At 31.8% G+C, this 72,089-nt stretch overlaps 3 protein-coding genes and 4 long non-coding RNA genes across 13 annotated transcripts; 5 read left to right on the top strand and 2 right to left on the bottom strand.

Moving 5' to 3' along the window:
- The first annotated feature begins 1,066 nt into the window (after window positions 1–1,066).
- Window positions 1,067–11,320, top strand: LOC146944853 (myb family transcription factor PHL7-like). Of its 2 annotated transcripts, none has more exons than XM_085743198.1 (7): window positions 1,067–1,145; window positions 9,108–9,338; window positions 9,523–9,599; window positions 9,686–9,728; window positions 9,868–9,928; window positions 10,241–10,310; window positions 10,582–11,320. In XM_085743198.1, exons 2-7 carry the CDS (start codon window positions 9,119–9,121, stop codon window positions 11,104–11,106), a joined length of 996 nt encoding a protein of 331 aa, XP_085599324.1. In that variant the 5' UTR covers window positions 1,067–1,145; window positions 9,108–9,118; the 3' UTR covers window positions 11,107–11,320. The 2 variants fall into 2 exon arrangements, with proteins under 2 accessions (XP_085599324.1, XP_085599323.1); XM_085743197.1 differs by lacking the exon at window positions 1,067–1,145 and adding an exon at window positions 6,961–7,058.
- A 2,173-nt stretch (window positions 11,321–13,493) lies between these two features.
- On the top strand, window positions 13,494–18,743 carry LOC146944854 (uncharacterized). Of its 5 annotated transcripts, none has more exons than XR_015026142.1 (6): window positions 13,494–13,860; window positions 14,040–14,251; window positions 14,447–14,515; window positions 14,615–14,788; window positions 15,355–16,643; window positions 18,343–18,743. It is a non-coding gene; the product is annotated as an uncharacterized LOC146944854 (long non-coding RNA). The 5 variants fall into 5 exon arrangements; XR_015026145.1 differs by lacking the exon at window positions 14,447–14,515 and having other exon boundaries at window positions 13,496–13,860; window positions 15,355–15,510; window positions 15,998–16,643; XR_015026143.1 differs by lacking the exon at window positions 14,447–14,515 and having other exon boundaries at window positions 13,506–13,860; window positions 15,355–16,117; window positions 16,514–16,643.
- Window positions 18,744–20,068: 1,325 nt separating this feature from the next.
- Window positions 20,069–25,206, bottom strand: LOC146944855 (uncharacterized). The gene is made up of 13 exons (XM_085743203.1): window positions 25,074–25,206; window positions 23,940–24,285; window positions 23,716–23,819; window positions 23,462–23,588; window positions 23,019–23,113; window positions 22,635–22,758; window positions 22,056–22,136; window positions 21,493–21,591; window positions 21,213–21,392; window positions 21,035–21,136; window positions 20,856–20,912; window positions 20,563–20,646; window positions 20,069–20,451 (listed from the first exon to the last, which is right to left on the bottom strand). Exons 2-13 carry the CDS (start codon window positions 24,060–24,062, stop codon window positions 20,236–20,238), a joined length of 1,392 nt encoding a protein of 463 aa, XP_085599329.1. The 5' UTR covers window positions 24,063–24,285; window positions 25,074–25,206; the 3' UTR covers window positions 20,069–20,235.
- A 12,196-nt stretch (window positions 25,207–37,402) lies between these two features.
- LOC146944856 (uncharacterized) lies at window positions 37,403–39,620 on the top strand. 2 transcript variants are annotated; one of them, XR_015026147.1, is made up of 4 exons: window positions 37,403–38,254; window positions 38,817–38,876; window positions 38,952–39,017; window positions 39,172–39,620. It is a non-coding gene; the product is annotated as an uncharacterized LOC146944856 (long non-coding RNA). The 2 variants fall into 2 exon arrangements; XR_015026146.1 differs by having other exon boundaries at window positions 38,952–39,620.
- Window positions 39,621–50,954: 11,334 nt separating this feature from the next.
- On the top strand, window positions 50,955–52,613 carry LOC146944857 (uncharacterized). Its single transcript, XR_015028150.1, has 3 exons — window positions 50,955–51,791; window positions 52,266–52,325; window positions 52,401–52,613. It is a non-coding gene; the product is annotated as an uncharacterized LOC146944857 (long non-coding RNA).
- A 1,995-nt stretch (window positions 52,614–54,608) lies between these two features.
- On the bottom strand, window positions 54,609–56,923 carry LOC146944858 (uncharacterized). Its single transcript, XR_015026148.1, has 5 exons — window positions 56,508–56,923; window positions 56,369–56,418; window positions 56,226–56,266; window positions 55,916–56,075; window positions 54,609–55,069 (listed from the first exon to the last, which is right to left on the bottom strand). It is a non-coding gene; the product is annotated as an uncharacterized LOC146944858 (long non-coding RNA).
- Window positions 56,924–62,462: 5,539 nt separating this feature from the next.
- LOC146944859 (uncharacterized) lies at window positions 62,463–62,942 on the top strand. Its single transcript, XM_085747995.1, has one exon. The coding sequence runs from the start codon at window positions 62,463–62,465 to the stop codon at window positions 62,940–62,942; it is 480 nt and encodes a 159-aa protein (XP_085604121.1).
- The last annotated feature ends 9,147 nt before the right edge of the window (window positions 62,943–72,089 follow it).

The following is a 72,089-nucleotide window of genomic DNA, read 5'->3' on the forward strand; positions in this document are numbered from 1 at the left end:
CTTTAGAATGCAGTACACGTCAGTACATATGGTTTGTGGATGAATTTTTGTTTAAGGACTAACTTATAATCTCGATTTATTTTTGCAGCGACTAAAAATTATGTTTTCCTCTTGTACCAAAAAAAAAAAAATGTTTTCCTCTAAGAAACTAGATTAAGTTCCGTTTGTTTTTCTTCTCTTTCTGGAGCAAATAACGAAAGTAATGTGTGGCTTCTAATGAATTTAGAGCTTAATATACATGCAAGGATACCACATCAATTAATGATATGATAATTTCTTTATAGCAATGATATGATCATTTATGTATGTTTTTTGACAATCATCATTTATGTATGTTGGAACAAGTAAAAACCAACAATACACAATGAATAATATATCACATGCTAAAATAATTTTACCCTAACATTGCCTATAAATTAAATCACATAACAAGTAACAAATCAAGTGATTGAGCTCAAGTGGTTAATGAACTTCATTAAAGACGAATCGTTTGAGAGAACCTGATTCAATTTTTGGTTGATCAAATCATCTTATCTCACGATCGAACTCCAGATTATCAGGATCTCTTTCGATATAAATTGGAGGGTTAATGTTAAAAAAATAAAAATACATGCTAACATATAAAACTATAAAACTTTTAACATAGGATTTAATTAAAATAATTTAGAACGATAAAACTACAAAGCTTTAATGGATAAAACTTTAGATATTTAAAGAGTGATTCGATCAATGTAAGAGAATGTTAGGAAAAGTGTATTGTATGTTGAGTGTATTGTGATCATTGTTTAATCCCAAATAGTATATTGGTTAATTAATTTTAAAATTTCATTGGCGAAGGATCGGAATATTACCTAGAAGATTCCATCTTAGCTGGTTACTAAACGACGTTGTTGTCATTTTCACTCCACAACTAACAGATTAGACTAGTTCATCATCACAACTTGAGAGAATGATATTTACCACATTAATATTGACATCATCATCATCATGTAAACATAGACATGCACCAATTAATAACCAAAACAAAAAAAATATAAAAACCAATACAAAACAAAGAATAGAAGGCAACGTATAACTCATTATAATTAAGGACTTTATATTGTTGATACCAAACTTCTCAAATCGTGTTTATGCTTAATTACCAGGTAAGCACTTTCCTTTCCTCTCCAAATAGCTTAATATCTTCTATTCCTTTCCATGATTAGTTGCTACTTTAGTTGATTTTTTTTTAGTTGATTATCACCATATCTTAATTAGCTTCTAGCATTAATATTGTTGGTTATAGGAATATGATTACTTAATTTAGAAGAGAGAATTATCCTAGGTCCAATTTCTTGTTGTCTTGTTTGATAATATTACTTCTGTTCTATCATATGTTTTTCTCCTTTAAAATATTTTCTATCACATTATTCATATTTAAAATTCTCCAGACCTCTTTTTTTTTTTTTTCCTTTCTTCTCAAGCGATTAGATTTCATTATCTTTCATATTAATTTTTTTTCTTGACGAAACTATCTTTCATGTTAATGGAGAGTATTAATCCAATAAGTGATCACAACTCAAATTCAAAAGTAAACATTTGAAAGCTTGATATTCTTCGAAGAAAGGAATTTCTCCTTTAAATAAAAGTACAACGACTTTCTTAAAAAATAAAGATTACACCTTTGGTGACATTTTAAGTTTATTGAATAAATGATGTGTGTGGTTTATATTATAGACCATATACATCATTTATTCAATAATTTAATAAATATATTTTTGCTTATAATAGTAATCAGAGTTTGAGGTTTAGACAATATATTGAAAGTTGATTGTAGCGCGTTGCATTCATGTTCTCGTAATATTAACATTTTAGTGCATTCGGCATCAAATATCTTAAACAAATCAACTAGCGTCAAATTCTTTCAAAAAGAAAAAACTAACGTCGACGAATTTAGTAGGTTCAATTGATAAAAAATTGATTTGCAAAATGGTGATCAATAAGTACCTAAACTTGTTTACATAAAAACAAAATCTAAACTAAACTTTCATCGATATAAATGTCAATGAAGTAAATGATCTTATAAACATTTAGGATTTTTTTTTAAGGAATTTAGGATTAGGTTGTTAGTCTCTACATGATCACATTTTAAGTCTCAATAACATTTATTTTAGCATTTTTATGAAGAAAACAAAAATTTGATGGAAAATTTTACAATAACAAATTGTTGATGAATTTATTTTACTAAGAATAAAAATGCTGAATAAATTTTTTACAAAGACTAAAAAGTTCGACTTTTTTATAGAAACTAAAAATAAAATTTTAGATATTTATAAGAATCATTCAAATAAATTCTTAACATTTTGTCAAATCTCATCTGTAAGTGGTTGACAAGGTCAAACTACTAGCATATAAGGAAGTAGTTTTTTCAACAGACTTATAAAGTATCAAATAACTCATCAGTCTTATATAAAGCATAAACTCCTTTATATACCTTTTCACATATAGAAAAGGGATAGTAAATTTAAGGTTTAAATATGTTTTTGGTCCCTATAAATATGTCAACTTTTCGTTTTAGTCCCTCTAAAATTTTCCTTCAACTTTTAGTCCCTATAAAATTTTCAATCACTACTTTTGGTCCCTATTTTTAACTTAATTTTTGTATTTTTTAATGAAATTGTGCAGAAATGTGTAAAATATTCTAAAAAAATTTCCTAAAAAAAATTAGAATTTTTTAACAAAACACAAATTAAATATGAATTTTTAACCATAAAAAATATAAAAATTCATATTAAATTCATGTTTTGTTAAAAAATTCTAAATTTTTTTTGGATTGATTCTTATAATATTTTGGATTTTTCTGAAAAATTTTATTAAAAAATATGAATTCTACATATGAGTTTACTTTAAAAGAGGGACCAAAAGTGAAGATTGAAAATTTTATAGGGACTAAAAGTTGAAGGAAAATTTTAGAGGGACTAAAACGAAAAGTTGACATATTTATAGGGACCAAAAACATATTTAACCCTAAATTTAATGTCTATTTTATATATAGATTATTTTTAATTTATCTAGGATGTACATGGATTGCATCAATAATTAAAAAATCCGGTTAGTACGCACACAAGGACCTCATTGACCCATTAATGTCAATATTTTTTTATAGGGAAGGTGAGTGGCAAAGGTTTTTGTCATAAATTAAGTCTAATTTTCGAAATTGACACGATGCACCCTCTATATTAGAAATCAAAACATGCTAGAGTTTTAAATTAAGATGTTGTATTTTTTGGTTATTTTAATGTCAATTCAATTTTATCTCATGCAACTTTAGTTTGTTACAAATATTTTACGATGAATTTTACTATTATTTATGATGCTAAAAAATATGACGAATCATCATTTTTTTTTGAAGGAACGAATCATCATTTAGTCATTTAATTACAAAAAAACTGAAAAATAATTTGGCTAACCCACCGCCCAACCCAACGTGAAAATTGATGTGTTAGCTCAAACCGACTCAATATATGTAATGGGTGGTTAGTTTACCTCGTCTAAACCAGAGTACTTTATATGATTTAGGTTTTAGGTTTGGCGCCAAATCTGACCCAAATCGATCTCCTTACACCTCTAAATTTATCCCTTGTATATTATATTAATAAGAACTATAACTTAACTTTTCATGTTCTTAGTAAAAAAAAAGCTTTTCATCTTCCAAAATATGACTAATATTAATAAGGGGTATGTTTTGAAAATAAATAAATACATCTTGTAATTTGTATAAACACTTATATTTAAGGACAACACTTTTTTTATTTTTTAAAAATGTGTTTATAATTAAAGACGGAAGAAATAGTTTATAGTGTATAAGTTCTTATAATCAAAGTATATGTGTGTCCTAGCGACTGGTCTGCTAAAAGTTCAAAACAATTTTCACTGATAGGGATTTTTCAAATGTTACTTCCATAGCATTAGAACTTAGGGTTTCATTTGATTGTCAAAAGATGAGAGAGAGAGAGAGCGATAAGTCATGTGCTTTTGGATTTCTATTTTTTTTTTTACGGAGATATGAATTTAAGGGTTTTTTTTTTGAATTTCTTGGTTTTTCAATCTTGTTAGGTAAAAAGTGATAACAAAGTCAACATTAAAAAACTTAAAGAATTAAAACCAAAAAAAAAAAAATGGCATGTGAAAAATCTTGGGTTTTCAATCCTTTTAGAGTAAAAATAATAATTACCGTCAACATTCAAAAACGTAAAGGAATAAATGGTTAAAATGTATAAAAATAAAGAACAAAAATGTTATCTGAAAATAAAAAATCTTAAACCATATAAAATGTAAAGGAATAAATGGTTCGCAGATGTAATTTTGTCAGTAAATAAAATAAAAAATCTAAACCATATAAAATGATCTCATAATTTCAGTGTCAATAAATAAAATAAACTCTAAATTGTTTTGAAACCAATTGATGTAACATCAATGAAAATTTGTCATGTGAACACAACTATCTATTTCACACTTATGACATATCTTATAGTGTACACATCACTAATTCTTTTTGGTACATTGATTAAAAGCCGTACTAAAGAGAATTTTTCCAAAAAAATTCTCTTTGGTACGACTTTTAATCAATGTAAGTTTGCACATAAAGGAAAAATCTCTTTTACAATTATTTGTTAAAAAATATATGTATTTAATATAAAGTGTAGTATAATTGCAAGACAAATTCACTCCTTTTGACTTCTTGGTCTATGAAAGTTTGTACATGATAGAAAATTCTTGTTTACAAAAACAATCTAAATAGTTAATAGTCACTTTTGTCTCTGAATGTGTAACGAGCAACAACAATTGTCTTTTAATGTATCGAAATTTTAAAATAGTTTTTGATTGTGTATTTCGTTAGTCAAAATAGTTATTAACATAAAAATGCTTCGTTAATACCGTTATATTTCACTCACTATAGTTTTTCATTTTTTGAAGGAATTTCACTCACTATAGTTATTTACTGTTATATGAATTCTTATAAAAATAATTTAATGTTAACATTTTAGTATTAGACAATATTTTGACTAACAGAATCCATAATCATAAATTATTTTAGAATTTTAATATATTAAAAGATTATTGTTGTGATTATTTATTACACGACGAGAACAAAAATGACTAGTAACATCAACCTAAGTCCTCGTGGGCTTAACTCAGTTGATAAGGACAATACATAATATATGCAAGGTTCATGGTTCAAACCCCGACCACCACAAAAAAAGTAACATCAACCTAAAATTTACCGTCAAATTATGATGTTTTCGTTTCCGTAGTAAAAATACCACATAAAATTGGTTTGAAAATTACCACGATAGGAGTTTATTATCTTAAAAGGTGGTGGCAAAAGGAGAAGTCAATTGTGGATTAAAACCAGAAAATTGGTAAACGAATACTTTGAAATTTTTGAATAATTGAGCGGAAGAATTTGGATCCTTTGAATTTCAACACCCAAGAGAATGAGAGATCAATAGATAACAAAAGAAAAATTATATTTATCAAACAAAAAATTTTATTTTTATTTCACCACAAAAAAATATTTTTTTTCTTTATATTGTTTTTTATCAATAAAAAAAGAGAAAAGGAAGACTGCCGCAAAAGTTATCATAAAGGGTAGTACAAACATCACTGCTCATAACAAATCTAATGATTTTTTGTATATTATAATTTGAAAATAAATTTGAAAACAAAGAAAAAATTGTTACCCATCGTAAAAAATATGATCCTAATATTTAATAAGTTAGAGAATGAATAAAAAGGACGACACACATAAATCAAGAAATGGTCCAAACTTTTGTATTCTTTTATCCTAGTGAACTTAACTGAATTATTAAGAACATTCAATAATATATACATGCGTCGGAGTTTGAATCCTAAGGTCCAGAATATCCCACTTATTCACTTTAAAAAGATTAATTTCTAACAACTAGATTACTTGACAAAAAATTGATTTTTCATTTTGTTATTTTAAAAACTGAAAATTAGTTTCTAAAGGCAATAATCAAGCAACAACTATTTTTTTTTACTTAACATCTATTTTATTCTAAATTAATAATTTAAGTCTCTCTTAGAAATTAATATATTCTTATTAAATAATTGCCATATGCATTAAATATATTTGATTGGTCAAACTTACTCTAAAAAATTTATATATAAATATAGTTATTTATTTTGAAAATAGAGATAAACTAATAAAAAATAATGAATTGATTTAAGTGATAAAATAAAGTTGGACCTTAAATACGTGATCCAAACTCGATTCATTGTTCTTAATTATCTAAAAAAATTGGTTAGAAACATATTCTCCGACATATATTAGTCCGTAAACAGCAGTCGAAACTTCATATTTTTAAAATGATAAAAATAAGGAAAATATCAAGTGTACACCAACACACTCATTCTACATTTTAAGACATAAAGAAATGGCGAGAAAGGTGTGATAAATGCTATACAGTGATGATTGGTTACACGAAATGAAGAGAGAAATGAAATATTGAATTAGTGTTGGAAAAATTGGAATATTCAAATATCTTTGCTCCACAAAAAAATAAAGAGTTAAATAAGTTTTATTTAAGGGAGTTAAATGAATTTTTGATCTTTATAAATATTTTAAATTTTGTACAAAAAATATATATTTTTAATTTCATTTTTGATTCTTCTTAAAATTTACAGCAAAGTTTTGATCTTCAAATATTTTTCATCTATAGTTTACTTAAAAATATGACTAAAACGGCGACATAAATCATTTGCAGAATAAAACTTGATGAAATATATTTAGAAAATAAAAAATAAAATTTGTAATATTTTTTTTAAAAATTATTTAATTAAAAAATAATTTGGTTCCTTTTTTCCATTTGATGATATCATTCCAAAAAATAAAAAGAAAAAAAGAAAAATTTGATTTGGAAGGTATCATATTCGTCATATCACTGTATACAGAGAGAGAAAGCGCAGAGACAGAGAGAGAACACTACACAGCTCCGAAATTGAAGGGGACGAAAATTTTGTATACGTAGTTGGATTTCATAGATCTCATCTGGGTATGTATCTATATATCTATCTATGCATGTCTCCTTTTCAATTTTCATTCTCTTCTTCATTTCTATAACCCTTTTTATTCCTTACTTTCTCTCTTTCTTTCAAGCTTGTGATTTTGTATTGTTTTTACATTTTCGGCGACCCTTTTTGCCTATTTGGTTTTAGCTTCAGCTCAATGATGCTACAGTTTCAGTTTTATCTTCAAGTTCGAATTTTTAAGTCTAGACTTCAATTTTTGTGTTGACCCTTCTTGTGTAGTTTTGTGCTCTGTGTTGGAAAATTGAGCATTTTTTTAGAGTTTGTATCAAAGATGTTAACTTTTTAGCTTTTGTTGATGTGGGGGAGGTTTTGCTGGGTTTTTTCTGTTGTGGGTCATGAATCCTAATTGTTGTTAATATTGTATTTTTTCAAAATAAATAAATGTTAATTGGTTGGTTTATAAGTTATTGCAATTTTTTTTTCAGCCATGATGAGTGTTATGGGTTTTTTCTTCCATGTTTTAACCTTTTGAAAGCATTCATTGATTTTTAGGGTTTTACTTGATATTTAGGGTTTTTTCTGTTGTGGGTCATGAATCCTAATTGTTGTTAATGTTGTATTTTTTTTTTTAAATAAATGTTAATTGGTTGGTTTATAATTTATTGCAATTTTTTTCAGACATGATGAGTCATATGGGTTTTTTTTTCTTCCATGTTTGAAGTTTTTGTAAGGATTGATTTTTAGGGTTTTACTTGATATTTATTTGGAGTTGTAAATGAGATGAAAAATGGAATTTTTAATTCTGTTTCCCAATTCACTTATGTTAGCTATAAAGGTGGTAATTTAATTTTACCTATATATGTTATCTTAGTGATTAATCAGGAAAAAATAATCTAATTTAAGTTCTGATTTTCAACTCCGCTTTTTAGGGTTTAGGGGGGATGAAAGGTTACCTATGCTAGGGAAAGGATGTTACATATAGATGAAGGGGGTTACCTATAGATGATAATTTAGTTATAGCAGTGATTTGGTGATATTTGAAGGGGGCCTATTATATAGATTCTTTGCTATTCAAGTCCTAAATCCTTGATGGTGCTAGCTAGTCCATCATCATGTATCTCTAGATATGAAATTGAATTCAACTTTCTGTGGTTCTGCATTAAAATCATGTCATTTATGAATTCTAATTTCAGAAAAAATGCAAAATTCTACAAAAGGAGCTTTGTATATGAATGTTCTTTTTTTAACGGCAAATGTTAGTAATTAGTTGTTAGATTGATTTTTTCTCCTTCGTCCGGGTTTTAAACCAGGACCTTCAACTCCTTTTCCCTTAGCTCAAACCAGCTGAGCTACCCCACCACCCATACCAGAAGTTTACCTAGTTCCAATTTAACTTAGAAGTTAGATTGACTAAACGTTACTTAGTTTAAGTTTCTTAGACATGGAAACAGTGTGCCTATTCCATGAGGCTTGACTTTTTCCTAGAGATACAAACGAAGGATGAAAGATGCTTTAGATAGAGAAGACTTCTATTTACGATTATTAAATTTATGATCTATTGTGGCACGTTTCATCTTATAATTATCTAGATTAGATTTCTGTTATATTTTGTTTCACTGTCATGTACTTTTTTCTTTAGACCCATGCTTTTGCCCGGGTTCACTAATAATAGTTTGCATGAAAGCTATGAACTAGTATGATGCTGTGTGCAGAAAGTCATTGGTTTGTTATTTTATTAATTTCAATCAAATGGAGCATTGGTTTTCTGGTGGTGTTTGTTAAATAGTGTATTGGTTCGAGAGTACCAAATGATCCGTTGTACAATTTTTTTCAATGACAATTTGAAATTTTTTTTGTGGTTTGTATAATGTAAATCCATGATTGAAAGAAAGAGAGTTGAACTGAATCTGATTAAGAATTGGAATTAGAACATGTTGAGGGGTCAATTTTTGTGTGTTTCTGTCTACCTGCATGTTTGAGTCACCCCTCATTTCTTTACCAACCTTTTACGATCTGCAATTAAGTTTGAGATGTTTGTTTTAATTTATATTATGTTTTTTATGTGCTATCAGATAAATGACAAATGTATCATCCAACTAATGTTCCTGATTCGAGTTTAATTGGAAGCAATCCATTAGTTCATGGTCAGCACATAGAGTCTGGTAGGAGCGCTATGGATCCTGGTAGTGGAGGAAACAGTCTTGCCAACAACTCTAATCTCAACTCAAAGCAACGTTTGCGTTGGACACATGAGCTACATGAACGCTTTGTTGATGCTGTGGCTCAACTTGGTGGCCCCGATCGTGAGTATTTTCCCCATTTTTTCGTTAGCTGAAATGTAATGCGTAGAATTGGTTACATCATACATATTTGGATCAGATATCAATACTTTTGTTGGCTAGAAATCCTAATGCTAGATGATGAATTTATCAGGCTTGAACATTCCTTATCTAAAAGTTTTTAAATCTATACTATCCTTTTCCTTAGGTGCCACACCCAAAGGTGTCCTCAGAGTTATGGGTGTGCAAGGCTTAACAATTTACCATGTTAAGAGCCATTTGCAGGTAATGTGCACTCTAGGTCCTCTTAATGTGGTATCCATTATTCTTGTTTTTTTAATGTGTTCATTCTACTTTTTTGTTCCATACAGAAATACCGACTAGCAAAATACTTACCTGACTGCTCATCCGATGGTACGTCAATCTGATTTTCATCGTTTGCCATATTTAGATCTTACTGATTTTTTGTTCTTAGTCCGTTTAAAGTATTAAGCATTCTTTCCACTTTGTTTTCTCCTTTAAATTTGCTGATAACTTTTTAATTGTCTTATAGAGGGGAAAAAGACTGACAAGAAAGAAACGGGGGATATGCTTTCCAATCTAGATGGTTCATCGTGAGTATAGCTTCCCTTTTTGCTTTTGGGTTATCATAATTATACAAGGAACGGAAGCTTGTTAATATTAGATTTTTTTTTCTTCGTGTTATGCATCCTGAACTAAATAGAACCATCTCATTTGGTTTTACATCCTGGAGTCAAATTTGCACTAGTGTTAACTATATAAAAAGTTATGTTTCTTTTAGGCATTCAATGCCTTAAACCCGTTGGTGGAAAAAAATCTATAGCTTTTGCATTAAAGAATCATGATTGTTTCGAAAAGTTTTTCATGGTATAAATAATTGATGTAATAATGTTACATGTCTGCAGGGGGATGCAGATTACTGAAGCTCTAAAGCTTCAAATGGAGGTACAGAAGCGACTACATGAACAATTGGAGGTATATTTCCTTGTTGAACTGATCTGATCTTGCAACTATATTATATTAGCAGATTGTATATTTTTTTAATGCTTTCTCTGCATCTGATCATGTGAGATGAAATGATGATATTGGTTTCTCTTAATTTATTCAGTTGCAGAAATTAGTTTTATTACATGATCATCATTAAAATATTCTTTATTTTGAATCAAGTAAAGGAATAATAGACAGAATGAGGGTATTGTAGTTATGATCTCAAGCTTGTAACTGTTATTTTTTCAATGTGAAACAGGTGCAGAGGCAGCTACAATTAAGGATAGAAGCTCAGGGAAAATATTTGAAAAAGATAATCGAAGAGCAACAGCGACTCAGTGGGGTTCTTTCAGATGCACCCGGCTCTGGTGTATCAGCACCAACTCTAGGAGATATGTCCCAACAGGAGCTTGACAATAAGACTGAACCGGCAACCCCTGACCCAGAAAAAGCTGCTAAAGAGCATGCACCAGCAAAGAGTCTTTCAGCTGAATCTTTTTCATCTCACCACGAGCCGATGACACCAGATTCTGGTTGCCAAGTTGGTTCTCCTGCTGACAGTCCTAACGGCGAGAGATCAACTAAAAAGCAACGAGTAAGCATGGAAGGAGGAGTCTATTCGAATTCAGACATGGTGCTTCCACATCAGATACTGGAGTCAAGCATGCCATCATACCAGCAACCAACTGCTGTTTTCCTTACCCTAGATCACTTTGATCCTTCTTTAAGTATGTCTACAAGAAGTGGTGAGGAATTGGATAAGCTTGGTGGCAGGAATATGTGATTTTGTGTAATCTGCAGGGTATGCACTATCGTAGTTTCTGTTATATGCATTACTCTTAGTTGATGGAGGAACTTGTTCTTCATAGATTTTCAAAGTTTAGTTTTCAGTTGAATACTTGATGACTAAATACACAGCCTTTAATTTAATTACTTTTAGAGAACTGATTTGAATTGGGTTAATAGAAAAGCATATTGTCATATGTTCCCATTTTCAAGTTTGAGTTTTTGGGCCCATCTTTGGGCTACCAATTTAATGGCTCACATGTAACTTTTATGAATTTTGCTTTCTTGACCCCTCAAAGCAGTTCGGTTCGTAGCTTCCTAATGACATTTTGTGTTTATAAGCCCTTCGGGAGATATCTCTTGAATGTTGTTGATAGACTTAGAGAAAATAGGGGTGCCAAAAGTACATTCATAAACTTTTATTGGGTCATCTGCTGAATGAGACCGTGAAACGACTCATAGAATGCATCTTGGATGTCACACAACGTTGAAAATTTCTACCACCAACTCCCTTTTCAAAACCCCCGAAAACTTTTTTTGTCAAGTCTAACATCTTATACTATACTTTAAAAAAATTAGGATTTTTTATAAAACTGGATTGGCCAATCCGGAGATGAAAAGTGATTTTTTTTCTTCTTCCAAAGTTGTTACACCTTCAGATTGGCCAATTTGAAATGTTCAGTCAAATTTCCAGGTTTTTATACCTCCAAATTAGGGGAATGGATTCTGTCAAGTGAAATTTTCTTCATTTTTTTCAACTATTACATCTACATCATTAAACATTGAGAGAAAAAGATATTTTAAACGTTAATGTGCTTTCACACCCATGCAAAGTTACAAAAACTTCATTGCAAATATCAACGGTGACCAACTCACATCAACGAAGAATAGTATGAGAAGCCGATATGACTTTCTCACCAAAACACAGGTTCCCATTATGAGATAATCAAAACATTCAGACTTTTAAATCCATTATGATATTATAGAAGCACAAAAGCCATATTGCAGAAGCAAATTATCTTAATTGATTTATACATGTTATGCGTTATAAACAACACATTTCAACTAGTAGGCGGAAGGAAATTAAAGGTGCACTAATCTCCAACCTGTCAAATTTGTATTTTTTGTTACAGACTGTTTTGTTTCGCAATTCCGAACTTTTACTCACTCAAACTCGATGAAGTAATTTTATAAAGAGAGAAAGTTGGTTGTGTCAAAAAAACAGAGTGAAAGCGTTCTCAATTATAGAGCCTTTCCCATCACAAGATCTTTAATGTGTAAAACTTTGAGGGTTGATTTTTAGCACTTTTTAATTACTAGAGGAAATGCTCAGATAATGCGTGGATGGGATTAAGAGTAGACCAACTTAATATGTTTTCCCTAAAAAATATTAATTGAAAACAACTCAACTAAAAGTCAACAATAGGTGTGATATATCAAGTCTCCGAATGCCAATAACCAACTTAATGAATACACGACCTGTTTATTTCAGGTGTAAATGAAATGAATTTTTAAAAAATAAATGAATATATGCACAAAACAAATTGATAAAAAACAAACTAAATAGAGTTTCATCAAAGTAACAAAAGCTTATAAAATGAAAATTCCATCGTGGAACCAAGTGTCATTCATACTATATGATCCTTAAAATTCTTTGATGACATACCTTTAGTCAAAAGGATTCACAATCATCAACTTTGTGCTATCATGTTCAATGACCTCTTTATTTTCTTAACACGTTCTCTTAAAGCTAAATATTTGATGTCGATGTGATTACTTCGACTTTCATTTTTGTTGTTCTTAGCTATAAAAACCACATCAAAGTTGTCATAGTACATCTTCAATGGCCTCAAAATAGAGTCAACAACGCTAAGCCCAGATATGAAACTCTTCAATCACACACGATGCAGGGTAGCCTCGAAACAAGAAACAAACTCGGTTTCCATAATGGAAGTAGCAATCAAGGTTGATCTGCACTTCTCCAAGATATAACTCCACTAGGTAGCATAAAAACATAACCCAATGTTAATTTTTGGGCATCAATGCAACCACCTAGTCTAAATCAAAGTAGCTAATTACTTTGAAATTATCTCTTCGTTTGTACACGAGCATGAAATTCTTTGTTCCTTGAAGATATCTCATCATTTTCTTCAAAGCTTTCCAGTGGTCAATAATTGGATTACTCGGATATCTTCCTCAAACTCCAACAACACATGCCACATCAGGTCTCACTACAAGAAAATATACATTTCACAACAGGGATTTCACATCAGTGGACAAAATAGCTGAAGGGAAAGCTAGCACGGTGGCATTTTTGAAATTTTATTGAAGTTAGATTTATCCTTCACATCGGTGGACCCAAGTAGCTGAGGGGAAAACTAAATAACCAATAACATTTCCCATCAGTGGATTTTTCAAGTGAGGGGAAAACAAAAGCGGTGGCAATTCCGTAATTTAGACTAAACTTCTCTTAACCAATAGAAAACTCTTGTAGATCTCAGATCCCCTTTCATCTTTCAGATCCCCTTTCTCTAACCTTCACGTTTCAATCGCGTTTAAACCCATCTTCTTCTAATAATCTCACTCATTGAAAAAGCCATCGTTCTCACTCATAAAATTGTCATCGTTCTCAATGTTTCACTCAATCGTGTAGTCATTTTCACTCAATCGATGTCGTTCTCGCCGTTGTTCTCATCGTCTCGCCGTTTCTCGTATGGGTTCTCGCTGTCACTGGAAGCAAAGCTCTTCTCCAGTAAGCTCTTTGTAGTTCAATAGAGTTTATTTCAATCCTCATCCCATTAAAACTATATTTGATGATTTGGTGAAGTATATATTTTTTTCTTCAAAAAATTACAGATCAGTATAATGAAATCTAATGGCGTTCACACTATTCTTTTTTCTTTAATTCTAACACATCTTTTACGGACACAGGAGATGCTTTCCGATTTACTTGGACATGTTCTTCCTGCATGTAAATCTGGCTTGGGGGACCCAGATGATGATGTCCGAGTTGTTGCCGCTGATGCTTTAATACCAGCTGCAGCAGCAATTGTTGCTTTGTAGGGTCAAACACTGCATTCAATTGTGATGCTGTTGTGGGATATATTGCTTGACTTGGATGATTTAAGTCCATCCACTAGCAGGTATTTTACTGGCTAAAATTTTGGGGAATTTACAGCCTTTAATTACGTTTATTAGGCCCTTTTTTATGTTGTAACATCTAAATGACAAACAATATATTTGTCTGCTCATTTTTTCGGGCTCCATGTTGACGAATCATGCTTTCATACCTTATTTTATTTCTTGTACGATGTTGGTTAATGAGAGCCAAATTTTAGTGATAGCTATTGTGGCCCTTTATGAGGCACATCATCACATCTGTCCGTTATTCAGCAATACGAACTCTGGTAATAATAGTATTCCTTGAAACATAGTTATAATATAGTTTCTTTTTCACAAGATGTGGTATACTGTGGAATGGCTTACTCAATTTTTTTCATTTTCAGGAAAGGCTACTTGAAGCTGGATATAAGAGAAGCATGTCCGAGCTCTCCCCTGCTTCTTTTTGGCCCTCTTCTATATTTGGAGATACCCTTAGAATTGTTTTTCAGAATTTACTATTGGAAACGAGTGAGGACATTTTGCAATGTTCTGAGAGAGTTTGGAGTCTCCTTGTTCAGGTATACTGGATTTTAGTGAAACTGATTCTGTATTGAGAGTTGAAAATGATTGTTAAACTTCTGACTTTGTTACAATTCTGTATTTATAGACTAAATATTAGTTCTAACTAACCCTGTCAGTTATCTAACTGATCTTTACACCCAGAATAATGAAAGAGTAATTTCGTTAGTTGTAAATTGTTATATACACTTTACAGGGGTTAGTCTAATGGTTGGAAACTATAAAACACAGCATTTTGTCTATAAAACCATCTTGTTAATGTATTTTGTCTAGACGTTAGGCTGTTAATGTTTTGAGCCTCTGCTTTGGTTGAGTCGATCATTTGTTTGAGTTTCAAAACAATGCAACAAACATGGAAAAGAGGTAGTATTAGTTAGAGGATTAATTATTTTTTGTTAGCTAGTTAGAGGATTATTTAAAATAATAATAAATGAATTTAATAATTTGAAATCAAGTTATGATATTTTCCCTCATAAATTTTGAAAATGTTACCTAGTAATAATCGACACACAGTAGTTAAAATGTTTAAGTACAATGACACACTTGCTATATAATGATGATGCAGTAGCAGCAAGGTGAAAAGACTTGGAGTTCCATTTTGAAGATGAAAAGACCACTTGAATCAACAAAAAGGAGAAAAGTGTGTAAGAGGCAAAAATGTGGAGAACTTAAGCTTTTGCTTCTGCTGCCAACATTGTGGCCTCTTCACTTGACAACTATGGTCTCTTTCTATCTCTTTTCTCACTTTTTCTATATATAAAAGTAAGTTGCAAAGTTGTACCAAAAAAAAAAAAAAAGTAAGTTGCAAAGAAGAAATTGTGTCATATGGGTTTGTTCCATTTCATTTATGTAGCCATTTGTTTATTAGTCAACGTGACCTCCCTTTTGTATTTCCTAAGGGTTAACCCAACATCAAATGTCCTCTAAATTTTGTTAGTAATTTATCAATGGTTCAAAATGAATAGGTTTATTAGTCAAAATGAATAGGTTTTTGTACATACAAAGTTGAATATTTCCACTATTCCATTTCCATATAAGGTTGTATATTCAGAATTTTGGATGGTTTTTTAGTCATTGAAAGTGTGTGTATGTGTGTGGGCTCGCACGCGCACACACAATTAGACTTTGAGTAGGCTATATGCGCACGAGAGAAATCTTGACCAATAACCATATACAGTCAAGATTAAAAGCTTTTATTAGTGACGCAGCGGAAATATTTACTCCTCCTTATCACATGAAAATTACTCTCACTTGACGGTGAAGGATTGGATGTCAAACAAAAGCTTTTCACTGTTGTGCTGGATAGGAAGACTATTAAACTTCAAATTGTAAGTTACTAAGTTAATTTTTAGGCTATTTTGTACAACTTGTTAATTTTAATTTATTTGAACCAGAATGTGAGAAAAGGCTTTGATAGTTGTTAATATCTATTGAATATTTATCTGTTTGTTATTGTTATGTGTTATGTTTCAATCAACTTGGAGGGCGATCGAAATTTGTTGTAATTATTGGCATAATTCCTTAATTTCGCTACTTGTTATGTTTGTCATTCTGTGCTGAATCCTTTCCCTTTTCAGTGAACGTATACCACTCTTTGCTGAATGTTTGTCGTTCTGTGCTGAATCCTTTGACTTTTTAGTGAACTTATACCACTCTTTGCTGAATACTTCTATTAAATTTGACCGAATTTAAGTGACAACTAACAACACAACATTGTATCTAAGTTGCAGGAAACGATCAAACAAAGGAAACAAGGAATTCAATTGCATGCTAGATGAACGTCCAGAGAAGATAGATGAGATCATATACCCTGAAATATCATCATTTCTGATGCTTATAAAGGATAATGACAGGGTGAGTTTTTAATCAACTTTCTGAATGTTGATAAAGTAATGTAACAATTTTCTTTGGATGTGGCTTTTCTGAAGTAAGAGTCACTTTATAGGAAAAGTAGTAGTTAAAGATACTGATTAAAATATGCATGCAAATACTTAGTTGCATTGACCCCTATCTTAATATACGTATGCCATAGTAGTATCTTGATGCATAATCTAATCAAACTCATTATAGTAGACTACTCCTATCCAATTTATATTATTTTATAATCACTAAATATACACTATATTATAATGTTCTGATGGATATAGTGGCCACAAATTATGACATGTTATTGGATTCTATTAACTATAATTTGAATAAAGATTCTATTAACTGTGCAAAAAATGTCAGTTTTTTATTAAGATACTTTACTAGAAATAATAGGCATGAACCTTAAAAATTCCTAATAGTTATTATAGTGAATTTGTGTGAATAATATTAATTCACACTTTCTGTACAGTCCACGCCATAACCTTAGCATTAATCTATACATCCATTTAATCTAGAACTAGAATCCTTATAATCTCATACAATTTGCCATCAAGTTTGATTCAGGCATGTACATCACAAGATATTTTAAAATCCTCTACATCAGGTTGATCTTCTTAGGCATTTTGTGAGAATACAATCAAACAAAGAATTCAAATTAGTATTTTTAATTTTATAGGAGTTACTTTATGTTGCTGGTATATCAAGTATCAACATGCATATCACTCACCTTTTATCTTATTATTATTATTATTATTATTATTATTATTATTATTATTATTATTATTATTATTATTATTATTATTATTATTATTATTATTATTATTATTATTATTATTATTATTATTATTATTATTATTATTATTATTATTATTATTATTATTATTATTATTATTATTATTATTATTATTATTATTATTATTATTATTATTATTATTATTATTATTATTATTATTATTATTATTATTATTATTATTATTATTATTATTATTATTATTATTATTATTATTATTATTATTATTATTATTATTATTATTATTATTATTATTATTATTATTATTATTATTATTATTATTATTATTATTATTATTATTATTATTATTATTATTATTATTATTATTATTATTATTATTATTATTATTATTATTATTATTATTATTATTATTATTATTATTATTATTATTATTATTATTATTATTATTATTATTATTATTATTATTATTATTATTATTATTATTATTATTATTATTATTATTATTATTATTATTATTATTATTATTATTATTATTATTATTATTATTATTATTATTATTATTATTATTATTATTATTATTATTATTATTATTATTATTATTATTATTGGTACGTGCTGGATTTGGTTATTTTTTATTTTACAATTGTTAGATTGTTTTTTTAATAATTGTTAAATTGTTAAATAAATTAGTAATTGTTAAATTATTCGGCTCATTTGGTTCATGAACAAATTTCAACGAATCAATTGTCTAGTCGAGTCTCGAACTTTGTTCGAGTTGGTTCGGTTCATTGCCAGCCCTATGTGGCAGCAAGCGCATGTGGCCTAGTGGGTCAAGAACCTACAAGGATTAGTGCTCTGAATTAATTTTCTATATGATAATTCTTTTGGCTAATGTTCATCATTTGCCTGATAAACCAACCATACTCTTTACAGGTTGCGGAAGGACTTCGTGGTATCGGAATAGCCAAGCTGTGGATATAATGAATCCTCTTCAATGGTGTGGGAAGTTGTTGAAGCCTTAGGCTGAAGAAGCATTTGTAGATATGTTGTTTCTGGGTTTTCCGCCAGGTTATGAATTATAATAGCACAAGAATATGAACTTTGTTATTATTGAAAACACACAATAATAGATTGTGTTGGCCTTTATTAAGTTTTCGTGTGCTGTCCTATTATGTCTTTCTATCTTCTTATTTAAGCACCATTAGAAACTTGGTTGTATGGTATAATTTGGTAAGTTTACATATTATAGATAGAGTTGTATTTTTTTTTTCATTTTTATTGTATGTTTGAATTATAACTTACAAAGCATAAAAATATTTATCTGCTTTGGGTTCTAATTTGTTGCAGATTTGGTACTGTAGTAAGCTTCTGCACAATAATAATATATTATCACTTATTTTCACATCGCTGGGAATGTCAACTGATGTGAAATATGAATTTGAATAAATATGGGACTTAAATTCACATCGGTGAATCTTCTGCCTGATGTGAAATAAACTCATTTGACATCAGTCACAATAGTAGGACCGATGTGAAACCGTACGCTTTAGTTAAAGTTATCGAATATCACATCAGTGATTGGCTGCCCGATGTGGAAAAGAACTTTTCACAACGGGTTCCAACCCGATGTGAAATGTTGTTGACTACAACATCACCTTTAGTTACATCGGGTGGGACCCGATGTGAAATGTCGTTTTCCACTGATGTGAAATGTCATTTCTGTAGTAGTGTCTGGTGCAAACCCGAGCATACATAAGACTTCCTACAACTGAAGCATGAGAGTTCCTCTTCATCTGAGCTGGATGGACATCAATTATGCCATTAGGAAGGATGTAACAACGGGTATTACTAAAACCAACACTCCAGATGCAGTTGATCTTTATGAAAAGTGAGAGATCTAACCATCTCTTTTTAACGTTTATAAAGACAAAAATATATGTTGGTCTACATGGTTCCATCAAGTATCATATTATTAAGTTTTCAACCACAAGACTCTTCAATTGTGCTACTATTTCTCTCATTCGCATGAATAACCCTTAATTAGCGTGCTAGCAAGTGCATTATCAAATTTTTAAATTGTTCATCAATAACCTTAATTAGGTCCTTGACATATTTACATGATGCTCGATTGAACCACGAATACCAACACATAATTTTGTCTTTATAAACATTACAAAGAGATCTCTCCCACTTTTCATAAAAAGATCAAATGCAACTAGAGTGCTGGTTTCAATATTATTATTACCTACTGGTTCATCTTTCCTATTCAATGACATAGTCAATGTCCATCTAGCCCAAATGAAAGACTCTCTCATTCATGACCTTGCAATTGTTAAGGTTTAAGTTTAACTCGGGAATGTCTTACTTAAATCAGAGAAACATGCAAATTGAATAACTGCATAAAATTAAAACATAAATGCTCATCATTCATAATTGAGACAAAAATAAATAAAATGTGTTATCCACGCAAATAACATGTTTATCATCGATAGGAAACATTTTGAGGAGTAACTTTTGTATGGATACACCCTTGTAGAAAAGAAGGGCAACATTTTAAGGAGCAACATTTGTATCTTTTAAATCATAATTTTTTAGAAATTGTCACATTAGCCAGACGCATAATGCAATGTCACAAAAAAAGAAAGGGTACCAAAAACACAGTCAGAAAGATTAATCAATACTTTACACAAAACATGTTGAATATTTCCTATAATAGAATCATGCTACATACATGATGAGTTTCATGGACTAACTTTAAATTGTATACTGCATTATTACATTGATATTATGCAAAACAAATAATATTCGATGAAGACACGGCAGCAATCAAGAGGATTGGTGTCTTTGATGGGCAGATCCCTTCAAAATGCAGAACCGCAGTCGTCGACTGAAGGACTCCAACTTCTCAAACCTGTCTGGCTTAAGTTTCTTTGTAACCGTTTCGGCTTTCTTTTTCTTCTTCTTCTTCTTCTTTTGATTCTTTTCACCTTCTTTTGGTTCTACCAATACTTCTCTCATACTTCCCATAGGTGTTGCAAATACCTGTAGAGTATGCTATTTTTTGTCACCTCGTAATAATTTTTATATCCTCAACTAAGTAATAGATGAAAAAGATTATGAGTCATGTGTGAGCATATATATATAGAGAGATACCTCAGAATCATTATCACCATCCCAACTTTCTCTTGCTGAACTACTATATGAGAAATAATCTTCAGTTGGAAACTTTTGCTCATCCTGCAGAATCATTAAAAGTATTTTCAGGACCTACAGATCAACATATTTAGACCACCAATGCAATTGATAACGAACAATTATCAAACAAAATCGGTACGCAGATAACAAACAACTTCTCATAGTCTCTAGACATAATCCACATTTGAAGAAGCAGTTAATGCGAGTTTCAGATATTTCTTAATTTCTGAGATTGTACTTAATAAAATCACCTTCGAATCTGCAGGTTCACCATTGCCATGTGTTGCGTCTTCTCTAATCACAGATTCCTGCATTACAAGCAATCAATGAATTAAACAAAAAACCTTTTGGAAGAAAATAACATACACAGATTGAAGACCTGTCCTATTGTAACAATCATTGGAGAAATTCCTTAAAGAAGTTCACTAACTGATACTATGGTCGAATTTGAAATGGTTAGAGTAGCAGAAGATGAACTAGCAGCATCAGTAGTCGAAGCCCGTAAACTAGACAGTAAATCATACAATAGGCCCTAGCAAGATACCAAGAGCAAGTTAGTGTCTATTATTCAACTAAAAGTTAAAACCCATATTATAAAGCTGAATTACCTCATTCACAGCAGAACCGATTTTTGTATCTCTCAAACTGTAATATTTCTCAAACCTACGAGCTCTAGGAATGTGAGGAGGGCGGAGGGCATTGTAGAAAAAAATACAAACTGAATCGTAGAAGATCTGTGGTCGAATGGAGTTGTGATCACCATCAAATTTTATGATATTTTTATCTCCCTACAAATTAAGAGGCCAAGTTAGACGTTTTGTTTATGTGAAGAGAGTGCAAAACTGCAAATTGCATTTTAAACATTTCGCCAAATGTTTGAAATAATACCGCATATGATTCAGCGATGAGATCAGAGTGATGAGGCTGAACAAAGTCGTCGTCGTTACCATGTCCAAATAAAACCGGAATGAATGTCTTCGGTGCTGCCTGTAAGATTTTAAATCATTACTTTAAGAAAGTTATGGAAAGGAAATAACACTGCTTAACAGCTTGTACAATCAGAATATAAATGTTGCCACACCAAGTGTGTGTTTGAATTAACTTAATCAAGGTTCAAAACAACTCAATTAGAATAGTAAGTATTCATAATCATATCTAAAAAAAATATTCTTAATTAAATGAATTCAAACATGCTATTAAATTTCAAGGTGAAGAGCCTCGTTATTCTTGACTAGCCAACCTAAGTCCTTTGCAACTATTGCATGGATCATGTGCTGTGCTTTCTTGTCAAGTATTCAATCTCATACAACATTATATGTCTTATAACTGTGTAGAAACATTTTGCTTTAACACTTCTTTTTTTTGACAAGAACATTTTCTTTAAACTTGAGTGGTATTTTTTCATCACAATTTTAAAAAGAAACTGTAGAGTTAAAGCAAACAATTCATACCTGCAAACAGTTAAGGTCCATAATATCAAACTTTGCTTTCTTCTCAATAACCCGCCGCATGTATTGTACAACCATTTTAAGCTAACAATGAAACAAATACAACAAAAACTCAGAATTTTCAACCAAAATAAGAAATCTCCAAACAAATTTGTAGCCTAAAACTCTTTCAAATAGAAACAGATAACAAAGCAACTCTCAGTATATTCAGAAATAATACTCAGAAAATTTCCTTTCAATTTATGGAATCCACTTGCTACTTCAAACAACAACCATTTTTCTCAATAATTTCATCAATAAGCCATAATAATCATTCTTCAATCTCTGTATTTCCCTTTCCCGTTTTAACAAAAAAAAATGGAAATTAAAAGCTAAGATGCCTATATAAAATCTATGATGCTCATTGATCAGATTGGCCAATGAAATAAACCTGTAATGTAAATCAAAACCATGATAAATTCTATGAAACAGTGCAAAACAATATTCAATGCAGGTAAAAAAGATTTTTCGCCCAAACTAAAGAATCACTTCTGCATATAGATTCAGATAGAAGTGGGGGACAGAGAGATAGCGAGAGATTACAGTGAACTTTGGAAGTCGAATTTTATACACATCAACAAGCTCCATCATCAAGTCATATAAGTTTGAAAAGGCGCTATCTAACACCATTCCAGCAATAGAAGGGTCTTCAGCTCCATAAAGAAGGCTATATTATACCAAAGCAAAACGAGAAGTCAATTAGACAGGAGAATCTCGGATACAAGTGTATACATATGCGTGTGTATGTCAGTTCCTTTCTTTCAATCTCTCTTATAAGTAAATACAATAGAAAAGCTTGTCTTCTTTCATAGAGGAGTCTTGGTTTTCATTCAAAGGTTACAACAATCTTTTTGTACAATTCACAATATAAATATATAGAACATAAATTTTTACTAAAATCAAACAAGTAGGTAGAAGATGTGATACCTAGTGACAGCTCCCATTGATCGTCCCCAGAGACCTATACGAGATACTTGTTTGTTACTTCTTAAATACGAGACCACCATCTTGAGGTCATCTTTCTGTCGCATATTGAAAGAGAGAAGCAAAAAGAGTTCATAAGTTTCTGATGCATACAAAATAAAAAGTAACAAAAAAGTTAACTTAAACTTGAAAGAAGATACAGGAACACTACACACATAAGCATGTGAGTTTATGTAATAGAGTTTAATTTAGATATATTGTCAGTGCAAAAAGTTTAACACTGTCCACATATTATTCTCAATTATATGTGTGACTTTAGAAATAGTTATGATAAAAGTCAAATGATTTTAATGAGACGATTGTGATTGATTGACAGTATAAAATATCTTTACACTGAATGCGTAGATGAATTAAATCCATAAATATATGCGAAAGAGGCAGCTTACTTCATGCCAACCAAGGCTAACATGGTCACCATCAGATAAGCCTGACCCCGAGAAGTCAAGCGTAAAAACAGTAATATTTGATGGAAGAAGAACCACAGCAGCTTCATTAGCATCTACCCTACATCCACTGCATTATTGAACACACACACACACACACACATACACACATATCAATAGAGAGAATAGAGTTTAAAATATAGCATCCAAAGAGAATCTAAAGAGCTGCTATAGCAGTGTCCACAAAAACGAAATACCTATTTCCATGGCAATAGATAACACAAGGAAGATATATATCTTCCGGGAAATATGAAGGGATGTAATGACTACACTTCAAAGTATATCCTCTGGCATTCTTGAGCTGCAAGGTTTATTAAAAAAAAGGAAAGAAAATAAACAAACTGTTGTAAATGGTGATCATGAAGCAACTTCCATAAATGCTCAATGGTAATTGTATCAAACAAAACATGTCCATACTTGCCTCCAAATCCTTTCTTTGATATTGTCTTCCTAAAAGGGTGAATTCCTTTTCACATAGGTACTGATCTGGATCATACTCAGCCCTGGGTGGCCGAATAATGAAATTGATGAATTGGTCAATCATCTTGCTAGTACATGTATCTCTCTCAGAGCAGCTCCGCTCGGGAATACAAGTAAAGCGGAGTCTCTGAGAAAATCAATCAATTCTCTCCCATTTCTCAACGGAACAAGGTGAATTGCACACAAATCTCAAGTTCAAGTCCTCCCAGAACAGGAAGAACCTTATTCTTCAATAAGGACAACCGTTTTTATTTTCATTTCCAACACATGCTACTAATGTCCTATTCCTGTAAGAAACAAACAAAACAACACCAAATGGCTTATAAGAAGGTTGAAATTTCGAATCAATTGGCGCAAACTGTTAAACAATTCACAAGGAATCTAGCTGGTCCCAAGTAATCATGAAAAAGTGGGAAAGAGAAGAGAAAGGAAAAACAACAATAAAGCATTCCTAGACCCATATGTCCACAAAATTTTGAAAAAGCCTCTATAACACCGACACTTTTGATCCATGTGTCCGGCACGTATTAGTATCCGACAATGAAACATTATATTACATTTAATTATGTCATTATCTCAAAACTTTATCGTATCAACGTGTCGGTATCCGTATTATGTTAGGTGTTCGTGTTTCATATATAGGCTAAAGCAACTTAAAAAAAACGTTACAAACCTCAAACATTTAACTCCCCCACCTAACTTTTTTCCTACCATTGTTACAGAAACTTAATTCAAGGTGAAGGAAATTCAAACTTGGGTTAAAGGGTACGTGCAAATCCAATGAAACAGTTTCAAATGAGAAAATAAGGGAAAAAAAATAATAATAAAATAAATGTAGAAAATTGTATTCTTCAAAAAAAAAATGTAGAAAATTGTAAAGCTTAGAAAACAAGAATGTGAGATAAACAAGAGAATATACATTGTAATGTATGATCCGAAATTTAACAGTTAAAACATCACATTTTATATAACATGAATAACACAATGCACATCCAAAACAAGACATATATAACATGAATAACACAATGCACATCCAAAACAAGACAGATATTTATTAAACAACTTTTTTTTTTACCAGAATGAAGAAGAAACCCAGAAATGCTTGCATGAAGAAGAATTTTTTTGGTTCCCTATGAGATTTTACAGAGTAAAGAGGAATAATCGGAGAGGAAAGAGAGACACAACACAACAGAACACAACACCTCAAGCAGCCAGCTGGTGTTTATTTTCCATACAATTTGCTGTTTTTATAATTTTCTGTTTTTTCTGTTGTTGTGTTTTTGTTCATAAAATGTTATAAGAGGATAGCACGTTCTTTTTTTGGTGTTTTTTCTTTCTTTCAAACTTTTAATTATATTCATTGTTGAGATATTGATAAAAAAAATGTGTTTGGAGATGTTGAACCATTGTTCCATCTCATAATAAGTATTTCCTCTATCCTAAAAAGATTAACCTATTGATAAAAATATTGTCTCAAAATGGCTGATGTTTTTAATTTTTAATAAATCATTCTTTTTCTAAATGTATTATCTAATTAATAATATTTGCATTACTTTCAATTTAACATCTTTCACTTTATATTTATGGTAATGATAAAAACATTAATATTTGATAAAGTACTTTAATGAAAAACTATTTCTTTCATTTATACATTTTTTTATTACGTGTGAAATAATCAAATATATTTCTTAAAATATGTGTGTTTCTAACCTTATTTAGCGATTTTATTATCCACATTTTTTTCTCAAATTCCATGATAAATACATCAATATTTGATAAAGTACTTTAATGAAAAACTATTTCTCTTTCATTTATACATTTTTTTTATTACGTGTGAAATAATCAAATATATTTTTTAAAATATGTGTGTTTCTAACCTTATTTAGCGATTTTATTATCCACATTTTTTTCTCAAATTCCAAATAGTCTATTGCACATAATCTCAAATACTCTTTATTCAAAACTTTTACAATCCTTTTTTATGGACCTTTAATTAGTTACTCGTGCATCATCTCTTTCAATACTTGTGTCAATTCAATGACCCCTATATTTTCGATGATAAACATAAAATAAGTTAGGTTAATAAGTGTCTTAAAGAAACTATAAAAAAAAGTTGTTAAACAAGTCAAACCCATTTACAAAAATTTTATTCATAAGTTACCACTAACTTTTTTTTAAGTACTCGGTTAAACATTTCATTACTTAAAATATGTGTAACACAAGTTGATATTTCAACCAATATTTTTTTTAACAAGTATTTCAAATAATATTTGGAAACTAACCGACGATGTCACCGCCTTTATTAACATATAGGCACAAACTCAACATCCGAGTTTCTATAAGAATGAGAAAAAATGGGCTTACAATGAGCTATAATGACATATGAAAACTATCCACCACCCTCTTTGAATCTAATTCAAAATCAATCGGTCCCAAGTTTAACTCTTCTATCCAATTGAGAGTTGAAAGTAAACCAAGAGTTTCTCCAAAATGTACACCACAAACTGGAGAAAACTATTCCATTTTAGCCAAAAGAAAACCCCAATCATCTTAGATGTATATGCAAATGCCTACTCTATTATGAAGATGGGAAAATGAAGCATCAATATTACATTTCATTCATCCTTTTGAAGGTTTAGTCCATTTGACTTTGCCTTTGTGTTACTGGATTCGAACCACCGGTTCCTCGAACCCACCGCACAACCTTCCAATCCAGAAGCATCACTCACGCTCGCTCAATCATAAAAACTTGAGTATCAACCACATTATTCCGAATCTTATTATTCATTTGCTTCTAAATATTCTGAAGAATGCAAGCAAAAAGTGAAGCCTCGTTATTACCACTTACAATGGCCCTATGGGCAATTTGTTTAGCAGTTTCCATATAAAATTCATTTAATCAACATGTAGGATTTTGTAAGAGTAAAGGGAACTAAAAATATGTATCTTGATTTTCTAAAAGTACTAAATTTTTAGGATAAAACTAAGACCCTGAGACTTTGTTTGTTTGGAAGTTTGGAGGGAGGATTTTTGAAGGTAGGAAACATAAGAAAAAATGATTTTTCTTTCTTCATATTTTTGAAAAGAGTGTCTTTTAAAAGAATGATAATTTAATTCTTTTGATTAATAAATTTTTAACTTCAATTTTATAACAATATAGATACATTGAAATTGAAGAATTCATATAAATCTTCTAAAACCCTCTCCTAATACAGCTTTTGAGTTCCCACAAATTATGTGAATTTTTTATAATGAGAAAAAAACCTCTGAAAGCCCTCTCCTCTCTTCTCAAAGTTTACTAATTGCTCCATTTTGTCATTTATTTTTTCCAAAGTCCTCTCATTTATTCCACTCTAAACTTGCAAACAAAGCCTAGATAGAATGATAATTAGGAAATGCGGGAGTACTTATGTTTAATTTAATAGTAAAATCATGTATAGTGGTTGAAAGCCGTAGTATAGAATAGCTGTCCTGATAAACTTAACTTAATCGGTAGGTACAATGTTTTGTAGTATGGAGATGTTCAGGTTCGAACACCACACTTATTCACATTATTAGTATGGAGATGTTCAGGTTCGAACACCACACTTATCCACATTATTAAGAAGTAAATTTTTAGCCACTAAACTACTAAATAAAAAAAATAGTTACATAACGTGTCAATTAATTAAGCAAGCACGAAGTGAACATGATTATCGTTAATAAATTTGAAATTTGTTACATAGTTTGTGTATTAAGAAAGCAAAAAGTGAACATGACACATGACTACACATTAATATAACTGTACACTTTTTAAAAGCAAATATTACTTATTTGATTAACAATTCCTATAAAGTAAAAATGTATGTACGTGTCAATTAAGTATGTGGTATTTATTATAAACCACATACATCATTTAATAAATGAATCTAAAATGTGGTTTTTTACTTATAATAGTGATCGGAGGGTGTACTGAGTAATGTATGTCTTGAGTAAACTGTAATAACTTGTTTCAGTTTGTTAGACAGAAAGTTGATCAGGCTTTACACAACTGAGTTAGATGGTGGTGTTTTCAGTTCTATTCTATGACAAAAAAGTCCAACTTCTCATCCATTTCTATATAATTTAGGGTTAAATATGTTTTTGGTCCCTATAAATATACCAACTTTTTGTTTTAGTCTCTCTAAAATTTTCCTTCAACTTTTAGTCCCTAAAAAATTTTCCATATTCGCTTTTGGTCCCCCCTTTAAAGTAAACTCATATGTAGAATTCATATTTTTGAATAACAATTTTCAGAAAAATTCATAATATTATAAGAATCTCTCCAAAAAAAAATTAGAATTTTTTAACAAAACATGAATTTAATATGAATTTTTATATTTTTTATGGTTAAAAATTCATATTAAATTTATGTTTTGTTAAAAAAATCTATTTTTTTTTTGGGAAATATTTTTACAATATTCTACACATTTCTGCACAATTTCATTAAAAAAATACTAAAATTAACTTAAAAATAGGGACTAAAAGTAGTGATTGAAAATTTTATAGGGACTAAAAGTTGAAGAAAAATTTTAGAGGGACTAAAACGAAAAGTTGGTATATTTATAGGGACCAAAAACATATTTAACCCTATAATTTATTAGTGTTATATTAGTTTGTTTTGTCAAATAACTACATTACATTTTCCCCATTTTTTTTATTGAAAAATTAATTCAAATAAATAAAAGATCCAAGAAGCCAGGCCAAGAACAAATAATCTAGAACGTTTCCTCCACATGTTTTATTGTACACTACTTGAATTTTAGTTTAATGCACTTCAGTTATAATTGCACTTGGATAATAAGGTTGGTATAAACTACATGGTTAAATATGTTTTTTTTTTATCCTTATAAATATATAAATTTTACGTTTTAGTTCCTCTAAAAAATTTCTTCGACTTTTAGTACTCCAAAAGTTTTTTATTTTCACTTTTGCTCATTTCTTTAAAGTAAACTCATATGTAGAAATCATATTTTTTAATAATTTTTTTTATAATTTTGACGGTTAAAAATTCATATTTAATTCATGTTTTGTTCAAAAATTCTAATTTTTTGGGAGAGATTTTTACAATATTCTACACATTTCTACACAATTTCATTAAAAAAATATACAAAAATTGACTTAAAAATAGGGACTAAAAGTCAAAGGAAAATTTTAGAAGGACTAAAATGAAAAGTTGATATATTTATAGGGACCAACAACATATTTAACCCTAAACTATACTATCATCAGGTCAATTTTTTCTTTTTCTTTTAAGGTAATTTGTTAATAAAAGTAGGCATAGTTCTCTAATTGTAATTTTTGAAGCCAGTGTTCAGGTATGAACCCAACCTCCACTTTTCCCCTCATGATTCAGTTTTTTCATCATAAGATCAAGGGAAGATTGGTTTATTTTTCCTTTGCTGCTTCCTTAGAATGAAAGAGCATACACAACAATTTGTGGTCATGAGCTATTAATTTCTTCTAATGAGAATGCTTGTATTTCTGTACTAGTAGTGTCCCAGTTCTATTACAACGTGATCCCTATTTATAGGAAAATACAATGATACATCATCCGGTAACAATTATAAGCAAGCAGAAAGTGAAAGGGAACATGACTACCTCTAATATTTGTGTAGAGTATAGTCTCATTAGACATTAGTTTACGCTTATAAACGAATCAATGAAAACCAGTCCCACATCGGGAGTTTTAAAACAATATAGAGAAGGACTCATCTATAAAACTGCAGTCCATCTTACCGTGCTATATACTTTGGATAGTAGAGTCACTTTAGTTGTCTTGAAATGAGTGTGATCTCCTCATTGCTGAATCTTTATTACAATGGAGGACATTTAAAGATTCCTCTACTGGATTCATGCGAAGAAATCTCTTCCATTGTAAGATTGAATTCAGTGATAAGGAGGAAACTCCTAAGAAATAAAAAAATTATTAGATGAAATAAAATTAGATGATGAGTGGTGAAGTAGAAATTAAAACACTGGTTAAATATGTTTGCATATGCTTATGAAAATGCTTGTATTTTTATACTAGTGTTCATGTTCTGATCTAGTGTTGGATATGTTATCCTTGAGCACATTCATTGTGTTGCAGGTTCTAGAATCCCTAGAAGGTCTTTAATGTTTGGTGGGAGAGTATTCAAGATGGGCTTGCCTGGAAGGAGTGAGTGGACAAGACAAGAGTGAGAATAAGGATTGTGATTTGGTACCAAATTGCACCTCAAAAACAAGTGTCGACGTAGAAGCCATACAATTTTCATCTTTGTCGGATGTTTTCAAATAATAATGTACTTGAGAATTAGTAGAGACATTATTCAACATGATAAGTCTTAAGAATAAGAATACACTCCTATCAGGATGGATGATTATTAATTATTCCAATTTTTGCCATGATATCCTTGAACACATTCATTGTGTCGCAGGTTCAAGGATAAGAATAGATTTTTATTTCTGACTAAATTACATGAGATGTAAAGAATTCTTTTGTAGTTTCACTTTTGAGTTTTGACTAATTTGTTCCTACAATTAACTACCTGGTTTTGCTCCAAATGGTTAAAGGAGCAATTCCACATATTTCATTTAAAAAATTAAATTGATATCCGGTCAAGGACCGATTAATCTAGGAGACAAATCTTACCACCCATTAGCGGGTGTCCAAATTAAAATCAGAGCAAAATTAACATCAAGAGGTTTGAATCTAAGACCTTATTAAGAGAACACTCCAAATTCCCAAACTTACACCAAATTAATTCATGTGGGTTTCAATTCCACATATTTATGTTTATTTGAATACACATACAACTTCACACTTGTAAAAAATATATTCTTTCAAATAAAGTGAAAGATTTCTCTATTTATTCCTATATTTTCACCCGCGATGCCCTCCCTCTCCCTCCATACTCCCAAAGAAAGCCTTAGTAAATTAAAAAATATGATGATTTGTAAACTGGCTCCGAAAAGGATAGGTATACATCTCAATGCAATATCTTTGAAGGACAGACATCAGACAAGACACAAATATTAACATATTAACAACTGTGATATTGTAGAAATGACATAGTTTAATTTGTTTGAAAGAATAACATAATTCAATGTAATCACATAAATTGTTGTTTTGTTGATTCAGACATTAACATGTGTCAGACATTGAGTATGTCTTCGAACACAATGCTACAAATTTAAAGCTTAATTAGATTGAGACCCTTGCATCTGGCAGCTAAAATAAATTTTGTGTATTATATATGAAAGTGATATTTTTTTTGTTGGAGACTAATGTAAGACAAACTCTAAGCTTTTATCAGTTTCATTACAACTCGATGAAATGGGATATTGAAAGACTTTTCTCAAGGTGACGTAAGACAAACTCTAAGCTTTTATCAGTTTCATTACAACTCGATGAAATGGGATATTGAAAGACTTTTCTCAAGGTGACAAATCAAAAGTAATAAATTTGTGTCAAGGGTCAAAGGGCAGTAATCTAATCGAATGAAAAAACTGATATTTAACCCATTTATAGGAACAAAACAATGGGGTTAACATGGACATCATATTAAAATCAGGTGCATTCATGTTTTTAATTAAATTATGACAGTACTAAATTTTGTACATACATGGGCGGATCTGGGATGAAATAATTAGTGTGGCGAATTATTTTAGCGAAGCGAATTATTTTAGCGAAGTTAACTACGCTAAAAATAAAAAATATTGTCCATATTTTAGTGAAATTTAGCTTTTTTTAGTTATAACTTAAATAATATTATAAAAATGAAAAAATATTTTAAATGAATGGTCAATTCGAAGTTAAAAATCTCACTCAAAAGGGTATCCCTTTGTATATATATTTATTGATTACGTATGAGTAAGTTACAAATAAAACACTATAGTCTAGTGGTTGATGAGTTATTCTTAAAGTTTATGCCGTGTCGACTCCGTGTCGTGTGTTTTTTTTACATTTATGTTAATTAATTCTACATTTATGTTAATTAATTCTTTAAAAATAATATGACAAAAACAATAGGCAAGACTTGAACCCAAGACAAATGAGTTAGAAAAACATAACTTTACCACTACACCAATGCATCATATGTGATTATAAATCCAAATTAAAGATATATGATATTAAATTTGGGCTGAAATATATATATAAAAAAATTGGACTGAGCTAGTGTGGCAATAGCCACAGCAAGCCTTTGAAGGGATCTGCCCCTGTGTACATAGTAACATTTTAAGGAAGGCTCATGCATGAATTGTTCAGGACCATGATAGTAGACGTAACAGGGTCGGACCTTGGGGAGTGTAAGAAGCGCTACTGCACCGAGCCTCTAAAAACTATGGGCCTAAAAAAAAATTACAATACCCACCCCCATTGAAAGAATCACAACAATTATTTCTTTTTTGCATAAACCATTCGTTTTCCCCTTTCCTACGACGTAGGAGTGACATTCCAAACGACATCGTTAGGTAAATTTCACCTCTTTTTCACTTAATTTTATTTTGTTTTGATTCGTGTTTAAAAATTCTTATGATTCTGATTTTTTAATGAAGCTTAGCTACACAAAAAGAATTGCGTTTTGATTTTACTGGGGCCTATTTTAAAAATAGAACTGAGCCTCCTATTTCATAGGAACAACCCTGTAGACGTTGGATTATGGTCCAAGCCAATTATTTGTGTTCTATAATGTTTACTACGACAAGCCGCTGAAACATGAAACCTAATCACAATACAAGCCGCTGAAACATGAAACCTAATCACAATATAATTAAATATTTCCCACTAAAATATCAACTCAACAAATATAAATCATCAACAATGTATAACTATTAAATATTCAAGTGAAATTTTTATATGACATATTTTTTCTTTGGATAAGTTTCTTCTTTTATTTTTATTTCAAAAATGTATTTATGTTCTACGAGAATGATAAAATCATAATATTTTGCATCTCTTACAAAACATGATTACTTTTTCCCACGTTTTTAATTTAGTTTATGTTGTTGGGAATAAGCATGGCAACAAAACTCGTACCCGCGGGTACCCGCCCGAACCAAATCCATTTTAACGTGTTTTCCCATTTTGACTGAGTTTGAGTTTTCCTCGATTTCAAAACACAAGTACGGAATGGGTAACGGGGATATAGGTACCCACTCAGAACCTGTCCCAAATGTAGAAAATCAATTTAGTACCCATTTTATATCAGTAGAAACTCAAACCCTAAATCATTTTATTCACAGATCAGAATTTCAGTCTCACATATGACACTAACTTCTTAAAGTTCTCTCTCTCCTCCTTCTATATCTTACACTATCGGTCTCTCTCTTCTCTATCACCATAGTCATCGATCACCATCATCGTTTTGCTGAATAATGCATTACAACATTGCGTCTGGGGCAGAAAAATACTTATTTTTTTATTAAAAAAATTATTCATTGCGGGGATGGGGCGGGGATACCCGAACCTGTCGAGGACGGGGATGAGATTCAATTGCTCATCTCCGTTGGGTTTGGGTAGTGTAACGGGTAAGCATATGAGAGTAGGGTATGGGGACGGGGAAGGTGAAACTTGTCCCCACCCCGCCCCATTGCCATGCCTAATTAGGAACATTGTTGGATGAAAATGAAATTGAAATGTTGGATGAATTTTAAAATATTGTTGAAAACATTCATGAAATATGTCGTGCTTTAGCTTTTTAACTTGATTTTAGTGTTGAAAAAAAAATTGTATTGTCTCGGGAAAAACTGCATCAACTGATCCAACCCAAACTGTATTACTTTGGTTTGGTTCAGATTTTATTTTAAAAGTGTACCGAATCAAACTAAATGACATGACTTTTATCTTGCGGTTTGAATGACTTTTTACTTCAAAACTGAACCAAACCCCACTGCAAACACCCTTACATTCAATGCAATTAGAGGAGTGTTATTTGAACAACCATTTGATTGACAACTTACGGGACAACTATAATTTACAAATAAAAAGTAGGTATTAACACGAAAATCAAAGCAATAGAGAGATAAAGTAAAAAATAATGTGAGTATGAGAAAGAAATTTGTTACAAAAGTTGTCATAAAATAGACGTTCAAATATCATTTCTCATGCAATTATGACAATGAATTTATTTTTGTAATTTATCATTTTCCATCTATTGCAAAATATTTGGATTAGGTTTTTGTGCAGTATTAGTTTTAATTAGTATGCTTTTTGGAATGCTTATGTGGTTTTTTCTCTATCCTTTGCTGTAAATTTTTATTAATCCTGACTAAAGTTACATGACACGTAAACTTTTCATTAACTTGTCTCTATGATCAACTAGTATGTTTGGTTTCACTCTTAGGGGACTAAAATTGATTATGAATATGTAAATTTAATTATGATATGTTTTCAAATAAAATTGCTTTTGTTTATAGAATTGATTTTTGTTTATGAATTGATTTTCACAAACAAATTTAGAATCCAACTCGATTTTACATAAATTTATCAAAATACAAACCACTTTACTTTCAACTCAGTTTTAGTCAAAGGAAAATGCTAATAAGTGTCCTCATGGCACTTGTTAAGAAGTCAAAAAAAAAGAAACTTTGTCTTGAAAATGTTGCATTCAATGCATTGAACTTTAAAAAGTAATTTTTTTTACATAAAACTTATCACTTATTTCTATTCTTGAATCCTTAACTAGTGCCCTAAGGGCACTTGTTAGCGATACCCTTATTCAAAATCAATTTATACTCAAAATAAAATTTTGTCAACGGAGAACCAAAAATATGATTTGCTCCATGTGGTTAAAGAAGCAATAGCATAATATAATGTTCAAATGAAATTACATAGAAGAACTTGTCAACAAAAACAAACAAAATAAAAAAAACTACAACTTAGTGCAATGCCACAAACTTAGTATCAAATGTATCATTTAAATCAGCAACACAAAATCACAATTATAATTATAACTATAGAAAAAGAGGGCAATGTTATTAATAGTTGATTGCCTCACTGAAGATCAAAAGAAAATGAAGGCAATGCTGTTTTGGTTTCATTAGGGAAAAAAAATATGGATAAGAATAGCCAGCCCCACATGGATCTTTGATAGCTTATATATAGTATAGTACCTCTAGTTTAAGCATTCAAACGAACATATTAAAATAGTCCCACATCGAGAGTTTTAAAAGAATAGATACAATGATTCATTTATAAAACAGCTGCCCATTTCAATGTCCAATGTACTTTCGGGTAGTTAAAAATTCTTGTAATGAGTGTGAAGCTCCATCTCATTGCTAAGACGATTTTGGGATGAAGGATCTTCAAAAATTCTTGTCAAAAGTTCCTTCATTCCCATTTTCTTTTCGGTGATGATAAGGAGGAAACTCCTAAGAAATCAAAAGAAATACGATCATGAGTAAAAATTAAACTTGAGCTTATGTTGGTATGATTATAATTTGTTATTATTATAGTTTATAATAGTGTTTTCTTGTCCAAAATCTCCAATGTTATCGATTTTTTTGTTGAAAAATTAATTAATTCAAACAAATAATCATAGAACATTCTTTTCCTATGCGTGTTGTGGCTTTTTCACAACAATCTTCAGCCGCAAATGAATAGGATTGGTATATTTTCATCTCAATGCAATATATACGAAGGAGGTGCATTGGCCAAGACACGAACACTGCCACATCGACACTAATAATAATTGTAGAAAATGACATAATTAATCGCATTAGTTCGTGTCGATGTCGGACACTAGTACGTGTTAGACAGCGGATAGGTCTTCGATCACAGTTCTACAAAGCTTAATATAATAAGGTCAATGTTTTTACTTTTAGAGTAATTTGTTGATAAACGTAGGCATTATTTTCTGGTTTTTGAAGGCTCTTGGAGTGCTCATGTATGAACGCAACCTCCACTTTTCCCCTTATAATTTAGTTTTTTCAGCACAAGATCAAAGGAAGGTTGGTTTAATTTCCCTTTACTGCTTCCTTAGAATGAAAGAACATATACAACAACTTGAAGTCATGAGCAGTTAAACATCTGCAAATGTATTTCTGTACTAGTGTTCCTGTTCAGAATTCTGATCTTAATGTGGAAACAATTCTGCAGCGGAAAGGTTTGCCATTTTTCAATTTTGTTTTCGGGAATTTGAGGATACTGCCAATCTCTATCCATTCTCAACTTAATCCTCACTAGCTTTGGTTCGTATTGGGAGTGTTCTCGTTTTGGTTTAGGCCTTAGGGTTTAGGCTTGTGTTTTAAATGCCACGAGTATGAAGTTTTTCTCTTAAAATACACTTCTTGACAAGGCCTCGGTAAAATAATAATGTACTACTTGAGAACTAGTGGAGACATTACTGAACATGATAAGGCTCGAGTCAATCTCAATCTCAACATGCTTTATCCTATCATGGTGAATAGGGTTAATATTTTTTCTAATTTTGATTTATGGAAGAACAGTGAAGCTCATGTTTGGTAGGGAAGTATTCAAGATGTTTACGCTACAAGAAAATATAAGATTTTCTACCATGATTGTGCTAGGAAATGTAATGGTAGTAAATATCATAATAATTAACTACCAATTTGATTGAAACTAGTTTTTTTATTTTGAAGGGAGTGAAAATTAGTTTTATTTTAATTTTTTTAAGTTTAAATAAATTTCTCAAACGCATTCTCTAAAAAAAATCAAACAAACGCATTTCTCTTTCTGAAAACACACCCGTGGAACTCTCACTTCAGATCTCACCCTCGCCGTCGCCCCCTCCCTAGCCGTCACATGCACCGATCTCCATCGCATCTCTCCACCAGTTCTTAGAAACCAGAGATGCTCAAACCGACAAAGAACCTTGATCGATCTACATCACCACTAGGAGAACCTCGAAATTCTCGTTGACGCTCAGTCTAGCGAGTTTATCAGAACCTTACAGTTTTTATTCACGCAATATTCTCTCTCTCCAATACATGCAATTTTTCGGATCTGTGTTTCTCGGGTAAGAACCCTATTTTTTGTACTTTCACCTTAATTTAATTTTCTAGATTAATTTCTTTGAATCCTTCACATGTAACTTAGCTTTTACTCAAATTGATTTGAAGTAGGATAAATTTCTTTGAATTGCATTGAAAATGTGTTTGTGTAAATGAAATATTCACTGAAATCCATTAATTTACTTTTGTTTCTAGTTCAATTCATTCCTATGGAATCTAAAAACTTGTCTTGGTATTACATGTGCGAGTTGTTGTTATGCTGCATCAAACTTTAGAGATCTACTGAGTTAGGGTCTGTTTGGATAAGTAGCTTATTTGGGAGTCTAGGTATGCTTCATTTACCATAAGCTCCATTTAGTCTATTTAGGGTCTTAGATGAATCACATATGGCAAAAAATGATTAAATGGTTCAGATTTAAAAATAAACAAAACATTCATTTTTTTAATAAAAAAATTGAAACACAGAAACTCTTCTCTCTCTTCTTTTCTTGTATCAATATCCACCATCATGCTTCTTGTCGCCGCCGTCACCGATCAAACACAACATCTTTCCTCTTCCTCTCACCACCCCCTCTCCCCTCCGCCGTCTCACTGTTGCCCTCACATACCAAATCACCTTTGCTGCTCTTCTCTTCCACACCAATTGATTCATTCTTACCCACTTTTACCCTTGCCAATTTCTAAATATTCATAACAAGAACTACAAGACTGCAAAATACTTTTGCTCGTACCCGTCTTATTATTAATTTGTCCTAATTAGGAAAGAATCTTAACACCTACAAGATTGTACAAGAAAATGATGGGTTACTGTCTAATAATAGTACTGCTTAACGAAATTCCTCTTATCATTTTCCTCCTCTTGCTCTCTTACTCCATGAATGTTCAAGGCATGAGAGGGGCGATGAAAAGAATAATGGAGAGGAGCATTCATGTTATTTAGAGATGAAAGAACGACGGTGATTGAGATGAACGGTGGCACAATCGGTGGATGGTGGCGGTGATGAGAGGGGATAGGAAGAGATTTTAACGGAAGCTGAAAAGATAAACGTAGAAGAAGAGAAAGAGAAGTGTTTCTGAGTTTTAATTTTTTTTATTAAAAAAATAAATGTTTTGTTTTTTTTTTAAATCTGAACCATTGAATTCTTTTTTGCCACATGTCATTCATCCAAGACCATAAATGGATTAAATGGAGCTTATGGTAAATGGAGCATGGACTCATTATTTGGAGCCAATAGCACAAACACTTCTCATGATAAGTGCTTATGTATTAGGTTACATAAGGTAGTTTTGTAGAAAATGATAAAATAAAGTTCAATTGTTTTTTGTATATGCTATAAGTGATTTTTAGAAGTTATCTTAGGGAACTTATGAAAATAAGCTGAAAAAAGCTTATGAAAACTGTCATAAGCTGTTTACAAAAGTTTACCCAAACATTCATATATAACTTATGCAAGTAGATAAACTCAAATAAGATAATCCAAACAGGTCCTTAGTTTCGGGTTCAAATAACCAAAGTTCCATATCTCACTTTCCATTTAATATGCATACCTTGGTATCTTTCTTGTTCCTTTGCAGATAAAAAATGTTTTTTTTTTCCTTCCGGAAAAGTAGTGTTCCTAATACTGGTTTGTGTGTTAATAAATGGCTATTGTAACTGTCAATATCTTACCATTGCAAATTATTTGACACTAAGAACATTTTTATGGAAAGCATGTATGAATTAAAGATCTTCCCCCCTACGATAACTTTGCCTTATCATGCTTTTGTTGTTTGTTTATTCAAAGCATTTCGGTTCATTGGTATATATTTAATTGGTGTTGCTTAATCTTTTATGGTTTTGCAGGCCAAGGCAGATGTTGTTTTCAAGTCACTGGAAGAAAACATTTCAACTCTGAGTCTCACTGTAGGTTCTCTTACCAACACTGTTTTACTTGAAATTTTAATTTTTAAAATAGTCAAGAGTGGGACATATTTACAGGAAATTCAAGGACTAGTAACTTGGGTGCTTGGTGAAGGACTTATGCCATCATGGATTTTTATCAAGGTACAAATCATCTTTTTCTTTCTTTTGTTTCGGTAAATATCTTCACAACAATATTCACCCCATTTGATAGAAATCACATAGAGCATTCTTTTGTCGCTGAAATCACATGCTGAATCATCTAAATCATAGTAATCCTGATGATGTTGTGATTCAGCAATAAATATTATGAGTTGGTTGGTAGTGAGGCAAGCTGCCCCCGTAGGGTGACAACGGAGAGATTTGTGACACAATCACACTGTCAGTCAGAGAAATCACATCTATATTTCCTAGTTTCGTATTTCACTCTCAAGTTGAAGATACGTACTGAAGCAACTGCATTTTCTTGCTAGATTGATTTTTCTTGGTTGCTTGTGAACTCTGCAAAAAAGATTTGGTTAAGATGGATTTATGAACTTTTGTATATGTTTTCATTTACTTGAATTTTGCATTCCCTTTTTTGGGTAGGTTTGGTTTGTCCATTGAAGAATTGGATTTGTTAATTTCACCTTAGAATATTTAGGTGTTTCAGAATTAGAACCGGGTGGTTATGGATATAAATTTATCTAACAATATTGTTTCTGAGTGGTTCAAGTAAAATGATAAGAATTTTTTTCAACCCTTCAATTTCTAGAAGAATGACCCCTGATAATTTGAAATTTGATTTAGAGGTAAGTATAAGAATATAGGAATGCAATTTCCTCATTTTTAAGAATATAGGAATGTAATTTCATCATTTAATTCATCATAGTAAACGGTATATATACAATGATAATGTGTAAGTCAAACCTATGGAAATAATGACAAACATGAATGAGAATAATTACAAATAATGACAAACATGAATGAGAATAATTACAAATAACTACAGTAATAATTACAAGAATATTCTATTCATTCTATCACACCCCCGCAGTTGGAGTGGGAGGTTCACGGTTCATGGACGATTAAACTTGTCCAAAAATCATCAAAAAAAAAACTCGAGATAGGGCTTTGGTGAAGATATCAGCTATCTGATGACGAGAAGGAACATGAAGGACGCGTGCTTGGCCACGGGCTACCTTCTCGCATACAATACCTCTCTTGTAATCATGTATAACATCAGCGTACTACGCATATTGAGATGGACATTCACTTTGTACGCGAGAAGGTAGCCCGTAGCCAAGCACGCGTCCTTCTCGTCATCAGATAGCTGATATCTTCACCAAAGCCCTATCTCGAGTTCTTTTTGATGATTTTCGGACCAGTCTAGCGTCCGTGAACCTCCCGCTCCGACTGCGGGGTGTGATAGAATAGAATATTCTTGTAATCATTAATGTAGTTATTTATAATTATTCTCATTCATGTTTGTCATTATTTGTAATTATTCTCATTCATGTTTGTCATTATTTCCATAAGTTTAATTTACACATTATCACTGTATATATACCCTTTATTATGATGAATGAAATGAGGACATTGCATTCCTATATTCTTATAAATGAGGAAATTACATTCCTATATTCTTATACTTACCTCTTGTTATACCCTAATTTTGGACCTAAAAATACTAACTCAATTCTTCTTATCTTGCATTTCAAGTCATTTGATATGTCTCTGATCAATTGCATCTTTCTCTACATTTTATTTCAATATTACCTGCAAAATTCACATAAAAGGGTATTTTAGTCATTTCCTGCATTCAACTCATTTTAATCCTTGAAAGTTGTTTGAGTCTTCTAATTTGGTTTGTATAAGTCCTTGTTTCAATCTCAGGTCAAAATTCATTCCAAAAAATATCAGTTGAGTCATTTGCTAGTCAGTTTAGCCCCTAGGGGCATTTTAGTCATTTCCTATGTCAAAATTTCTTTCAATCTTTAAAAATTTGTTTGAGTCTTCTCATTTGGTTAGAATAAGTCTCTGTTTCATTCTATGTCAAAATCTATTTCAAAAATTGCATTTGAAGTCATTTTGAGTCAGTTTTGCCCCTAGGGGGCATTTTAGTCTTTTCATGTGTCAAAACTCTGTTTAAACTCTTAAATTTGTCTCTGAGTCTTTTAAGTTGTTTGTATAAGCTCTTGCTTTAATTCCCTGTTAAAAATCCATTTTAAAATTGCATCGGAGTCATTTTTAGTCATTTTAGTCCCTAGGGGCGTTTTGGTCATTTCACATAATATTTCTGATTCGTTTTAATCTGCTTTGTTGTTTTTAATCGTCTCGTTTTACGTTAATTTTCAATTTACTTTTTCAATTCAATTTTAGTTTTAATTTTCATTTTAGTCCTCGCACTTTTGTTATTTACATTTTAATCCCTTTTAAGTTTGTTAGAGTCCAAGTGCCATGTGTCCAAATGCTATTGGTCCTTAAGAGTTTGTTACTACTTAGTCCATGTGGCATTTCCTCATTGGTCCAAGCATCCCTTTCATCACCTATATAAGTCAAACCCTTAGTCAAAATTTCTCATTCAATCATTTTCACAAAAACTCCACAAAAATCACAAAATTCATAATTTATTTTCCCTCAATTTTCCCTCTCCTCTAACTAACTTTCTCATCCCTAACAAACTTCCAACCACCACTCAAACCACCCTAACTAACTCTTCATCCACCACATTCATCACTTCAACCACCATAAACAACCACATTCATCATTTCAACCACCATAAACAACCACAAAACCATTACAACTTCATCTTCAATAACCTTCCACCATAGCCAAAAGCATCGATAATATCCATAACCGCTACGTCTTCATCCTAACCACAACTCTACTGATTCTGTTATTCTTCCAGTTACTACCAAAGATTCAACGAAATCTGGATTAACGCATTCTCTAACAATCAAGCTTGATGAGAAGAACTTTCGGTTATGGAGCCAGCAAGTCAACGGTGTCTTCATGGCGCACGACCTTCATCGTCTTGTTCTCAGTTCAAAGATTCCACTGCAATTCGCATCTGAGAGCGATTGCCTGCAAAACAAGGTCTCCGACGAATATCAATTGAATCGGAGTTGATGAAGTTCGACGAGAGGAAGCTCGGAACCGCAAACAACAACGCCGAATCCGACGAACTCCAACAACAAATTCACCACAAACAGAATCAGATCGGAGCAAGAAAGAAGAAGATGACGAAGGTGAAGGTTTCGTTCGCGATTTCCGGCTCCGTCGCTGCTGATCAGGAAGGTGCAACCGAATTCAGAGGATTGAGGAACAGAGGTAACTGCGAATCACTTTTGCTTCCCTCTCTCTTTCGTTTTCCCGCATCCTTTTGTTCCTTCTTCGAATCTGAGTTTAAGTCCAGCAATTTTGAGGCAAGTTTTTCAAAGATTAAGTGCAGATGTGTCTTCAACATCAAAAAGGATCTATGAATCTGTGTTTTTGAAACTGGAGCACTTTGATTTCTCCGGTACGGTGGCGCCGCCTGTTAGGCAGACCACTACCGCACCGGTATTTGAAAGCGGCAGCGGAATCTATGTGTTGGTTTGGGAAGGGGATCGATTAGGGGGTGAACATGAAGAGGAAGAAGATTACGTGTGTCTTCTTTTAACAATAACAACTTATATTTTTGACCCATGCACAATCCATGGATCCTGACCCATGCACCCATACCCGCTCCAACTCCATACCCATAACCCCGCAGGCTTGTTCAAAGCCCATTTACCTTCTTTTTGTTCATCCAGTTTCGCTATATTCACCCCCCAGTGTTACTTTCTGCACCCCTTGTTTGCCTAAAACGTTTTAAAAAATTCCAAATTAATTCATATGTACTCCCTTTTTTTTTGTAGTCTTGTTATGATATGTGTTGTTGAAAATTGATGGAAAATAGTGTGGATTTTTTTTCTTGCTTTAATTGTAAGATTTTATGCTAAAAACTTGTGGTTTTCTTGCTTTGTTTCAATTCCATTTCTTGATAGATGTTGGTAATTCATGATATATGATGTTGTGAGGGTTTTTTGCTACTGTGGGTATGTCTTTTGTTGAATGTGTGTCTTGTGCCTAGTTGCTTGCTTTGCAAGATTCGTTTGTGAATAAATAATGTAAAATATGCTTAAATTCACTATTAAAATGCATAGTCTATCACATCCCTTTGATCCCCATTTTACAATATGAGTTCATGCCTTTAAAATGTGTTAAAATGTGAGGATTATAAGTCATGTGAACCTTGCATTTTGTAGTAGGATTTTAGCTCTATTTTGCAACATTTTTGCTATGTTTTTTTTTGTGGTAATTTCTTTGCTTTTGTTATAGTAATTTTTACTTGATTTTACTTCTTGATATTGTCATGTGCTACTAACCCTTTTGTTTCTTGTTTCATGTATCCCATAAGCTCATCTCATTTCATATTTTAGTTTAACTTTCTTGCAATTTATAGTTCTTACAAAAATTAGAATGTAATAATTAGGATCTTTTTTGTACTTTAATTTCTTGCAAGACCATAGAATGTATCTAGGCCAATGATGTAAAGGACAATGGACTCTAATAATGTACACCGACACAAGCACCGACACATACACACACACCACTTTAGGTATATAGCTAGAATATGCATGTTTAGATGTATGTTTAGGATTGTATGTTTAGATGAATGTTTAGGCTTTATACTTAGAAAAATCAATTTTCAAAAAAATATGAATCATATCACTCAAACATTTTTCATAATAAACCTTGGGATCAAAGTCCCATTGAAATTTTCCCTTTATTTTCTTAATCAAAATCTTAATAAATCTTAACCATACTTAGACCTTTTTGCAAATAACTAATCCCACCTCACAATTTCATAATCTCAATGCTCACGAAGCCTCTCAATCTCCATTCTTCAAATTCCCATTTTTAAACTTAAAATCAACCAACAAAAACAAAAACATTTTTGGAAGAGAACTACGGTGGATTTGATCCCTTAAACGGGTACGTAGGCAAGGAACAAAATTCCTTCAATTCAACTAAAATAAAAATCCAAAAACATTCTTCTCCCTCCAATTCTTCACTTAGAATATTCTTAGGTTTAACATCATCTTTTCAAATAGTATTTAAAAAATAAAGCGCGCGCGTAGAAAGTAAAGACGGTTCCTATAGGATACTATAGTCGTTATGGGTGCCTAACACCTTCCCGTAGCGAAAACAACTCCCGGACCTCGATTCTCAAGGGTTTTGCTTACTTTTTCCCTTCCCAAGAAAAAATAAGATATCACCGGTTTAAAAGGTTCAAACGTAATCAATGTTTGACACCCGAAAACCAAGATAAAACACCTCTAAATCAAATTTCAAATTACCAAGGGTCATTCTTCTAGAAATTGGACGGTTGAAAAAAATTCTTATCATTTTACTTGAAGCACTGAGAAACAATATTGTCAAATAAATTTATATCCATAACCACCCGGTTCTAATTCTGAAACACTTGAATATTATAAGGTGAAATTAACAAATCCAATTCTTCAATGGACGAACCAAACCTACCCAAAAAAGGGAATGCAAAATTCTAGTAAATGAAAATATATACAACAGTTCATAAATCCATCTTAACCAAATCTTTCTTGCAGAGTTCACAAGCAACCAAGAAAAATCAATCTAGCAAGAAAATGCAGTTGCTTCAGTACGTATCTTCAACTTGAGAGTGAAATACGAAACTAGGAAATGTAGTTGTGATTTCTCTGACTGACAGTGTGACTGTGTCACAAATCTCTCCGTTGTCACCCTACGGGGGCAGCTTGCCTCACTACCAACCAACTCATAATATTTATTGCTGAATCACAACATCATCAGGATTACTATGATTTAGATGATTCAACATGTGATTCCAGTGACAAAAGAATACTCTATGTGATTTCTATCAAATGGGGTGAATATTGTTGTGAAGATATTTACCGAAACAAAAGAAAGAAAAAGATGATTTGTACCTTGATAAAAACACATGATGGCATAAGTCCTTCACCAAACACTCAAGTTACTAGTCCTTGAATGTCCTGTAAATATGTCCCACTCATGACTATTTTAAAAATTAAAATTTCAAGTAAAAGAGTGTTGGTAAGAGAATATACAGTGAGGAGAAATGCTAGCAACACTCTCTTTTGAGCACTCTCTCTAGCACTCACTCCTTTATTGGGTGAAATCAATGTATGTCCCACCACTTTATGTGGGTTCCATTTCTAAAGTGTAGGTCCTACATTGATTTCACCCAATAAAAGAGTGAGTGCTAGAGAGAGTGTTCAAAAGAGAGTGTTGCCAGCACTCCTCGTACAGTGAGACTCAAAGTTGAAATGTTTTAAACACTGGTTCAATTTTTTTACATCTGCAAATGACAATGCAGCATCTTTAAACTTATGATGATTAGTAGTAAAGCAGAAATTTTAAACACTCGTTCAATTTTTTTACATCTGCAAATGACAATGCAGCATCCTGCAAAATTATATTAGAGGTCATTTATCTTATTTACTTGTAACACTTTAGTTCTTTATTTTTTTTGTCCCATTTACGTCCTTTATCTATCAAAATATGCATAAGTTAGTCCTTTTTTCCATTTTCCTATTGAAAAAAGCTGAAATAATAATTTTATTACTTTTAAAAAAAAATACTTTTTTACTAAAAGTAAATGAACTCAAACCATGTGAACATTTTCATCTTCGTAATCTTCTTTCTTAAATCAAAATTCAACATCTTAAAAAATGTCCACCTAAATACACCTACAAGTTACTTGAATATTTTCACTTTTATCTTCTTCCTTAAACTCAAAATTCAAAACCCCAAATTTCAACAAATCTTGACTTTACAAAAACCAACAAATCCCCAAATTGTTTTTTTTTTTAAACACCCAAATTGGTTTTCTCAAATGATCGTGAAGCTTCTCCTCATTGATGAGAGTAGACGGTCACAAGTGATTGTGAAGCTCCTCCTTATTGATGGGACTGTGTATATGGAGGAACTTTAAAGAATTGTCTATTGTTTTGACAAAAATTCTTCTGGATCTGCTGAGTCGTATCGATAAGGAGGAATCTTCTACGAAATAATTTTTTTATGATGATTAGTAGTGAAGTAGAAATTAAAAACACTGGTTCAATTTGTTTACATTTGCAAATGAGAATGCAGCATCTTTAAATTTTATTCAACAGTCAAGCGGAAAGATTTGTCACTTTGTTGCTACTTGGTTTATGTTTTAAATGCTGCAAAGTCTTGTCGTTTTTGCTGATATTGTCTATCATATTTTACAATAATTGTAGTGGAGAAACATGAAGATATGATTCTAAAATTTGAGTTTTAACCAATCAAGTATCACAATGTTTAGAGAACTAGTAGAAACATTACTCAACATGATAAGGCTTGAGACAATCTCAATCTCAAATCCTTCGTAGATCAGAACAGAAACAATAGTATTATACCAGTGTTTTTTATGGTTGCTTTCATTTGTCATTAAGATACAATCAATCATGTATAGTTTGTTTACACAATATACTCTGGTCCTGATGTAGGCTTCTTACCATAATTTATATAGGGTTCCATATGAATCGTGATACTCAAGCTACATATTTGCAAGCTTGGGTGCCATGTCATTACAGGGTGCTTGTTTTTGGTGGCTGTCCTAATTTTTATGTTGTTAGGATTAGGGGTTTTTTATTGAGTTATTATTGGTGTTTAGGTGCCTTAATTTTTAGGCACCTAATGTACTCTTTTTTCTCCTTTGTCGGTTAAGTGCACCTTGTGCTAGCCGAGCTTAATAATATTTGCTGATTATAAAAAAAAACGAACATATTAAAGTAGCCCCACATTGATAGTTTTAAAACAATAGAGAAAATGATTATCTATAAAACTGCAGCCCATCTCAATGTGCTACGTACTTTGAGTAGTGAAATCATTTGCCGATTCAATCGTGCCAGTGGTTTTCAAGCTTTTCCTTGTTATTGTTGAGAAAAAAATGTGGGGATGGAGGGACCTTTAAAAAGTCTTCTGTTGGATTGTGAAAGTTCCTTCGTTCCAAACTTTGTTCTTGGTGATAAGGAGGAAACTCCTAAGAAATCAAAAAAGTAAGATCATGAATTAATATAATTGATATGATTGTTGCCTCTGTGTTCTTGTCCAGAATCTGCATTTCATTATCTCCAAAATTAATCAACGTGTCTTACATCGAATACACCTTCGATCACAGTGCTACAAAGCTTAATATCATAAGGTCAATTCTTTCCATTTAGAGTAAATCGTTAATGAAAAGTGGGTATTATTCTCTAATTGTGGTTTTTGAGGGCTCTTTGAGTGTTCAAGTATGAACACAATCTGGATGACCCAACATAGTTAACTTGATTATTAAGAAATGTCCTACTTGTATTGTATTAAAATAATGGTCAAACTTGGATGATTAATGACCTAACTCGGTTTTTGGTGCTCTTTTTTTTGTTTTTTCTTTTGGTGTTCTTTGTTCCCTTTGGGGACTAGTGGGTGCGTCTCCACCCCGCCTGTGGGGTTTTGGGGCGTCCTCCCTTGTGGTGGTTTGTTGGTGTGTCGCTTGGCGACAATTATTTTCTATTTTGTACCATCTTCTTCCTTTCGTTTATAGTTATATATATATTTTGACATTCAAAAAAAAAAATGACCTAATTAGAGTAAACTTGATTATAAGAAAGGTCGAAATATAGTTTTCATCCGATTATAAAAAAGATCAAACATTTGTCAGCCGATGAATTGGCTAACTATAATTGACTTGATTATTAAAAAAAAAACCTTTGGTTTATTTGATTAGAAGAATGATCAAATTTGAACCGAAGTTAATTTTTTTGAGAGGAACCTAACCAAAGTTAAATTGAATAGTAGAAAGGTATAAATACAATTTTTATCATAGTAAAATAAAGATCAAACCTTTGTTATAATTTAAATTGTAATTTGTAATTTTAAATTATTTTTTATTTCAGATTTTTTTATTGTAGGTTTTAATTATTTTTATGTATTTAATTAAGTTAAATTGTAATATTAATTTTATTCATGTGAATGCTATTTTAACATGTGTTTTGCCATTTTAATACTTTGCATACCAACTCGTTAAAAATCTTCAAAAAAAAAGAAATCGTTAAAAAATAATATAAATTATTGTTTCTGCGTGTCAAAGTGTAGGAAAGAAAGTTTGTTTTCAAAATGTGGAACTAATTTCGTGAAGTTGATAAAATACGAGACCGGGAATTTAATTAAACCTAGCATGTTAACTAGTCTAGTTAAAAATCATAATAAAGTAGTACATACTAAAACTAAAGGAGGTGTTAATGCTTTTAATGGGAGGTGTTTGCCAAAAGGGAGGTGTTTTCCACTTTAAATAATATTTAAGGGAGGTAAGTGTTTAGTTGAAAACTAAAGGGAGTGTTGTTAGTGCTTTTAATGTAAACCTCATGGAAGGCAAGTGTAATTTCCCCAAAAAATAATCGATAAGAATTGCGTCTCATGGATGTTGAAAGCATATAGTCTCTAGTTTAAGCATTTTGAAGGAAATTAATTCATAAACACCTAAATCCATTCTACCAAAGAAACAAAGCACCACAACAAAAAAAAAAATCATAAATGTGACAGATTGTTGACGTTATAGAAAGAGAAATAAAGAGAAAATAAAATGTTATATGAATATATAAAAAATAAAATGTGTAAAAATATAATTAAAAACAAATATATGAAAATAGTCCCACATTGGGAGTTCTAAAACCATAGAGGACTCATCTATGAAGGGGCAGCCCATCTCACTCAGCAAAGTACTTTGAGTAGTTGAGTCATGCGTTGATTCCTTCATCGTATATTAGTGGTCTAGAAATGAGTGTAAAGTTGCTCCTCGTTGATGAGCCAATATGGGAATGGAGGAACTTAAAAGATTTCTTTATTGGCTCGTACCGAAAGTTCCTCCGTTCCCTTGTTTGCTCTTTGATAAGGAGGAAGCTCCTATGACATCGAAAATTTGTTTACATCAGCTAATGAGATTACTGTTTTGGTGTTCTATTCTGATATCCTTAAATTTATTTTTGCTTGTGTTATAAATGCTTACGAAGATTTGTCATTTGGCTGATATTGCTTGTCACATTTTAATAAGGATTTGAAATAGTGTTGATCATTTCTTATCTTCTGGCTCAACTCTTTAAATACACTCCTTGACAAGGCCTCAATTAAAACATCACATACCAAAGACATCACTCAACATTTTGTCTATAGAATTAATTATGACATGTTTGATTGTTTTTGAATAAAGTTGATTTTGTCTATAGAATTGATTTTCAAAATAAATTTACAATCCAATTCATTTTTACCTAAATTTATCTAAATGCAAACCATTTTACTTTCAATTCAGTTTTAGTCAAAATTAATTTTTGTCAACGGAGAACCAAAATATGATATGGTTAAAAAAGCAATAACATATTATTATGTTCAAATGAAATTACAACGAAGAACTTGTCAACAAAAACAAACAAAAAAAAAATACAACTTAATGCAATACTATAAACTTAGCATCAAATGTATCATTTAAATCACCAACACAACATCACAATTATAATTATAACCTCTGAAGCTTCGATACTCCAAAAATGGCGAAGAATCGTGTCCGACACGTATATGATACTGATACGCCCTGATACGTCCCGATACACGTATCAGAGAAGTATCAGGCAATTAATATTTATTTTTTAGAAAAAAATTACTGATACGTGTCAGATACAGCTAACTTGTACTCTCACACGACTAACTTATACTCCGACACCGATATTTGTCTTATATATTTTCTTTTTAAAAAAAGAAAAATAAAATAATTAGAAATAAAACTACAAGTCTGGCAGTGCTATCAAAAACATATTGTCTCTTCTAACCCAAAAAAAATAGGGTTTCTTGTCACCGTATAGCGATAGCTAGTGGAGGCATTATTGAACATGATAAGGCTTAAATCAATCTCAATCTCAACATGTTTTATCCTATCATGGTGAATAGGGTTAATTTTTTTCTAATTTTGATTTGTGGAAGAACAGTGAAGCTCATGTTTGGTAGGGAAGTATTCAAGATGTTTACACTACAAGAAATATAAGATTTTCTACCATGATTGTGCTAGGAAATGTAATGGTAGTAAATATCATAATAATTAACTACCAATTTGACTGAAATTAGTTTTTTACTTTTTATTTTGAAGGGAGTGAAAATTAGTTTTATTTTAATTTTTGTAAGTTTAAATAAATTTCTCAAACACATTCACTAAAAAAAACGAACAAACACATTTCTCTTTCTGAAAACACACTCGTGGAACTCTCACTTCAGATCTCACCCTCACCCTCGCCCTCTCCCTAGCCGTCACACGCACCAATCTCCACCGCATCTCTGATCTACCACGCTCCATCAGTCCCTAGAAACCAGAGATGCTCAAACCGGCAAAGAACTTGATCGATCTACATCACCACAGGGAGAACCTCGAAATTCTCTATGACGCTCAGTCTAGCGAGTTTATCGGAACCTTACGATTTTTATTCACGCAATTTTCTCTCTCTCTCTCTCTCTCTCTCTCTCTCTCTCTCTCTCTCTCCAATACATGCAATTTTCGGATCTGTGTTTCTCGCGTAAGAACCCTAATTTTTGTACTTTCACCTTAATTTAATTTTCTAGATTAATTTCTTTGAATCCTTCACATGTAACTTAGCTTTTAGTCAAATTGATTTGAAGTAGGATAAATTTCTTTGAATTGCATTGAAAATGTGTGTGTAAATGAAATATTCACTGAAATCCATTAATTTACTTTTGTTTCTAGTTCAATTCATTCCTATGGAATCTAAAAACTTGTCTTGGTATTACATGTGTGAGTTGTTGTTATGTTGCATCAAACTTTAGAGATCTGCTGAGTTAGGGTCTGTTTGGATAAGTAGGTTATTTGGGAGTTCAGGTATGCTCCATTTACCATAAGCTCCATTTAGTCTATTTAGGGTCTTAGATGAATGACACGTGGAAAAAATATGATTAAATGGTTCAGATTTAAAAATAAACAAAACATTTATTTTTTAATAAAAAAAACTGAAACTGAGAAACGCTTCTCTCTCTTCTTTTCTTGTATCAGTATCCACCGTCATGCCTCTTGTCGCCGCCGTCGCCGATCAAACACAACATCTTTCCTCTTCCTCCCACCACCCCCTCTCCCCTCCGCGATCTCACTATTGCCCTCACATACCAAACCACCTTTGCTGCTCTTCTCGTCCACACCAATCGATTCATTCTTACCCACTTTTACCCTTGCCAGTTTCTAAATATTCATAACAACAACTACAAGACTGCAAAATACTTTTGCTCTTACCCGTCTTATTATTAATTTGTCCTAATTAGGAAAGAATCTTAACACCTACAAGATTGTACAAGAAAATGATGGGTTACTGTCTAATAATAGTACTGCTTAACGAAATTCCTCTTATCATTTTCCTCCTCTTGCTCTCTTACTCCATGAATGTTCAAGGCATGAGAGGGGCGATGAAAAGAATAATGGAGAGGAGCATTCATGTTATTTAGAGATGAAAGAACGACGGTGATTGAGATGAACGGTGGCACAATTGGTGGATGGTGGCGGTGATGAGAGGGGATAGGAAGAGTTTTTAACGGAAGTTGAAAAGATAAACGTAGAAGAAGAGAAAGAGAAGTGTTTCTGAGTTTTAATTTTTTTATTAAAAAAATAAATGTTTTGTTTATTTTTAAATCTGAGCCATTGAATTCTTTTTTGGCACATGTCATTCATCCAAGACCATAAATGGATTAAATGGAGCTTATGGTAAATGGAGCATGGACTCATTATTTGGAGCCTATAGCACAAACACTTCTCATGATAAGTGCTTATGTATTAGGTTACATAAGGTAGTTTTGTAGGAAATGATAAAATAAAGTTCAATTGTTTTTTGTATATGTTATAAGTGATTTTCAGAACTTATCTTAGGGAACTTCTGAAAATAAGCTGAAAAAAGCTTATGAGAACTGTCATAAGCTGTTTACAAAAGTTTACCCAAACATTCATATAAAACTTATGCAAGTAGATAAACTCATTTGTAACTGTTAATATCTTACCATTGCAAATTATTTGACACTAAGAACATTTGTATGGAAATCATGTTTGAATTAAAGATCCCCCCCACAGTATGGTGTGCAAAGTAATATATTTGATTTGATATTGGAACTTGTAATTCTTCATTATAAGTGGTATGTTGCTATAAGTGGTATATGCACCCTACGATAACTTTGCCTTGTCATGCTTTTGTTGTTTGTTTATTCAAAGCATTTTGGTTCATTGGTATATATTTAATTGGTGTTGCTTAATCTTTTATGCTTTTGCAGGCCAAGGCAGATGTTGTTTTCAAGTCACCGAAAGAAAACATTTCAACTTTGAGTCTCACTGTAGGTTCTCTTACCAACACTGTTTTACTTGAAATTTTAATTTTTAAAATAGTCATGAGTGGGACATATTTACAGGACATTCAAGGACTAGTAACTTGGGTGCTTGATGAAGGACTTATGCCATCATGGGTTTTTATCAAGGTACAAATCATCTTTTTCTTTCTTTTGTTTCGGTAAATATCTTCACAACAATATTCACCCCATTTGATAGAAATCACATAGAGTATTCTTTTGTCACTGGAATCACATGTTGAATCATCTAAATCATAGTTATCCTGATGATGTTGTGATTCAGCAATAAATATTATGGGTTGGTTGGTAGTGAGGCAAGCTGCCCCCGTAGGGTGGCAGTGGAGAGATTTGTGACACAGTCAGACACACTGTCCGTCAGAGAAATCACAACTACATTTCCTAGTTTCGTATTTCACTCTCAAGTTGAAGATACGTACTGAAGCAACTGCATTTTCTTTGCTAGATTGATTTTTCTTGGTTGCTTGTGAACTCTGCAAGAAAGATTTGGTTAAGATGGATTTATGAACTGTTGTATATATTTTCATTTACTTGAATTTTGCATTCCCTTTTTTGGGTAGGTTTGGTTCGTCCATTGAATAATTGGATTTGTTAATTTCACCTTAGAATATTCAGGTGTTTCAGAATTAGAACCGGGTGGTTATGGATATAAATTTATTTGACAATATTGTTTCTGAGTGGTTGAATTAAAACGTTAAGAATTTTTTTCGACCCTTCAATTTCTAGAAGAATGACCCCTGATAATTTGAAATTTGAGTTAGAGGTAAGCATAAGAATATAGGAATGTAATTTGCTCATTTATAAGAATATAGGAATGTAATTTCATCATTTAATTCATCATAGTAAAGGGTATACATACAATGATAATGTGTAAGTCAAACCTATGGAAATAATGACAAACATGAATGGGAATAATTACAAATAATGACAAACATGAATGAGAATAATTACAAATAACTACAGTAATAATTACAAGAATATTCTATTCAATCTATCACACCTCGCAGTCGGAGTGGGAGGTTCACGGACGCTTAGACTTGTCCAAAAATCATCAAAAAGAACTCGAGATAGGGCTTTGGTGAAGATATCAGCTATCTGATGACGAGAAGGAACATGAAGGACGCGTGCTTGGCCACGGGCTACCTTCTCTTATACAAAGTGAATGTCTATCTCAATATGCTTAGTATGTTGATGTTGTACATGATTACAACAGAGGTATATAGCGTTTGAGTGTTAGCATTGTGACAATGTTAGTACTATCTACCTCTCTGGTACTCCTGTACAACATCAGCGTACTAAGCATATTGAGATGGACATTCACTTTGTACGCGAGAAGGTAGCCTGTGGCCAAGCATGTGTCCTTCATGTTCCTTCTCATCATCAGATAGCTGATATCTTCACCAAAGCCCTATCTCGAGTTATTTTTGATGATTTTAGGACCAGTCTAAGCGTCCGTGAGTGAACCTCCCGCTCCGACTGCGGGGGTGTAATAGAATAGAATATTCTTGTAATCATTAATGTAGTTATCTATAATTATTCTCATTCATATTTGTCATTATTTGTAATTATTCCCATTCATGTTTGTCATTATTTCCATAGCTTTATAACTTACACATTATCATTGTATATATACCCTTTACTATGATGAATGAAATCAGAAAATTACATTCCTATATTCTTATAAATGAGGAAATTACATTCCTATATTCTTATACTTACCTCTAAATCAAATTTCAAATTACCAGGGTCATTCTTCTAGAAATTGGAAGGTTGAAAAAAATTCTTATCATTTTACTTGAAGCACTAAGAAACATTATTGTCAAATAAATTTATATCCATATCCACCCGATTCTAATTCTGAAACACCTAAATATTATAAGGTGAATTTAACAAATCCAATTCTTCAATGGACGAACCAAACCTACCCAAAAAAGGGAATGCAAAATTCAAGTAAATGAAAATATATACAACAGTTCATAAATCCATCTTAACCAAATCTTTCTTGCAGAGTTCACAAGCAACCAAGAAAAATCAATCTAGCGAGAAAATGCAGTTGCTTCAGTACCTATCTTCAACTTGAGAGTGAAATACGAAACTAGGAAATGTAGTTGCAATTTGCTACAAATTTGCTACCATTTCCGCCATAGCATATCGCCAATTTTCTTGTAGTATTAGTGGAAACAGTGAAGTGCATGTTATGTCAAGTTCGGCTATGTTGACTAATGAAATGCATAAACAGTAACTATTGGAGGATTAATATAACTATTTGTTACACATTTAGAGATCAAAATAACTATTACCCATTAATTAAACTAAACATACCAACTAAACTATATGGAATAAGATCTCGTCAGGACCTTTAGGAATTAGAACTTGAATAAAAAATTAATTAAACAAAGTCCTAAAGCCCCGCATGGATGTTGACAGCGTATATGACATTGGTATAGTCCCACATCGGGTGTTCTAAAACCATAGAGAGAGAAGGACTCATCTATATAATATTAATAGCCATCCTATTTTGCTGAGTTAAGTGCTTCGGGTGGTTGAGTCATGTGTTGTTGATACTTCTTTACTCGAGTTAGTGGTCTCAGATGATTGTGAAGCTCCTCCTCATTGATAGGACTGGTGCATCTGTTGGAGGAATTTAAAGAATTGTGTATGTTTCCGACAAAACACTTCTTCCTGTTGCACAATAGTCGTATCGATAAGGAGTCCTAATAAATAAAAGAATTTATGATTAGTAGTAGTAGTAGTAAAGCACTGGTTCAATTTGTTTACATCTGCAAATGACAATGCAGCATCATTTATTTGATTTAGTTGTAACATTTTGGTTTTTTATTTTTTTTCTTTCACATTTATGTCTTTTATCTATCAAAATATGAACAAGTTAGTCCTTTTTCCCATTTTCCTATTAAAAAAAGCTGAAATAATAATTTTATGGCTAAATTGTCTTTTTGGTCCCTTAACTATTTAACTAGTATCAGTTTGGTTCCCTAACTAAAATTTGATTTATTTTGGTCCCTTAAATTTCTCCCTCTTACTACTTTTAGTTAGGGGTGAGCATATATGCCGGACCCGACCGTAACTGGATGAAACCGATGCAATTAGGAACAATGATAATTTTTGTACCAAAAAAATAAAATGAACAATCATAATTCACTCATAAACTTCACCACAACTATAATTCACTCATAAATCTCATCCCACTATCACACCCACTAATCACACGTTAAAACAAATCCTTCTCTTCATATTATTCCTATTTGTAGTAAACATTCTTAGTCTTATAAATAGTACAACATAACATAGGATTATTATTATTTACTCAACTTAATTCTTACTCTACACTTCAATAAGGCACCCATCACTTTTCTAAAGAAAAGTGTTATTGTTGTGCCAACTCTACAATTTTCTTCGTTTATATGTTTGTTTCATGTAAACTTTTTTTTTTGTCTTGCCATGTTAAACATGAAAATCCCCTAAAGCAGATGCTTACTACTTTCTTAAATTCTTTCAAATTATGAAGAAAAAAAATTAACTTAATTTAAGAAATTAAATACCTTAAACAAGACAAAGTGGATGAAATGAAGAACTAGTTGCGGTTTCCCAAAGCCAAAAGTATTTCTTCGGATTGCTTTGTATTGCTCCTTGTCTCTCTGTATTATCAATAGACATGTCTAACAATATGGCCTCGAGTTTAGTGTTAACGGCCAAAACTACCTGCAACCAATTAAGCTATTAATATAGTAATTTCAAACATGGTTATCAAATTGAGATTTAAATTCTTGAATCAAAAGCAAGCTTTTTGATGTCAAAACAAAAACGGAATATTGTACATATCTGCATATTGTACAAGAACGAAATACTTACCACAAGATTAATTATGGATGTCCAAAACATAACATCCCATTCTGGAAAAAAAGAAAAAATATTAATGAATTGAATATTCAATTGAAGAAAAGTAAATTCAATAAGAATTGATTGAGGGAAAAAGTTAATAATAAGTTGCTTACTATTAACATTTAAGAGCAGAGAAACCACAAAGACTAGCCAAAGCAAAGGACTGTCCAATAACATAGCGCAAGTAGTAAGTGTATGTATTTCAAACTCGTTATAGTCGGAAAATTAGATGAGTAATGCTTTAAAATTTACCTGATTCCCACCACCACCTTAAAGTCATCCTCTAAAGATCTTTTGATGTGTTCATTGTCAAAGATCAAGAGATGCTTTAAAATTTACCTGATTCGGTTAAAGTCACGCCTCTGATGGCTTCATTGTCAAAGATCAAGGTTATGACTCATGATGTTACTCAAGCTGAACTTTCAGCGGTATGCATAAGGAGATTACTAGTATTCAGCCTCGCCTTATTTCTTGGCCTATAGAGCATTCTATATCATATATTCTTATTGTGGATGGTAGTGCTTAAACCAACCCAAGGATGACATGATTTGGTGGCTTAATTAGAGACTTCGATGGACAATTCATGCGTGGTTTCCATGATAAAATCCAACAAATGTTCTTTCTCTATAAAATCTAGTTTTCTCCCTTTTTTCATCAATTTCATGTTACGTACTCAATAAAACCCAACAAGTGTTCTTTCTCTATAAAATCTAGTTTTCTCTCATTTTTCTTCACTTTCATGTCACGTACTCAATAAAATCCAACAAGTGAGATGAAGCAGCAGCCTTTGCAAAAGATTAACAAAACATGGTTTTAGAAAAGGAAGAGCTTCATCAGACATCAACATGGGCTCTTGCATTGGTTGCATTGGTTTTCATTATAATTTCTGTATGTTTAGAGAAAATTTTTAACAAAATTGAAAAGGTATACCAATTCTCATCTTTGTCTAAACATAATTTTGTATACCTTTTCAATTTTTAACAAAAAATTTTAACAAAATTTTTAAGACAGATGAGAATTGGTATACCTTTTCAATTTTGTTAAAAAATTTCTCTAAACATTCAGAAATTATAATGAAAACCAATGCAACCAATGCAAGAGCCCATGTTGATGTCTGATCAAACTCTTCCTTTTCTAAAACCATGTTTTGTTAATCTTTTGCAAAGGCTGCTGCTTCAGCTCACTTGTTGGATTTTATTGAGTACGTGACATGAAAGTGAAGAAAAATGAGAGAAAACTAGATTTTATAGAGAAAGAACACTTGTTGGATTTTATTGAGTACGTAACATGAAATTGATGAAAAAGGGGAGAAAACTAGATTTTATAGAGAAAGAACACTTGTTGGATTTTATTGAGCACGTAACATGAAATTGAAGAAAAATGAGAGAAAACTAGATTTTATAGAGAAAGAACACTTGTTGGATTTTATTGAGTACCTAACAAGAATTTGAAGATAAAGGAGAGAAAACTAGATTTTATAGAGAGAATGTTGAAGGAAATATAGAATTTTCCATAGAATGAAAGTTGGTTACAAAGAGTGTTTATATAGTTTGTTTTTGCTTATACACTACATGCTACTGTGTACTAGCTTTACTATATCACAACCTAACAATTCCTATAAACAAGGAAGTTAGTTATTCTATGTAATTAACCCTAAACTACCTTAGGGTTTCTGTAACTTGTGGCGCAAGCAACTGAAGTTCATTTTTAAGTAATGTCTTGGACTTAAAATCCGGAACGTTATAATATGGTATTAGAGTAATAATCCTCGGACAACTGTTTTTGAGGTGGGACGATCTTGAATGACGCATACTTTGATTAATTTTTGCTTGTTTGAGTTCTTTGTGGTGGTTCTAGAGATTTTGCTTCTCTTGATGTACCTGTGAGTTTTAGATGATTATTTTTTTATAATATTTATAATCATGATTTGGTGTTTGTCTCTTTGGTGATAACTTTGATGATAGATACAAAATTGTGCATTTTTGTATATTTTTTTTCGTGGCTTTGCTTGATCATATGAACAAATATTTAGATGCATATAGTTTGTCAATTATTGTTGATAAAATTTAGGCTTAAATGTGTGTTTGGTCCCTGTACTTTGATCATATTTTGACATTGGTCCTTACACTTTTTTTTGTTTGGGATTGGTCCCTGCACTTTGTAAAACTTTTGTTATTGGTCCTTCTGTTAACCTCATGTTAAAAAAAAAGTTAAAATTAACGGTGTGCCACGTGGATCAATTATTTCATGCCAAGTGGCACACTAAAAAACAAAATTGCAAAATTAAAATAAATAAGATAAAATAATTGATTTTTAATTAGTTTTATTGCTATTGTTTAATTAGAAATTAAAAATAAAAAGCAGAAGATGATCACAACAATGGCATTCACATCGCTACCATGCTGTCGTCGAATAAGGTCTCATCGGACTCATCATGCAATCCAATCAACTCACATTCAACAACCAATTATTCTACGCATGCGAATATTTGACGGATTCTGATTTGATTTTTCAAACAACAAGAAAAAGGAAGATGAGTTTTAGAATTTGCGATGACTTTTAACAATAAGAGAAAAGGAAGTGAGGCATATCATCTCTACCTTGTGTTGAGACAGGTTGCGAGCATATCAATTCATGTTGGGACGCTTTGATTGCTGAGATGGGTTTAAGGTTTGATTTATTACAAAGTAGTGGATTATGATTGAAAAGTGAAGTGAAGATTGAAAATAGATAATGAATATTTGTAATTATAGTTGCTGTTGTTAGGTTATCCTTGTTATTGGAATTGTTGTTGATTTCCAGCTCCAAGGAGCATGCCTTGCCTAAATTTTGTTCTAATTAAAAATCAATTATTTTATTTAATTTATTTTAATTCTGCAATTTTGTCTTTTAATGTGCCACTTGGCATGAAATAATTGGTCCACGTGGCACACCGTTAATTTTAACTTTTTTTTTTAACATGAGGTTAACAGAAGGACCAATGACAAAAGTTTTACAAACTGCAGGGACCAATCCCAAACAAAAAAAAGTGTAAGGACCAATGCCAAAATATGATCAAAGTGCAGGGACCAAATACACATTTAAACCTAAAATTTAATCATTTCATTTTTACAAAGTTTCCTTTCATAGTTTTATTTTATAAAAAATCATGGCTTTTTTTTTTTTTTGAAGGGATAAAAAATCATGGTTGTTAGCTAGAGAGAAAATAAATGGATTTATATATGAAGTCTTTTAATAATACTGTGAGTAGTGTGTGTGTCTAACTTTATAGATCAGCCTGCCACCTATTATGTTATCAGTATAAAAAATTGAAATAGACTTGTTGACACCATATTTTGTCTCCTTAATTCTTAGAAGATTTTACAAGTATATTTTTTTAATCGGCCAAAAAACAAAAATTATAAGATAGTATAATATACGTACAATATATATATAAGAGAACTAACCAAAAATTAATATGAATTACAAAGTTTACATTAGACATATCGCTTCTGTGACCAGGGTTGTCTCCGACAATTCGAAAGCCACATTATAATCTTGATAATTTTAATTTAAAAAGTATTGAAAAAAAATAATTCAACACCAATTAAAGTGACAAACATCTACGTTCTAGTTAAATATATGAGCAATGATTTAAACATGACTTTTACCCACAGACAACTAGACACTTACCTACGAACAATGTATAATTGACAGTAAAATAGTTGAATTATGGACTCTTACCTATGAAAAATGACATTTAGTGATGGATTTTGTCCGTAGATACAAGTGTTTTTTTTCCTTTTTTTTCAAATTTTGAAGCCCCTTAGTTTCTCTTTATTAGCCCTCTCTATTTTCATAATAACCCATCATACGGCACATAGGTTTAATCTCCTATACATACATTTGAGAATGGTTGAAATAACCAATCCACATGGCATTCTCCTTTCTTCTATCTAAAACAATGACACATGTCCTTTTGTTGTACAAACATCACACATGAAATTTTAATGACATTAAGTATATATTGTTTGACTTATTCTTAGATTGCTTTTGATTAGCATATGAGAATTCAATTGAATTAAATGTGAAAATAATCAATGTGAAAATACATCAACATATAACGATACAAATTGGTTTTCATATATCAAAAAAGTAATAACATCTCTTATCTCCTATCTCCTATCTCCTATACATACATTTGATTTGAGAATGGTTGAAATAACCAATCCACATGACATTCTCTTTTCTTCTAACTAAAACAATGACACATGTCCTTTTGTTGTACAAACATCACAAATGAAATTTTAATGACATTAAGTATATATTGTTTGACTTATTCTTAGATTGCTTTTGATTGGCATATGAGAATTCAATTGAATTAAATGTGAAAATAATCAATGTGAAAATACATCAACATATAACGATACAAATTGGTTTTCATATATCAAAAAAGTAATAACATCTCCTATCTCCTATCTCCTATACATACATTTGATTTGAGAATGGTTGAAATAACCAATCCACATGACATTCTCTTTTCTTCTATCTAAAACAATGACACATGTCCTTTTGTTGTACAAACATCACAAATGAAATTTTAATGACATTAAGTATATATTGTTTGACTTATTCTTAGATTGCTTTTGATTGGCATATGAGAATTCAATTGAATTAAATGTGAAAATAATCAATGTGAAAATACATCAACATATAACGATACAAATTGGTTTTCATATATCAAAAAAGTAATAACATCTCCTATCTCCTATCTCCTATACATACATTTGATTTGAGAATGGTTGAAATAACCAATCCACATGACATTCTCTTTTCTTCTATCTAAAACAATGACACATGTCCTTTTGTTGTACAAACATCACAAATGAAATTTTAATGACATTAAGTATATATTGTTTGACTTATTCTTAGATTGCTTTTGATTGGCATATGAGAATTCAATTGAATTAAATGTGAAAATAATCAATGTGAAAATACATCAACATGTGTCAATAACGATACATATTGGTTTTCATATATCAAAAAAGTAATAACATATTGCTAAACTACTGAGAGTGAAAATATAACCAATATTCCATAAAAAAAATTGAGGACATAAGGGGATTTAAAATTTCAATCTCCTATACATTTGAGAATGGTTGAAATAACCAATCCACATGGCATTCTCCTTTCTTCTATCTAAAACAATGACACATGTCCTTTTGTTGTACAAACATCACAAATGAAATTTTAATGACATTAAGTATATATTGTTTGACTTATTCTTAGATTGCTTTTGATTGTCATATGAGAATTCAATTGAATTAAATGTGAAAATAATCAATGTGAAAATACATCAACATTTGTCAATAACGATACAAATTGGTTTTCATATATCAAAAAAGTAATAACATATTGCTAAACTACTAAGAGTGAAAATATAACTAATATTCCATAAAAAAAATTGAGGACATAAGGGGATTTAAAATTTCAATTCAATAATATTTTAAAAAAAAGGGGGAATGAGAATGATTAGATAGCTTCAAATGATAAAAGGCAAGTTAAGATTTATGATGGCAAATCAATAGAATAGCAGATAATTCATATTCATCATCTTTGAAAAAAAAAATCACGTTTATCAACAAAACAAAGAAAATGAGATTGATTTTATATACTATTAAAGATATATAGTTTCATTCCTCCAAAAACATATAGAAAGTCCTAAGAAAGTTTAAAATAATTGCTTCTATGTTATCATCCTGTTAAAATAATAACTTAAATTAAATCTTCAAAAGTCAAAAGTAAAAATAGATTGTTATTTAAATATTGTTAAAACTATGATCTTCTCTCACCAAAAAAGTTTTAATGATTTTATTAAAAAAATATAAGAATGATAAACGTTGAATATCAATTTCTTACACAATTTATTTAAAATAAAAATAAGTTAGAATACCTACATTGAATCCACGAATAACTTTAAGATGAGTTACTCCACTTAATAATCACTTTAAACAATGAATTTCATTGATAAATGAGACAAATATATGTCGTCGATAAATATTAAAAAAAATACGCAGAACCAATTTGACATGGATATAAATGAAATATACAAGAAATATTTATTAGTTTTGTTGAAGGAACAAATATTGTCCTCGCGAGTTTATAAACCAGATATCCTCTACTTATGTGAGACTATCACAACTTCTAATAAAACAGAGGAATTAAGATATGCTCTCGGGTTTGATTTTGAAATGGAGTGGTTATGGTGCTCAACCAATTGGTGATAAGTTGGATATGTGTGCAATGGATCTCTTGAGTTGGAATAGAAATCATTTTCAACAATTCCGACGAGACATTGATGATTGTCGTAAGAAACTTGATGTCATGCGGGGTCAAGTGGATAGTGGCAATATCAATTCTTTTAATTCTCTCAGGAATCGAATGAATCAACTTCTTGTGCAAGAAGATGTTTTTTGGCGTCAACGCGCTAAAACACATTGGCTACGAGACGGAGACCTCAATACTAAATTCTTTCATGCTGCAGCCTCCTCAAGGAGGAAAGTGAACCGTATTACTTCTCTCATTGATGTCAACAATAATCGCGTCTCTGATGAAGACAAACTTTGTGAGGTTGCACGTGATTACTTTGTTGATCTATTTCAAGCTCAAAACAGCGACATTCAACCGGTTATTGATGTCATATCTTAATTCCTCTGTTTTATTAGAAGTTGTGATAGTCTCACATAAGTAGAGGATATCTGGTTTATAAACTCGCGAGGACAATATTTGTTCCTTCAACAAAACTAATAAATATTTCTTGTATATTTCATTTATATCCATGTCAAATTGGTTCTGCGTATTTTTTTTAATATTTATCGACGACATATATTTGTCTCATTTATCAATGAAATTCATTGTTTAAAGTGATTATTAAGTGGAGTAACTCATCTTAAAGTTATTCGTGGATTCAATGTAGGTATTCTAACTTATTTTTATTTTAAATAAATTGTGTAAGAAATTGATATTCAACGTTTATCATTCTTATATTTTTTTAATAAAATCATTAAAACTTTTTTGGTGAGAGAAGATCATAGTTTTAACAATATTTAAATAACAATCTATTTTTACTTTTGACTTTTGAAGATTTAATTTAAGTTATTATTTTAACAGGATGATAACATAGAAGCAATTATTTTAAACTTTCTTAGAACTTTCTATATGTTTTTGGAGGAATGAAACTATATATCTTTAATAGTATATAAAATCAATCTCATTTTCTTTGTTTTGTTGATAAACGTGATTTTTTTTTTCAAAGATGATGAATATGAATTATCTGCTATTCTATTGATTTGCCATCATAAATCTTAACTTGCCTTTTATCATTTGAAGCTATCTAATCATTCTCATTCCCCCTTTTATTTAAAATATTATTGAATTGAAATTTTAAATCCCCTTATGTCCTCAATTTTTTTTATGGAATATTAGTTATATTTTCACTCTCAGTAGTTTAGCAATATGTTATTACTTTTTTGATATATGAAAACCAATTTGTATCGTTATTGACAAATGTTGATGTATTTTCACATTGATTATTTTCACATTTAATTCAATTGAATTCTCATATGACAATCAAAAGCAATCTAAGAATAAGTCAAACAATATATACTTAATGTCATTAAAATTTCATTTGTGATGTTTGTACAACAAAAGGACATGTGTCATTGTTTTAGATAGAAGAAAGGAGAATGCCATGTGGATTGGTTATTTCAACCATTCTCAAATGTATAGGAGATTGAAATTTTAAATCCCCTTATGTCCTCAAATTTTTTTTATGGAATATTGGTTATATTTTCACTCTCAGTAGTTTAGCAATATGTTATTACTTTTTTGATATATGAAAACCAATATGTATCGTTATTGACACATGTTGATGTATTTTCACATTGATTATTTTCACATTTAATTCAATTGAATTCTCATATGCCAATCAAAAGCAATCTAAGAATAAGTCAAACAATATATACTTAATGTCATTAAAATTTCATTTGTGATGTTTGTACAACAAAAGGACATGTGTCATTGTTTTAGATAGAAGAAAAGAGAATGTCATGTGGATTGGTTATTTCAACCATTCTCAAATCAGATGTATGTATAGGAGATGTTATTACTTTTTTGATATATGAAAACCAATTTGTATCGTTATATGTTGATGTATTTTCACATTGATTATTTTCACATTTACAACAACAACAACAACAACGCCTTATCCCACTAAGTGGGGTCGGCTACATTGATTATTTTCACATTTAATTCAATTGAATTCTCATATGCCAATCAAAAGCAATCTAAGAATAAGTCAAACAATATATACTTAATGTCATTAAAATTTCATTTGTGATGTTTGTACAACAAAAGGACATGTGTCATTGTTTTAGATAGAAGAAAAGAGAATGTCATGTGGATTGGTTATTTCAACCATTCTCAAATCAAATGTATGTATATGAGATAGGAGATAGGAGATGTTATTACTTTTTTGATATATGAAAACCAATTTGTATCGTTATATGTTGATGTATTTTCACATTGATTATTTTCACATTTAATTCAATTGAATTCTCATATGCCAATCAAAAGCAATCTAAGAATAAGTCAAACAATATATACTTAATGTCATTAAAATTTCATGTGTGATGTTTGTACAACAAAAGGACATGTGTCATTGTTTTAGATAGAAGAAAGGAGAATGCCATGTGGATTGGTTATTTCAACCATTCTCAAATGTATGTATAGGAGATAGGAGATAATGGTGTGTTTTTGTCCAAAATCTCCTTTCCATTTCTCTATTTTTTTGTTGAAAAATTAATACACATAAATAAAAGATCCAAGAAGACAGGCCAAGAACAAATAACCTAGAACGTTTCTTTTCCTCTTCATGTGCTGTGGCTTGCTCACAACAATATTCAGCCACAAATAACAGAAACCTTCCTACCTGTTTTCCTGTATACTACTTGAATTTTAGTTTAATGCACTTAAGTTATAATGGCTCTTGGATAATAAGATTGGTATAACCTATACTTTCAAAAGGTCAATTTCTTTCTTTCTTTCTTTTTAGGTAATTTGTTAATAAAAGTAGTCATAGTTCTCTAATTGTGGTTTTTGAAGTCTCTTTGAGTGTTGCGTATGAACACAACATCCACTTTTCCCCTCATGATTCAGATTTTTCATCACAAGATCAGGGAAGGCTGGTTTGACACAATGAAGGAGCCAAATTTGGGAAGCCTGGGACATTAAATGAAGAATCATGTCACTATTTTGTACAATCGTGTCACGATTTTAGGCGCAGTTTTGCCTATGTAAGTTGAATCAGTTTCAGAAGGAAGGGTTCAGAATATTGGAGACTGAAGCACGATTTTGAGAGCAGAACTGGGGCGGTGGCTATTCCATCCAACTCATAGTCAATTTATGTATGTTTTTATGCTTCAATCGATTATGCTATTTGTAATTCCAATTATGAGTAGCTAAATATCTTAAAGATTAGGTATGAGATGACTCTGATGTAATCCTGTTTGAACCATGTTGCTGCTGTGAAACTCTATTTCTCATGAATATCAATCTAGTTTTATTCAATTCAATTGTTTTTAATGCTTTTTATATATTGCACTACATAACTTGAATTGATAAGATCGAATGACTACTGACCCTAGCTTACGACTTAGACCTAATTGAATTATTCAAATAAACATGGTTAATGTAGGAATGGATAATCGTTTATTTGTGAATTTAGGTTAACGTTCTTAAAACCTTCGAAAAATATTAGACCACCTAAGGAATTAGGGACTGTAATCTGAGAAGAGGGTCCTAAGTCAAGTGATTGATTATGACTACTTTAGTTAACCATCATAAAACTAGTGAAGTATTCATAGGATATAGGTGTAGTGCACCAAACAGAATTAATCAGAGGATTTGTATGACCTGATCTCATCTCTCCTTATATTTTCTAAACAACTTTTATCTTCATCGTTTATTGTTTATGCAACCAAACCAACTGTTTAGGGAAATCATAAATTTTATACAACCGAGATAATAACAAAGTTTATTGTTTATGCAACCAAACCAACTGTTTAGGGAAATCATAAATTTTATACATCCGAGATAATAACAATATTACTAAATTGAGATTAACACAGTCTTGGTGGATACAATACACTTACACTGTGTTTGGAACAACAAAAAGATGAAGGAAAGAAGGCACAAGGGATAGAAAGTTTCTTGAGAAACGTGTTTCCATTGTTTGGTTCCTTGTCAGTGAGGAAAGAAAGTCTGATTTTGAAGGGGCCCATGCACAGAAACCTTTCCTCCGTAAAATGCGAAGAAACATTGGGGGATGCATGCCATTGTGACAAAATTACGAAATGACCATTGCATTGGAGCATATTATCTATGCTATTTTTTCCTTGAATTAATATATGCTTCCTCAACCGTCACTTTGGTATACCATTTTTTATTCTAATTTATAAATAGAATTTTGCTCTCCACCCAGCACGTTTTGTGTAACACCCCGTTTTCCCAACATAAAAATTTCATTTAAAATCAGAGTATTTAATTCATAACGGAATGCTACACACTACTTTAACATCTCAAAACAGATAATAATAATTATCCTTCAAATTCAACATCATGAAAAATCTTAAACTATTGCAGCGGAAAATAGTTCAACATTTAAAAGTCTTGGCACGCAGGCCTTATTGGAAAATCTCATAAATTAGTTCATAAAAGAGACACGTAAGGAATAGAAGTAAAAGCACGCCCCCATCCCGTTACGTATCAGAGCACCTAGACACCAAGTGAGGAGTCCACTCACGAACGCCTCTAATCTTTATTACCTGCACATTACCCACGGTCGAGGCAACATATACGCAGAAGGGGTGAGATTTCATAATCAATACATTAAGCATATAATCCAATAAAATGCATTTAACAACTTAAACATTAATAACATATCATCAATTAACAATTAGCATATTTTTCCTTTCATAACAAACACAATCATCAAATACCGTTACTAATTTTCATCGCAAATCATAATCAACTTAACACTCAACTTGACGACACAACTCATCTTTGACCATGCAACTCTATCAACTCAACAACAACTGGACTACACAACTCATCTTTGACCATGCAACTCTAACAACACAACAACAACTTAACAACTTAGACAACATGAAACTTCTTGATATGCAAATGCATGTGGTACCATTCAACAATAAAATGAGCATAATAAGCTCTTCAACGTGTGAGCACAAAGGCTGCCGGGCCTAAAGCCCCCAACTTTAATGAGCACAAAGGCTGCCGGGCCTAAAGCCCCCAACTTTAATGAGCACAAAGGCTGCCGGGCCTAAAGCCCCCAACTTTAATGAGCATGCAATGAACTCAAACTTCCAACGACTTAGACGACGACGTGAACAACTCATACGACTCATAATCATGGACAACTTCTTAAAATTCCAACAACATAGACCGACTCATGCAACTTCAAGACACTAACAGTCAACAGCAGCAACCAGAAACATTTACATCGTAAAACAGTGTTTAAATAACATAACAACATTAAAGGGAATGAATCATAACCACTTATCATCATATAGCAACTTAAATAATTCTTATACAACATCACTACTAATCTCAGTCACCTAAACAGACTTCTGGGACTTCTGAAAGCATCCTAAACAACCCTATTTCTTACTTCTAAGATCAACTCATGACTACACGTGCGAAAGGATCGCATCAGAACAATTTTGGGCAACTAACGGCCTAACTCGCAGTTGCGAGTAACTTTGCTCGCACTGGCGAGCAAAGCGTGCATTCTGGGTTCCTAAGTCTTTACTCGCAGTGGCGAGTTATTCTGCTCGCAGTTGCGAGCTTACAGGTCACTCGCAGTTGCGAGTTGAATTGCTCGCAGTGGCGAGTTCTGGGTTCTAGCTCGCAGATGCGAGTGTTCTTGCTCGCAGGTGCGAGCGATGAATGTCAGTACGGCCAGAAACCTAAAAATCACAACTTTTCACCTATATTCACGATTCCTTCATCCAAATAGCATCTAATTATCATCTTAAGTCATATCTAAGGTCTGTACACTAATTTTGCATCAATCTAACATCTGTTCTTGATTCATTCATCAAAATTGATCCTAAACCTAATTCTCAATTCTCACCAAAACTTAACCTAATCATGCTAAATTCATCCTATAGAATTATACCCTTAATAATATTGAAAATTAGTCTCACCCTTACCTGGTTATGATGAAATCGCAGCTCTCCCTCTAGTTCTCCTCTTTTCTGACTTTTCTCCCTTTTCTCCAAAAGTGTTTCACGTAAAAACGTTTCTAACTTCTGTTTGCCCTATTTATCTTTTCGTATTACTCTTCTCACCTCTAAACTTACTCTTTACACATCACAGCCCAACTTCTAATATTTTTATTTTATTTATCATATCTTATTTTATTTAATAATAAAATAAGTCACACTAACATAACAACTTCACAACATCAATATACTTCACGTCATTCTAGAAAATCACATAATTTATCTATAAATCATGCAAACTATTTAAATTCTTAAATCATAAAATTCACACATATCAATCATGAAAATCACTTAAATCATATATATAAATATATTTTTAAATAATCAAATAATTAAGACAGGCGTTACAACTCTCCCCAACTTATAGAATTTTCGTCCTCGAAAATTTACCTCAAGCAAACAACTCTGGATAAGACTCCATCATCTTACTCTCCAGCTCCCACGTCAAGCTTTCACCAGTAGCGCCGCTCCAAACAACTCTCACTAGAGGTATTTCTTTGCCTCTCAACGTCTTCATTTTGCGATCATCAATCCTCAAAGGTAAAGTCTCCACCGTAAGGTTGTCTCTAACTTGCACGTCATCACTCTGAATCACATGGGACGGATCTGGAACATACTTCCTCAGCTGCGACACATGAAACACATCGTGCAAATTCGATAAATGCGGTGGCAAGCCAACTCTATAAGCCACCGTGCCAATTCTCTCAGATATCTGATAAGGACCAATAATCTTTGGAGTCAACTTCTTTGACTTCAATGCACGACCAACACCGGTCGTTGGGGTAACTCTCAAGAACACATGGTCTCCCTCTTGAAACTCAAGGTCTTTCTTACGCTTATCATGGTAACTCTTCTGTCGACTCTGCGACGCTTTCATCTTCTCTTGAATCATTTTCACCTTCTCAGTAGTCTGTTGAACAATTTCTGGTCCTAGAACCACACTTTCACCGGTCTCAAACCAACACAACGGAGTCCTACACCTCCGACCATACAAAGCCTCGAAAGGTGCCATCCCAATACTTGAATGATAGCTGTTATTATAAGTGAACTCTATCAACGGAAGATGACTATCCCAAGTCCCACCTTGCTCAAGTACACATACTCTTAACAAATCTTCGAGTGACTGAATTGTTCTTTCTGACTGACCGTCTGTTTGGGGATGATAAGCCGAACTCAATCTCAACTTAGAGCCTAAAGCCTCTTGTAAACTCTTCCAAAATCTAGAAGTAAATCTTGGATCTCTATCTGACGCACTGCTTGAAGGAACACCATGCAGCTTCACAATGTCTCGAACATAAATTTCTGCCAACTGAGCTACTGGAAAACTAATATTGATCGGAATGAAGTGTGCCGACTTTGTCAATCTATCAACAATCACCCAAATGGCGTCATTCCCTTTAGGAGTATTCGGCAAACTCGTCACAAAATCCATGGATATACTATCCCATTTCCACTCTGGTACATCTAACGGTGTCATCCATCCAGCATGTTTCTGATGTTCTACCTTCGACTTCTGACAAATCAAACAAGAGTACACAAATTGTGCTACATCGCGTTTCAATCCAGACCACCAAAACAACTTCTTTAAGTCATGATACATCTTTGTAGCTCCCGGATGAATGCTCAAGCTACTCCTATGACTCTCTTCCAGAATCATCCTTTTTATCTCATCATTGTCTGGAATACAAATCCTACCTCGGAACCTCAACACACCTTGATCATCGACTTTAAAGTCACCATCTTCAGTTTGGTTACTAGCAACCAACAAGTCCACAAACTTAACATCAACCTTCTGTGCATCTCTAATACTTTTCAAGAAATCGTTATCAATTTTCAGCATTCCTAACTTAACGCTCCGAGACGACATTTCACAAACTAAGCTCATATCTCTAAACTGTTCAAGTAATTCAAATTCCTTCACCATCATAGCAGACATATGTAAACTCTTCCTACTTAAGGCATCCGCAACAACATTAGCTTTACCCGGATGGTAATTCAAACTAAAGTCATAATCCTTCAACAATTCGAGCCACCTTCGTTGTCTCATATTCAATTCCTTCTGATCAAACAAATACTTCAAGCTCTTGTGATCACTAAACACCTCAAATCTCGAACCATACAAGTAATGTCTCCAAATCCTAAGCACAAATACAACTGCAGCTAATTCAAGATCATGAGTAGGATAATTTCGTTTATGAATTCTCAACTGTCTTGATGCATAAGCAACAACTTTACCATCTTGCATAAGCACACCGCCTAAGCCCAATTTGGACGCATCACAATACACCGCAAAAGGTTCATCAGGTTTTGGCAAAATCAAAACTGGAGCCGTCGTCAAACGCTTCTTCAATTCATTAAAATTGTTCTCACAATGAACATCCCACACAAAGGTTTTACCTTTACACGTCAACTGGGTTAACGGAAGTGGTAACTTAGAAAATCCTTCTATAAATCTTCGGCAGTATCCTGCCAAACCCAAAAAGCTTCTAATCTCTGTAACTGACTTAGGAGTCTCCCATTGTGACACTGCTTCAACTTTAGATGGATCGACTGCAATACCACTACCAGAAATAACATGGCCAAGAAAACTTACTTCATTCAGCCAGAATTCACACTTAGACAATTTAGCATACAACTTCTTCCCTTTCAGCACTTGCAAGACAATCTTCAAATGTTCCGCATGTTCTTCTTTTGTCTTAGAGTAAATCAAAACATCATCCATGAACACAACCACGAAGCGATCCAAAAATGCATGAAAAATGCGATTCATATACTCCATAAACACGCCAGGCGCATTACTAACACCAAAAGGCATCACCTTATATTCATAATGTCCATATCGCGTCCTAAAAGCCGTCTTCTGCATATCTTCATCTTTTACTTTAATCTGATGATAACCCGACCTCAAATCAATCTTGCTGAACACACGTGCACCCACCAGCTGGTCCATCAAATCATCAATTCTAGGAAGTGGATACCTATTCTTTATAGTTACTTCGTTCAACTGTCGATAGTCAATACATAACCTCATACTACCATCCTTCTTCTTAACCAACAGTACCGGCACTCCCCAAGGTGAAACACTCGGTCTTATAAACTTCTTATCAAGTAAATCTTCCAACTGTTTCTTCAATTCTTCCAACTTAGAAGCTGACATACGATAAAGTGTCATTGACACAGGCTTCGTTCCCGGAACAAGATCAATAGAAAATTCAACCTCTCCCTCCGACGGCAGACACTTCCTGATGTGCCGGTAAGATCAAACAACAATCTCTTCAGGAAAACTTCGGGAAATCCTCACACAATTTGCAACTTATCACTCACTGCTTTATTCTCAATAGATAGTGACGCCATCAACGAAAACATCAAAATTCCATCACGTGCTAACTGCTTCAGCTGCTTAGTAGACAAAACTCTGCTCCACTTTCTTCTTCGGCAGAAGAGAAATACACCGACTTACTAAAACAATTAATACGAACATGGTTGTACTCCA

Source organism: Medicago sativa, chromosome 2 (assembly GCF_051527215.1).
Source record: "Medicago sativa cultivar Bolivia chromosome 2, Bolivia_mono, whole genome shotgun sequence".
In the NCBI taxonomy this organism is placed as follows: Eukaryota; Viridiplantae; Streptophyta; class Magnoliopsida; order Fabales; family Fabaceae; genus Medicago; species Medicago sativa.

Bases quoted from the DNA above. Each gene is read 5' to 3' on its own strand.
- LOC146944853 (XM_085743198.1), top strand. From the start codon at position 9,119: ATGTATCATCCAACTAATGTTCCTGATTCGAGTTTAATTGGAAGCAAT. The intron at 9,339-9,522 runs GTGAGTATTTTC...CCTTTTCCTTAG, and splicing joins TCAACTTGGTGGCCCCGATC to GTGCCACACCCAAAGGTGTC. The intron at 9,929-10,240 runs GTGAGTATAGCT...ACATGTCTGCAG, and splicing joins TCCAATCTAGATGGTTCATC to GGGGATGCAGATTACTGAAG.
- LOC146944855 (XM_085743203.1), bottom strand. From the start codon at position 24,062: ATGATTGACCAATTCATCAATTTCATTATTCGGCCACCCAGGGCTGAG. The intron at 21,592-22,055 runs GTATGAATTGTT...AAAATCTTACAG, and splicing joins TGGACCTTAACTGTTTGCAG to GCAGCACCGAAGACATTCAT. The intron at 20,647-20,855 runs GTGATTTTATTA...ATGATTCTGCAG, and splicing joins GTGAACCTGCAGATTCGAAG to GATGAGCAAAAGTTTCCAAC.
- LOC146944859 (XM_085747995.1), top strand. From the start codon at position 62,463: ATGCTCTCGGGTTTGATTTTGAAATGGAGTGGTTATGGTGCTCAACCA.